General features: G+C 52.1%; 3 protein-coding genes and 1 long non-coding RNA gene across 11 annotated transcripts in view; 1 reads left to right on the forward strand and 3 right to left on the reverse strand.

Annotated features, from left to right (window-relative positions):
- The window catches only part of VWCE (von Willebrand factor C and EGF domains), a 25,835-nt gene extending 22,564 nt beyond the window's left edge, over positions 1-3,271 (reverse strand). Inside the window, exons 1-2 of one of the 3 annotated variants that reach the window (XM_082748016.1) lie at positions 2,310-3,271; positions 1-26 (exon numbers count right to left, since the gene is read on the reverse strand). The exon at positions 1-26 is cut by the window's left edge and continues 69 nt beyond it. In XM_082748016.1, the coding sequence (XP_082604142.1) occupies positions 1-26; positions 2,310-2,419 (136 nt within the window). In that variant the 5' untranslated portion in view covers positions 2,420-3,271. The remainder of the gene's footprint in view (positions 27-2,309) is intronic. The other 2 variants (XM_082748018.1, XM_082748017.1) reach the window with 2 other exon arrangements.
- Positions 3,272-6,589: 3,318 nt separating this feature from the next.
- Positions 6,590-38,024, reverse strand: DDB1 (damage specific DNA binding protein 1). The gene is made up of 27 exons (XM_082748021.1): positions 37,715-38,024; positions 36,358-36,506; positions 34,767-34,883; positions 34,194-34,415; positions 31,904-32,018; positions 30,857-30,954; positions 29,929-30,087; positions 29,242-29,325; positions 28,561-28,677; positions 27,854-27,956; positions 23,245-23,320; positions 23,040-23,148; positions 21,096-21,274; positions 20,834-20,997; positions 20,645-20,752; positions 20,258-20,465; positions 19,176-19,271; positions 18,955-19,066; positions 17,847-17,970; positions 17,346-17,510; positions 16,544-16,638; positions 10,273-10,443; positions 9,832-9,941; positions 9,419-9,588; positions 9,078-9,180; positions 7,983-8,106; positions 6,590-7,392 (listed from the first exon to the last, which is right to left on the reverse strand). Exons 1-27 carry the CDS (start codon positions 37,773-37,775, stop codon positions 7,309-7,311), a joined length of 3,423 nt encoding a protein of 1,140 aa, XP_082604147.1. The 5' UTR covers positions 37,776-38,024; the 3' UTR covers positions 6,590-7,308.
- On the forward strand, positions 38,013-50,939 carry TKFC (triokinase and FMN cyclase). Of its 6 annotated transcripts, none has more exons than XM_082748022.1 (18): positions 38,013-38,103; positions 39,672-39,787; positions 42,373-42,562; positions 43,313-43,423; positions 43,498-43,679; positions 44,930-45,008; positions 45,332-45,421; positions 46,154-46,188; positions 46,268-46,352; positions 46,444-46,533; positions 47,066-47,182; positions 47,505-47,624; positions 47,777-47,914; positions 49,247-49,353; positions 49,458-49,561; positions 49,699-49,732; positions 49,840-49,929; positions 50,228-50,939. In XM_082748022.1, exons 2-18 carry the CDS (start codon positions 39,785-39,787, stop codon positions 50,387-50,389), a joined length of 1,737 nt encoding a protein of 578 aa, XP_082604148.1. In that variant the 5' UTR covers positions 38,013-38,103; positions 39,672-39,784; the 3' UTR covers positions 50,390-50,939. The 6 variants fall into 6 exon arrangements, with proteins under 6 accessions (XP_082604148.1, XP_082604151.1, XP_082604150.1 ...); XM_082748025.1 differs by having other exon boundaries at positions 38,037-38,110; XM_082748024.1 differs by having other exon boundaries at positions 38,044-38,135.
- On the reverse strand, positions 48,178-48,957 carry LOC309873073. Its single transcript, XR_014316180.1, has 2 exons — positions 48,893-48,957; positions 48,178-48,347 (listed from the first exon to the last, which is right to left on the reverse strand). It is a non-coding gene; the product is annotated as an uncharacterized lncRNA (long non-coding RNA).
- Positions 50,940-51,722: the final 783 nt, after the last annotated feature.

Raw genomic sequence — 51,722 nt, forward strand, 5'->3', positions numbered from 1 at the left:
GGCAGACGTGGGGGCCCAGCCGGCGTCTAGGAGAGAGGAAAGAGCATTTTCCACATTTCTGCTCTGAGCCAGGGATTGGTCTGCCATGCAGTGAAAGCCTCCTGGCCAGTCAGTAAGTCAGTCAACAAACAGTTCTTGAGACCTGCCACATGAACATAGAGCAGAGTGGCTGGGGGAGTGGGGGGTGGGGGGAAACTTCAGAGGGGCCTCAGCACTGAGGGGGAGAGGTGGAAATGGAGGAAGGGACCTAGGCATGGCTGCCACAGGGCCTTTGCACTTGCAGTTCCCTCATTCAGGAAGGTTTTTCCTCAGAAGTGTACCCATAAGTGTATGCCTTTACCCAGTCTCTCTCTGCTCCTGCACCTTCAAAGAGATCTATCTCATCCACCCTTAACTTGCTTTATTCTTCTTAACACTTGCTTCCTGGGACATTAAATTACTTATCAATTTGTTGATTTGTTCATTGTCTGTCTCCCCTCTCATTCTCTGAGGACCCGGGTCCATCTTTTGTGTTCCCCTGTGTCCAGAGCAATGCCTGGCATGTGTAAGGTGCTCACTAAACAGCTGTTGAGGGAAAGGTTGAGAAAGGAAGCCAGCAGAAGGGACGAAGGAAGAGGGCTGTCCCAGGGGAGCCAGAAATGTCATTCCCCAGGTAAAATCTCATAATGGGGCCGGGGGTGCCAGTAAAAGGGAGACAGTGTGCCCAGCACTGGATGAGGTATGGCAGGACAGTCAGGAACGGGCCACTTTCCCACCTTCAAGGGACGCTGGGCAAAGACCCGGGTGATAACAAAATAGTGTGACCAGTGCCATACAGGGACAGGTTTTGGAGTTCAGAGAAGGGGAGGTTTCCTGGAAGGCCAGGATCTAGGTGGAGTCGAGCCAGAGGAGTAGGGGTAAGGTGTGAGAGTGGAGGCAGGGAGAGGGTGCTTTGGGCAGAGGGAGCAGCAGGTGCACCGCCCCAGAGGGGTCAGGGAGGGTGACTGGAACTCATCCTGTGATGGGCTGAGCAGAGTGATGGAGTCCAGCCCGGTTTTAACTGCGAATCCTTGCACCACGGGAGAGGGACAAGAAAACCCTCCCGGACTGTGCTCTCCCCCTGCTCGGAATGTTCTGCCGGTCAGGTGGTCTACAGGGTACCCCCCAGGTCCAGGCGCGGCAGCAGGCACGGGGGTGACAGGGCGGCAAAGACAGACTCACTGCACGCAGGGAGAGCAGCTGGGAGGGAGAACTGCGGGCACAAGGCAGCGCGGAGACATCTGCACAAACTGTGCCCGGAGCCTCAAAGAGACGTGTCCTTCTCTGAAGTCATCACAGCAGAAGCAAAGAAGCGGGGCCCTGGGGGGTGGGAGGTGCTGGCCAAGCTGGCACTGGCGGCCCTGGCCAGAGCGATCAGGGCAGCAGCCTGGGAAAGAGGAGCCGGTAGCTCCTGCTCCTCGGACGGGGCCCTGAAAGGGACTGGGGTGCCCTCGTAGCGGCAGACGGAAGGATGCCCCGGAGGCCGGTGTTGTCGCCCCCTCAGCTCGGCCCCAAGGAGCCTCTTCGGACGGGCGGTGATGGGGAGACAGGTGGCGGGAAGGCTCCGGAGCGCCGCGGAGCCGGGCCCATCGGGGCAGGAACTGGCGGTGGCGGCAGAACACACGTGCGAGCCGCGAGCCTGGCGGGGCCGCCCCCCTGCGCGCCCCCTGAGGTGGTGGCCGCGGGCCAGGCCGCCCGCTGACACCGTGTTCCCTCGCTCGGAGCATCACGCACACACGCGCGCTCGGCCCGCGGCGGCCCTACCTCCGCCGGGAGGAGACTAGAGGGGAGGGTGGCATCAATGGAGAGAGAGCAAAGGGGCAAACACGCCACCCCCGCCCGCGCGCGCACACAGGCAGAAATCGAAACGTAACCCATTGGAGAACCCGGCGGTTCCAAGGTCCACGGCGTGCGTGCAGCCTGGACGTGGGGGGAAGCCCCCAGCCCCAGCGACGGCCAGCCGCTCCGGAGACCCGGTGGCACGTCCCGGGCTGCCCTCGCCAGGGGTCCGCGCCCCAGGGCACACTCAGGGGCTCACCCAGCGCCTGGTTCTCCATCCCCCCCACCACCGGTCCTGGTAGGGCAGCCCCCGCCAGGGGCGCAGGACTGGCTCCCGCCCAGAGCACAGGCTGCTGTCTCTTTGTCCGGACCCCCTGGGCTGCGCTCGCGCGCGCGGACAGCGCCCTGGAGGGGCGCTCAGACCCGCGGCTGCCGGCGGCTCCCCGGAGCCTCTCTGCCCCACGGGGGGAGCGCCCCTGCGGCGGGACAGGGGAGGGGCGAGAGGCGCTTACCTCTCGGCGGCGAAATGCCCGGGCGGCTTCCTCCCGGTGTAGCTGCGAGCCGGGGCCCCCAGCAGGAGAAGCGCGACGCAGGCGGCCCGGAGGAGCAGTCCGGCCCACATGACCGGCGGCGGCGGGTCCCCCCGGCTCGGCTGGGCTCCGGCGCCGCGCGCGGGGGAGGGGGCTGCCGGCCCTCGCCCCTCCTCCTGGCGCCGCAGGGAGCGAACCAGCGAGCCCCGAGCTGGCACGCGGAGCCGAGCAGGGGGGGCTGGGGGACTCCGAGAGGAGGGGCCGGGGGGGACGCGCCGGAGGGCTGGGGGGCGGGGGGTGGTCTCTGGCACCTCGGAGCGAAACACACAAAAGGCAGAGCCGTCCGCCGGCTGGTGGCCTCTTGGGGAGGCGCGGAGCCCAGCGCGAGGGCAAAGATCAGGGACCCCTGGGGGCGGGGTTTTAGCCTCGGCCCACACCTCCGCCGGGGTTTGGGAGTTGGCTTTCTGCGAAGGGCTGTGGGCGTCAGACTGAGGCCCGGGGAAGAAAGAGACACTCGGAGGAAGGCTGGCGCTGCAGGCTGTGCGCCCGGATCATTGCTCGTCTCGGTGGAGCTGGAGTTGCCAGTGTTGTCCCGAGAAGGTGGGACGTGGGGTCATTTCGCTGCTCGCCAGTTCTGACTCAGTCTGCACACTAGCCCTGGGTGTGCCGGTCAGTGGATCCACCTGCTCCCTGGCCAGGACCACTAGCTAGTCGGGAATCCAGAGGCTCCTCTTCGCCCCCTTCTGCAGCTGCCCCAGGTCAGAATCAGAGCCAGGTAGGCGGGGAAATGGGGAGCAGGTGATGGAGGAAAAACCGGGATCATCCAGTGGAAGGCAGCGGGAAGGACGACCCCTCTCTCTGCCTGGTGTAGAAAGCCTCCCTAGGCACCCAGATCCAGTGAGTCAAGCTTTTGCTTAAACACTTCCAGGGATAAGAAACTCACTACTTGGCAAAAGGCATCCCAAGCCAGTTTTGAGTATCTACATTTGTTAGGAAGTGCTTTTATTTCTCAGCTAAATCATCCCAGCTCCTGTGGTTCTGCCTCTGCAGCTGTCCTCCCACTGGCTACCTTAGGTTAACACCGGTGACCACAAATGACCACAGGGGGCCAACAATGGTCTGGACTCTATAACCTCCTTCCTTCCAGATACCGTGCTTTTATTAACACAGCCCAATAGGACCTGGCTTTTCTGGCAAATGCATGATGCTGGTGGTTCATATCACAGTTTCCACTACCGGTGTTTCTGGCTGTCATGCTTGTTACTGTTGTTTCCTGAACACCAGCTGCTAAGCCAGTCTCCCTACCCGAACCTGAGTGCTTGTGTTTTCCCCGGGTGCTCAGATTTAGGTCCATTATCTCACCTTGTTAGTGCTGGGGCCTCTTCTAATTGAAGCAACACATTCTCAGCAAGTAGGTCACCAAAATACTTTGTATCCTAAGATGAGTGCAACTTTCATATGAACGTCCATCCTGAGTCCTGAGGACGCTAGGGATCCTATAGTCCCTTTCTTTCAGGCCTTAAACAGCCACAAGGATCACTTTTCCCTGCACCGCTGAGGCTGCATTTCTGCTACTTAAAAAGTGTTTCGGTGTCCAGGCACCTGGGTGGCTTAGTCGGTTAAGAACCTGCCTTCAGGGGCGCCTGGGTGGCTCAGTGGGTTAAGCCCCTGCCTTCGGCTCAGGTCATGATCTCAGGGTCCTGGGATCAAGTCCCACATTGGGCTCTCTGCTCAGCGAGGAGCCTGCTTCCTCCTCTCTCGGCCTGACTCTCTGCCTGCCTCTCTGCCTGCTTGTGAACTCTGTCTGTCAAATAAATAAATAAAATTTTAAAAAAAAGAATCTCCCTTCAGCTCAGGTCATCGTCCCAGGGTCCTGGGATCGAGCCCTATGTCGAGTTCCCAGCTTAGTGGGGGAAACTCTCTCAAATGAAAAAACCTTTATCCCCCCCACAAAGTATTTCAGTGTCCACATCATTGGGAATCTAGCCTTGATTTATTTAAGAATAGGGATGAACACGAGCCCTTCCTTCTCTTGAGCCCACAAAATCTTCCGCACCACTTTGTCTTTGTTACCTGGGTCACTACTCAATGTCGAACAGGTGCTCCTTCCTGATCCTAGAAGCCACCCAGTGTTCAACACAACACGCTGGACAAATATTCTTTTTACACACCTGTCCCACCTCGTGCCATCCTCTCCCACACTCCAGCACCCCCTGGCACCTCCTCCCTGAACGCCACTACTCTCTGCCGCCGGACCCCCCGCCCCTCCCCATCCCAACCCCCCAGCTCACCTGGACTGTCTGCAGGGTTTGCTCCATACTCAGTAAGCAGGGGGCATAGCTGAGATGCAACTTCATGCTTGAAGAAAATCCCCATTTTCCCTCAACAGCAGCCCAGGATGTTTAAGACTTAGTAAATTCCTACCGGTGAATTTCAGAAGAAACACCTTTCCTTCCCCTGGTTCCTTTCCACCTTACGGCTTTCACCTTCCTCCTCTTCCCATCCGCTTGCTTCTTTCGCTTAGTGTTTGCTCCTTTCTTGTTGGGTCTTTTGGTTGGACCCTGAGGCTTCTCAAAGTTTGAGCTCCGAGGGACTCTAACTTCACACTGTTCGTCTTAAAGGACTGCTCTAGGCATATCCTCTGGCCGCAGCTTCTCCGGGTTTCCTTCCCACTTCTGTGGCCTGTGGCTTCTCCGGAACAAAAGGGACCCTCCGCTGAGGGCAGAGGATCCAAGTTGTTGTTGGCTCCAGAAAGGCGGCCTCTGGCTTGTGACCCTTCCAAATGGTCATGTGATGAGTCAGTGTTTCTATTATTCTCCCCAAGGTCCATTCGTGCAGAGGCCTGAAGTGAGTAGCTCATGAGCGCCTACAAGGAAGGACCCATTCCAGCTGGCTGCAGCAAAGCTCCAAGGGCAACCTTTCACCCCTGGAGAGGTGATTAATGGTTTTTAGAGGGGATGTGGGAGTGTGGCAAGACAATGTCAGTTTCCAAAAGATTGCTGGAATTCAATCCTCGGTGAATATACCCAAGATTATAGGAAATAAAAAACTGCAAGGACTCCAGAGCTTCCAAAGTCAAGACTGAAGCCATGGGTAAGTAATAACGTGCAGCACGTCTCCATGGTGCAGGTCAGACCATGAAAAAGCACCAGAATCATCATCCCACCGCCTTCTCTTTCTGATCTTAGCACCTTATAGGCAATCCTCCATCTCGGATTAACATTTTAAAACAATCAATCTGGAGACTGTTGCTTGCCTGCCCCGTGAAAGCTGGTCTCTGGCATGGGGGCAGGCCTTTACAATTCAAACCATGACTTGAAGAATTCAAATCACAGTGTTGAGTTTCAAGTTCAAACTGTGGTTTTTGAGATGCTGATTTTTTTCTCTTGAAGACCCTTATCCCCCACCCTCAGAAATCCCAGAAGAGGATGGGGAAAAGAACAGTAAGGAAACACAAGGAATGCCTCCAAGGAAGGAAGCTTACTCCAGAAGACCCCCAAAGCAGAGATGCTTCCTGGCCCTTTCTCTTTTAAGCTAGAATCTCTCAAAACCACAGTTTGAACTTGAAACCACAATTTTCCTGACACCGTATCAAAGGCTGGTCTTAAAGGAGCCTGCCAATATGCCTAGGATCAACCCTACTCCCCACTATTGGGACAGAGCAGCCTTTATTCCCACTGGATCACTGGTGGAAATGTGGGCCCAGGCACTCTGACCCACTGAGCTGAAAGAAGACAGGCTCTGTTTGCTGGATAGAAGGGTGAACCCCAAATGTGTCCCACTCCTGTATTTTCAAACCAAAGGCGCCATAGGTTTACTTGATTAAACCAGAGGAAATAAAATCCGCCTCCAAAGAGCCTGTGGCAACAGGAAGCTGGGAGGTACACGAGGAGCCACTTGCCCTGGCCAAGCAGTGGCGCCTGGGGGCGAGCTGGCCAGGCGCTGTGCACACATCTCAAATGCCATCCGGAAAGGGAGCCCGAGCAACTCCCAGGCTTGGCAGGTCACTGACAGAGGCAACTAGGAACCACATGGTGGCTACAGAGTCAAGGGCAACCGCTGTATTTTGAAAACCCAACACCCATTATCCTTGGGATCCCACCAAAAATGATCGCACAGCAAAGGAGACACACAGAGGTCACTTCACTACCTGAAAGGAGCTGTGGCAGCAGCCGCTGCCCTAAAGGAGGGAGACAACTGTGCCTGGACTGGGCACTGTGTGACTGGGAAGCTGGGCGGCAGGAAGTGGAGGCGAACAGAGCTTTCTTCTTAGACTCTACTTTATTTGGTAAAACTCAGAAACTAACAACCAATTCACGGCCCCCCACCTCCTTCCCTCTGAAGAAGGCAGTTCCCCAGAGACAAAAAGGCTACGGTGGCTTGGAAATCACCCACCATCTCCAGCTTTCAGACTCGGGCAGCTCACGGCCTGGTCAGGCCTCCAGACCCAAAGCTCTCAGGCAATAGAGAAAGCAAAAGGAAGCTCTCACTTCAGAGACAATGAACCCGTCCCGCCCCTCCTCCCCCCTACCCATAGCCTCCCCACACCCCAACCTAAATAAAAAGATAGCAGAGGACAATGCATGAGTGTGAGATACACACACACACACACACACACACACGCACGCACAGCACACACACGGAGCTTCCTTTCAGCCCAAGAGCTGCAAAATCCCTCCCTGGAAGGAGGACAGCAGGCAACACCAATCAAGGCTTGGTGTCCAAAGTGATGGTTGGAATCCTCTGGGACTGGTAAAAATCCAGGGAGAAAATATTCCGCCTTCACCCCATTCCCAGGTCTCCAGTGAACTGGTTTTAGTTCAAAGAAATCCCCATTTTCACACAGGTAGACTGTGGCTTCTGGGATAGCTGGCGTAGGGAAAGGCTTCCCATGGCCGAGAAGACAATGGTGGGGGAGGGGAGCAGGGCAGGAGAGCAAAGCCTTCGGGGAGGGCCTGGGAAGGGGGCTCCCAGCCCTGGGCTAATGGATCCGCGTCAGCTCCTCCACAACCTTGATCAGGTCATCTGCGGTGGCCTCTCGCTTCATCCCGCTGCCATCATCATACTGCAAGGAGGAAAGGGGAGGGCTGTGAGGGCCACGAGTGCACTCTCCCTCACCAGGAGACGGGACAGTCACAGCAAGAGGCACCCGGCCCCACTACTGCCGTGACAAGGAGGAAGGGCTCATCAGAAACCCACACGCTCTCCTGAAAGGTACAAGTCAGCAAGGTCTACAGATGGCAAAGCTGATTGGGAGGCCACCACCTGGCATATGTTTCTCCCCCTTCTAGGATGTCCCCCGAGGCACCAACTCCAGTGAGCAATATCTCAAAACCCCCCACTGGAGAACTTCTCTTCCCGGCAGGATGCTGACCCGATCCCCGTGCCTCCTGTCTGAGGGCTGACAGGGACCCCACACGTGCCCATCACGCCCTCACTTCCGCAGCACAGGTCACACAGGGAAAGGTCCTAGTGCGGTGCCATGACCCTCAGATTCCACCTTCCTGCAGGGGAAGGAAACTACTCAGGAAGGCCGCCGCCAGCGCTGGGGGATCGAAGCGGAGCACTCGGTGCTCTGATGCTCTCCAGCACGGCCGGCCCCACCAAGGACTTGGGTCACAGGCACGGGGCCAAACACCACACCAGCTAGCTCACCTGTAGGTTTGCCACCACCTCCTGCATCTTGGGCCGGCTGATGTCCAGGAAACTCTCAATCAAGTCTCCATCAATGAAGCCCGTGGCGGGTTCTGTCTTTCGCTCAGTATGAAAAGATCTCCAGGTAGACCGGTGAGTTAAGGAATGGGCGGTATCCACCAACAGCCTTACTCTCGGTCACCCCCACCTCTGCCTAGACCATAGTCTAAAGCAAGCATCAGGACGGGAACAGGAAATAACATTTTCAACTAAAAATCACATTGCTTTTCGGACAGTCTGGAACTGGAAGACATTAGGTGAAATTATTACCCATTCTAATGATTCTCAACTGGGGTGATGTTCAAGACAATGTTTTTAATGCACATCAGACCCTCCTTGGCATATAGCCTAGATGTACGTGGACATTTTCTACAAGTGCTCCAGGCAGCCAGATGTGCCTGCCTGGGAAGAGCCCCGCTCCGGAGCCTAGCCTGATCTTCACAGGTGTACAAACGGAGGCTTGCCCAGAGCCCCGCTGGTTGGCAGAAGCCAACACGTCAGCCCATCACCTCCCTCCCAGAGGAGAGCAGGAGCCCTCCCACCTCCGGCCTGGGGAGGACCCTTTCCATCTCCCGGAACGAGCGAATGTCCAGCAATACTTGGATCCTGGGTGTGCCAGCGGGGCTGATCCCCGGGCTTCTGGAGTTTCCGGCTTCACTTTCCCCCTCTTCTTCCACTGGCCTCTCTCACGAGGTTTCTCAGACAATGCTGTCCCCTACAGATCTCCAAAAGTATGTTCCTAACATGGTCATCTGAACTTCATGTCTGACATGTAAGGCCAGAGAAACCAGAGGCAGATATATTTCAAGAACACCAGTCTACACTTCCGAGGAGAACCAGGTAAGCTGGGTGACCGTACACGAGGATTCCCAATACAATTCCACTAGTGGGTTTTAATTTTTCCCCCCCAAAAAAGTATATTTAAAAAACAGCACAAGAGCCTATTCCCCACAGGACACTAGTCAAGACATTTCCCAAAGGAACAGCAGTTTCCAGAAGCAGCTAAGGGTAAGGCAGCGCTCTGGCTGTGCTAGGACACGCCGCCGGGAAGGATATAAGGAGTGCTCGATCTTGCCCACGCTCTTGATGACTTTATTGAGTCGATTCTGCATGTCCAACAGGAGATTGTACCAGCTCTCGGAAAGCGAGGTCACCAGCCCTGAAGCGGCAAAGGGAGCCGAGAGCTGCCGACAGCGGCAGGGCGCGGAGCCCGCAGCAGGCATCTTCTACCAAGGGCAGCCCGGGAAAGGAGCGCGAGGAGGGACGAGCTGGGGCAGCCTCTGCTAGTGAGCTCCGAGGTGCTCGGTTCGAGGCGTCGAACCGCTCTCCGTCCCCTGGAAGGCTGGTCTGAGGACAGGGGCCTGCGGGGGAGGGCGCCCTGCAGGGGCCAACCTTACCAATCATGCCGTTGACTGTGCCAAAGAGCACCGAGCCCTGCGTGGGGGTGGAAGTCTCGCCCAGGTTCTGCATGACCAGAGAGCCGTGACAAAAGACGTTGACAAACTCGCCCAGGTGGAAGAGACCGACCTCCTGGAGGTGTTGCCGCTCCTCATCGGTGGTGGCAGCACTGAAAGGCGTGCGAGACACTCACTCCCCGCACCTCCCGGCCCCACCAGGAGGCCCCCACAAGGACCACTCCCTGAGGAGCCCACAGCGGCAGAGCCCATCTGAGGGGCTGACGGTTGTGGCTCGGATTCGCTGGTGAAAGAACTCTACCCCGGTGAAGAGCAGCACCTATGCCCGAGAGAGGACCTCGTCACCGGACCCAGGGCCCCGCCCCTGCCTCACCAGTCCCGAAGCCCGCGCTCACCTATCCTTCTGACACACAAACAAGTTAAAGGCATTTTCGGCCCCCAGGAAATTGTCATCATCCAAGATCTCCACAGCACTCATCCAGTTAGGATTAAAGTCTCGAGCGATCTTAAAATAGATAAGGTACAACACGAAAATATAATCAGCGGTCGCCCGGAAGCCAAGATCCTGTCCCGCAGAAGACGCAGCCCGTTTCACAACTGCCAGTCTACACGGATTCTACCCCCGACCTCCGGCCGGCACGCCCCATTTGGTTGCAGCTGCCCAGAAATGGTGCCCTACTCAGATTCATGCTGAGGGGAGGGGACCTCTGAAAATACCTCATCAACACAGAGCGTTTGCTCCAGGGAAAAACCTTCTGCCCCCACTGGGCTTGATTACCCCTCACCACCAAAGAAACACTTGCAGGGACCACATCTGCCCCGATCCCCCCAACTACCTCTTCAAAGTTCCCCTCCATGGGCTTGTAGGCAAGCAGCAGCACTGAGCGCATCAGGTCGCCCACCAGGATGAAGTCGCCCTTGGTTTTCAGGTAGAGGGCCATGATGTTGTTGTAGTGATTGCACTCCGTGCGAAGCTCCTTTTCTGTTGTCCACTCATAAAGCCGCACCTGTGAAGGACATCTCATTTCTCTCAATCCAAGGGGTCAAGTGCTCTCGCACTGACCAATGTCCCCCTCCACCACCCTCCATCTGTAGCACCACTTCCGAAAGCGCAGCACGGGGTGTGACATGGTTTGCTGCGGTACTGGTGTGGATATTTATTATTTGGGTATTATATATTTACGAAATATGAAAATAGAGCAAGAACGTCCAACTGGTAACACAAAGTTTCCCTTTACCTAAAAAATGAGTCAGCATGAAAATACTAAATAAACAGTGATGCATGTAATACTGAGGACAGGACAAAAGACGGTCTTCTCGTGACTGAAGGGTGATAACGGACCTGCAGAAATATTTCTGAAAAAAGAAGATCCACCTCCAGTTTCCTAATCAGAAAGGAACAAAATCACGTCCCAATGAACCGTCTTTTCTGAGCCCTTCTCAAAACATGCACTCCCAGAACATTCTGACGTGAGCCCAACGAGTAGAGAAAACGAAATGGAAATTCCAGCACAAACACTGTCAAATAACTAAAGGACTCTTCAAGCACTGGAGTCTGTGGCCACCAGACTCCACCAAAGGGTCCCCCTTCCCCATGCCTTCCTGTCTTGTCCCCTGCAATGCTTCTTCAGTTACGACCACACCTCCAAAAGAAGGCAGATGCTTTACATCAGCAGACAGCTATCCAGTCAGAGAAGACAGACTCAACTCCCTGGGAAGCCTGCCCAGGCAGACCCTTCAAAATCCCAGTGGTCCCACCCATGGGGTCATGTCGGGCTCTGCACTCAGCGGGAAGACTCTCCCCCATCCCTCTCCCTCTGCCTCTCCCCCCGTTCACATGCACGCTCTCTCTCAAATGAATAAATCTTGAAAATAAACAAAAAGGGGGCGCCTGGGTGGCTCAGTGGGTTAAGCCTCTGCCTTCGGCTCAGGTCATGATCTCAGGGTCCTGGGATCCAGCCCCACATCAGGCTCTGTGCTCAGTGGGGAACCCGCCTCCCCCTCTTTCCGCCTGCCTCTCTGCCTACTTGTGATCTCTCTCCCAAATAAATAACATCTTTAAATAAATAAATAAACAAACAAACAAAAGTGGGGTCGTCTGGCTAGCACAGTCAGTTGAGCATCCAGCTCTCGGTTTCAGCTCCGGTGATAATCTCAGGGTTGAGGGATTGAGCCCAATGTCGGGCTCTGCACTTGGCACAGAGAATGCTTGGGATTCTCTCTCCCTCTTTTCTTTCCTGCTCGGATGCACAATGGGCACACACTCTGTCTCTCTCTCCCAAAAATAAATAAATCTTAAAAAAAACAAAACAAAAACAAAAACAAAAGCAAGCAAAAAACACACCTGAAATGTGGCTAGCCCAAATTGAGACATGCTGTACATGCAAAATATCAATCAGATTCTGAAGTCTATATGAAACATACCTACACATCATCTTCTAATAACTTCTGTATCGATCATATGTTGAAATAGTTTAGCTCTATTGGGTTAAATAAAATACATTCTGAGGGCGCCTGGGTGGCTCAGTTGTTAAGCGTCTGCCTTCGGTTCAGGTCATGATCGCGGGGTCCTGGGACTGAGCCCCACATCAGGCTCCCTGTTCAGTGGGAACCCTGCTCTCCCTCTCCCTCTCCCACTCCCCCTGCTTGTGTTCCCTCTCTCGCTATCTCTGTGTCAAAAAATAAATCAAATATTTAAAAATATTTTTTAAATAAATAAATAAATTCCTAAAATCAGTCTCATATGCTTCTTACTTTTATTCACGTGGCAACAAGAAAGTCTAGAATCACACCAATGGCCTAGACAGCTCCTTACCCAACCTCGCACCCGGCCTTCCCAACTCCTGCACACAGGCTCTGCTCCCGCCGCCGCCACCACTCCCAGCCTAGCACAGTCCCTGGGCCGCCCCCATTCTCTAACTCAAGCGTGGCTCTTTCACAAGGACCACAGGCCCTCTCAGCTTCTCCCTGCCGCCGTCCCGGTACAGCTGGGACTAGAGGAAAGGCAGCCCTCCAAGGGCTTCCCGGCGGCCCTTTCTCACTTCCGCCTTGCCTCCTCCCCCACGTGCCAGTCCCGAAGCTCACGCCACAGACTGCCAGGACCGCCAGCCCCGAGCGGCCATGCACACCCTCACCCCACCACTCTCCTCCACACAACCTGTCATTCTTGGTGACTTCTACATTCACACAGAAGACCCAATACCAACCTCTCTTCTTCCTTGACCCCTCCTTGTCCCTGTGATATCTTGTCCACCCAGTGGTCACCCCTCAGAGCCTGTCATTAAAAATAACTCCAGAATCTGGTGTCCTCAGGTTCACCGTGTCTCAGGTGCTCCGAGCGAGTCCCTCACCATAAACCTCACAGGTTCCCAACCCCATTGCCCTGTCTTGATCCTGCTCACCGGACCTAACCAGACTCTGGCATGAGGCTCGTCTTCGACAACAGCTGCGGAACAACAACAGAGCGCTCGAACTCCATGACCACTCCTGGCAGTCACCTCCTTAGACTTCCTAATAACTGGATACTTTTTCTGGTCTGTTACACTCCAAGTCCTCAAACAAGGAGCCAAACCTCCCCGAACCTCTACTACCTCTGCTTCCACCCTTCCTCTCTGCTCCTTCAGAGTACGGACACAACCAGGAGACCTCCAGTGCTTCCACTGTCTGAGGCCCACATGCAGTACTGGGTCCCACCTCCCACTGGTCTAATTCAGCAACACGGCTCCAGCACCTCCTACGGACCACTCTCATCGGCACAGACACACGCAGCCGTGGCTCCATGCTTCAGAAGCGAACAACTCTCTTGTCCCGTCCAGTCACTCCCTCTCTTCTTCTTCATCGCGAAACTCCAGAGCGTTTTTTTTTTTTTTTTAAAGATTTTATTTATTTATTTGACAGAGAGAAATCACAAGTAGGCAGAGAGGCAGGCAGAGAGAGAGGGGGGGGGGGGAAGCAGGCTCCCTGCCGAGCAGAGAGCCCGATGCGGGACTCGATCCCAGGACCCTGAGATCATGACCTGAGCCGAAGGCAGCGGCTTAACCACTGAGCCACCCAGGCGCCCTCCAGAGCGTTTTCTAACGCTAGCGGCCCTCTCCCGCCAGTCCTGAGCAAACCCTCTCCTAGCAGCGCCGCGCCGCACCATTCAAGCAAACGAGCTCTGGTCAAGGGCAGCACCACCTTCGCCGTTGCTAAAACCAGCGCCCGACTCTTAATTCTCAAGTCACCTAACTTCGGGCAGCACTTGCCATCTACCAACTCCCCCCAGCTGAAATGCTTTCTTCCCACAGCTTTCAGAAGTTTTCTCTCTCGGTTCCTCTCCTACTTCAGTCGTCACCCCTTCTCTTTGGCACCCTCTTCCTCATCACTCATCATGACTTTTAAAAGCTCGAGGGTCCCAGGGCTCAGCCTTCCCATCCCTCCTCTGCCCGCTCTCAGGGCATGGGTGAGCTTAAGGCCACCCATCCAGACCATTGGCATTAAACTCCGGGTCTTAACTGCTACCCTGCCAATCCCCAGCCCAGCCCTTACTTGGATTCCAGCCCTCTCATCCAGCGACCACCCTGACATCTTCGCTCATCCTGACTACCACCTCGACTGACACATGTCCGAACTCAGACCTCTGGTTTCCCCACTGGGGAACGATGCATTTGATCTCTGACTCTGGTCCCTAACCCAGAGCTCCTAAACCCTTATAACCTCCTACGGGTGAGCAGCATTTTACACTGAGCTCCTCAATCCCCTGGGATTCCCTGGGTGGTAGGAGTCCTTTGTTCTGATGAGGTGGCTCCTGGTGGTGCCTGGATAGTTCAGGATGTGGACTGTTCACCCCAATTAGAAGCCTGGACCCGGGGCACCTGGGTAGCTCAGTCGTTAAGCATCTGTTTTCAGCTCAGATCATGATCCCAAGGTCCTGGGATTGAGGGCCGCATTGGGCTCCCTGCTCTGCAAGAAGCCTGCTTCTTCCTCTCCCACTCCCCCTGCTTCTGTTCCCTCTCTCTCTCTCTGTCAAATAAATAAAATCTTTAAAAAAAAAAAAAGTCTGGACATGCTGGCGCTCCTCCCCATCCCCTGGGGAAGGCACAGGCCAGAGATTCAGTTAATGATCGATCAGGCCTCTGTGATGGCGCCTCCATAAAAATCCCTCAAGTCCGGGTTCAGAGCGCGCCCAGGTTGCTGACACCCACACGCTGGGAGGAGGGCAGACCCCCGCTCCACGGGGAGAGACGCTCCTGCACTCAGGATCCCTGTGGCCCTCACACGATGTTCGTCTGGCTCTCCGCCAGTACCTGTTATGAGAAGCCAGTAAATGTAAGTAAACGTTTCCTGGAGTTCTGGGAGTTGTGTCAGCAAGGTATCAAACCTGAGAGGAGGCTGGGGGAAGCCAACTTTGTAGCCATGCAGGACAGAGGCTTGGGCACCCCTGGCCCCCATTGCTCAGGATGGTGCCTGAGGCGGGGACAGTCCTATGGGACCCGAGCTCCAGGCAGCCAGGGTCAGAACGGAATTAAACTAGAGCACACTTAGTTGGTGTCAAGATTGGAAAACAGGTTGGTGTGGGGATAAAACCCCCACACATATGGCGTCACAAGTGTTTTGAGTAAAGAAACGTTTCCCTTTCCCTTCCAAACCTGCTCCACTTCATCTTACTCCATCAGCAAATGGCCACGCTGCCCTTCCTGTTGCTCAGACCAAATTCCTGGCCCATTATTCCCCTCCTCACACCTCACCTCCGTGGCTCCCTGCACCCAGCAACCAGCGGCTCCCAGCGACCAGCGGCTGCGGTCGGCATGACCACCAGAGCCCCACAGATGTCACCACCTCTATCCTTGGGCCCCTTCAGCCTTTTGCAAGGTGTAAAGTGATCTTTCCAAGACCGAAGTCCAATCACATCCAAACATTTACTCAAACCCTCCAGAAGTTTCCATCATCCTCAGAGTAAAAACCAAAGTTCTTAAATGGCCAGTGTCTCCAGTCGCCTGGCTGCCCGACTGACCTCCCCGCCCCCTCCAGCTCGCCCCCACGAAGACAGCAGGACCACTCCCACCTCAGGCTCCTTGCCCTTATGCTCTCCCAGACCCAGGCATGGCTTCTGCCTCCCCTCCCTCAGGAACCTGCCCAGAAAATCAGTCTATCAGCAAGAACCCTGACCCTGTGACAAAACAGCCATCCCCACCCTGCGCTCCTTCTGACGCTCCTCCAGTCCCTGCCCCGTTTCTATTTCTCACCATCTTGAGAACACATATATACTATTTGCTAGTAAGCTTGGAGCAAACAGTCCGTTTTCTTTGTCCATATTTGTCCTCTGCTAAACCAACATTTTTTTTTTTAGAGTTTATTTATTTGACAGACAGAGATCACAAGTAGGCAGAGAGGCAGAGGGAGATGGGGAAGCAGGCACCCCGCTGAGCGGAGCGCCCGATGCGGAGCTCGATCCCAGGACCCTGGGATCATGACCTGAGCCGAAGGCAGAGGCTTTAACCCACTGAGCCACCCAGGTGCCCCCTATACCAACATCTTAACAGTACCGGGCACACAAGCGTTCAACGAATAGGTTGTGAATAAATACAACTACCGGAAGGCCTCGATTTTAAGTACTTAATTGATGTTTTTTCACTCCCTGACTTCTCGGCACCTTGAATATCCCATGATGCACGGGGGAGCTCCAAGAGGGATTTTAAGACACCGTACTTCACAAACGTATCTATGGAACTTTTAAAAAGTTTTTCCAAGGGAGGCGGAGTCACAGCAGAGAAGCAGACTCTATGGGACCAGTATTTCAGGGGCATACGTGGGATAGCATGGTTTGGCTCACCTTATTTCACACGGATCAGTCACCCACCACCACATATTTGGAAGTACAGGGGCTGTCCGTGGCCCTCACCCTCTCCTCAGTGCCCACAGCACTTAGGGTCTGATTCTCAGGGGAGGTTCCCGTAACCAAGGCTAACATCTGGACCAACATGAGCTCCCCGGACTCCCAGCTCTACCCTCCATTCCCGGCACTCTTAAAATCTGACACGCAGGTGGCCTCAGGGAACATAAAGGAGACATGTTCTTTAGACAACGGTGTACAACCTGGGCTGTGATACCGAATGCCATGGACCTCACCGTGCTGTTGATGCTGGCTAACAGCTTCCCGTTAAATTCCACCATGGAGTACACGGCTCCCTTCACTTCCTTCTCGGCCACAGTCTGTAGTTTTCCTGAGGGGAGAGAGATAGACTCAGAGTCTCCTTTATGAACCCATCCTTCAACTCATCAAAAGAATCCTGATTTTCCCTCTGGCTCTAATTCCTGCTCCCAAACCACGCCTGTGAATGCAGGAAGTAGAGAGCGTCCACTGCGGTTAACCTCCACCACAACTATGAGCCCCAATAGAACGCGCCACACTGCAGACTGTGTCCAAGGTCTGCCTCCCCCCAAACACTGCAGATCTAACTCTCAAGATGGAGACCGAATTCCATCTTGGCCATCTGAGCTGAGATCTGGGGGCTGACAGCAAGTCTTTGGAACCATCTTGCACAGGGGAAAAGAGCAGAGACAGGAACACGAAGTGCTAAAGCTGGAAAGAGGACCTACGTGGCGGAGCAACCAAGTGGAAAGCAAATCTAAGATTCCTGTGATCCTGGCCACCAGAATCTCTTACCAACCGTTCACCTCTCCCATCGTCTTCCTTTCAAAGCGTAGAAAAGGAAGAAACACAAGCCAGATTTTACTCCTGTGTCTGCTCACTCCCCTCCCCCTGAACTCATTGAGCCCGTCCACAGCTTGAGTGGAAGAATAGGAAGTCTCCCGTCACAGCAGTTACGCCCAGGCTCTTCTACTGCTTAACTAAAGCTCTGAAGCCAAAACGGTCTGTTATTTTCCCAGAATTCCAGATCTCTCAAAGCCGGGGATGGTGCCCACCTACCATCGGAATACTGAAAGACCACGATGCGACCCTGCTTGGGCTCCGCCTCTTCAGGATACACCATGGCCGTGCCCACGATGAAGTACGTGTTGGGGTCTTTGCCCAGCTTGCAGGAGACCAGGCTGAGGGCATACTCATTCTGCAGAAACTGGTGGGCATGAAGCACTGGAAGGAGAGCCAGAGGCATGACCGGCTGTTAAGCTGCACGCACACGTAACCCTGAATTCCAGGGGTGCCCCAGCCCGGGCCCAAGCACGGGGTGGGTGGTGCTGGGACCCCAGCTCCTACTGTTCCCGCCTCCCCAGACTATTAGGCCTTCACCAGCCCTCACCAGCCCACACCACAGGAGGGGACCCTGCACCCTGGATTCCCGGCCAACCCGGGGCTCCCGCCCTCCTTTTGACTCTGCCTAGGATGGTCTGTCAGAAGGTCTATCCAACTGTGGAATCTATCAGAGCCCAGAACAGGCGCTTCAGGAAGGACGAAGGAGCTCGTCTGCACCTTCGAAGGTGTGCTGGTCAATGATGAGGAGGTTGTGCACCTCCACCTCCTCTCCGAAGGAGGTCTCATGCGGCGCCGTGCTGCTGGAGAACAGCTTGCTGGAGCTGACGCTGCTGGACAGGGCCTGAGCAGAGAACACACACAGCCCCGCTCAGAGGCACACCAGGTGTAGGGAGCATCTGGGCGAAGGGGCCGCCGGAGTGCGGGACAGAAGCCGAGTCTGAATGAGGAAAACTTGAGGCTGACAGCTCAAAGGGAGCCTCGAGAACAGAGAGCTTTGGAGGACAGAGCCCGGGGACTGAGGACCAGGAGCCAACTTCTGCATGAAATTCACATAGCAGCCCAAAACAGAAGCAGCTAAGGGCTACTAATGGCCGCTAAAACAGGGATGCCAAGTCAGTCAAACAAAGCGAATGAGGAACTAAGGCAACCTGACAAGGGGAGAGACTCCACCTCTCTCAATGGGAAGAGCAGGGAGCACGTGAATTAAAAAGGAAAGTGCGAAGACTATGCATTATCGGTTAAGGAAAAAAGTCCCATCACACACGTTTGGGAGCAAGAAAAGCAAAGAACACGTGAGGTAAGAGCATTGGCTACCATCTCCATCGAGTCTACTCTATGGGGCTGCAGACTGCCTTACCACCCTCCGCATTCCACAGATAAGGAACTTGACTTGCCCAAGGTCACAGACCTAGCAATAAACCTTGAAGCCAGTCCTGTCAGACTCTAAACCCCACCTCTTACCAATAACATTATGCTGACCCCAGTTACGCATACCCTACAAAGCGTCCAAATTGATGATGAAAGAGAATTTTTCATCCTGTGAGGCTACGGAGTAGCAGACTCACTCACTGCCACACTTATCCCAGACTCTTCCCAACCCTCCAAAGAGGGGACCCAACTCCAGCTCCATAAACACTTGCCTGTGTTTACAGATAAAGTGTGACTGGAACCCAACTATCCTACCTGTTGTCTGCAGCCACTTTTGTGATGGCCAATCGGAGTAGCTGTTCCCATACAGTGGACAAAGCCACACCTATCACATGACCCTGTCCAGAGTGTTTGCCAGCCCTGCTCTAACGCCATCTTTCTTCATCCGTGCCCTCACCTGGGTGCTGGCACTGGGCCTCAGGGCTGTGGTGCCGCCACTCGTGTCCTGGACTTCGATACGGCTGGAGAGGACCCCGAAGCACTGGGACACTTCCTGATAGCAGATCTTCCTGGGGAACAAGTGTGGACAGTGCCACTCAGAACTGGTCTGAGAGGGGAAGCACCCTGCACACACGCCCAGAGCACCGCGCTCTGCAGCCCTCCTCCCCTGGCCCTCACCTGGGCGACTCATAGAGGGGAACCGTGCGGATATGCAGCTTCTGGATCTCGTCAATGGTGCCAATGGTGAGGGTGCTGTTGTTGGCCAGTGCCAGGCTGGAAAGAAGGGTCTGGGTTTAGACTGAGTAGACCCAAGGAAGGAAAGGATTCTACAAGGCAACTCCATAAGGGGAAGAAAAACAAGGCAGAATTACACTAGCTTCCTCCATGCGATGGCTCTCAACTTCCGACTCCTTGCTGAAAAGGGTCCTGATGCCTGGTCCACTGCCACCCCCCACCTTATTTAACAGGTCTGAGCGAGCCTCAACTGAGATTTTTAACTGCTTTCCGTTTAATGCTCATCCTAGCATTAGAATCTAGAACGAGTCTCAAGTCACCACCTGCATCACAATGAGGAGTGCTCATTTAAGGGGACAGCTCCCCCAACAGAGGTTCTGATTCTGCGCCCTCTCCTCCCTCACCCAAGACCTGAAAGTTTACATTTCTAATGAGTTCCCAGCGAAGTGCTAGTGGGGGACTGTACTTTGAGAATCCCTGCTCCAGGGGAATATAGAATGATCTCTAAATCAGGGGTTCCGAAACCTGACTAACCATCTGAGTCACGGGGGAGGTTTTCCTGAAAATACAGATTCTACGGCCCAAACGCCAGATCTACTGAATCAGAATCTGAGGAGGATCCAAAAAAATCCATACTTTTTTTTTTTTTTTAAAGATTTTATTTATTTATTTCACAGAGGTCACAAGTAGGTGAAACGGCAGGCAGAGAGAGAGGGGGAAGCAGGCTCCCCGCTGAGCAGAGAGCCCGATGCGGGGCTTGATCCCAGGACCCTGGGATCACGACCTGAGCCAAGGCAGAGGCTTTAACCCACTGAGCCACCCAGGCGCCCCTAAAAAAATCCGTACTTTTAAAAAAGTGTCCCAAGGGTTTCTAATGGTAGCCCAGATGGGAGAACCCGAACTCAACACTCCCCATCTCAGATCTTCACACGGATTCGACTTTGGGAAAAGGTGAGAGGGGAAGGGTGTGAGGAAAACATCATGCTGCTCTCGATCAATGGCTCTTGCTAAAGAAAGAGGCTCACCTGTCAGGATAGCCATCAGAATTGAGGGGACACATGTAGTTGACTTCCTTGAGGTTGACATTGGAGAAGACCAATTTGTGGTTGCTGCTGTAGATGACAGTGGGGCGGTCAGAGCAAGCAAAGACGTTGGTGGTAGAAAGAGAACGGAAAGTCCTCAACACCGTGGGCTGGGTGCCCAGGGTCACCTTCTTACGGTCGCTCAACAGGCCTACAGAAGGAATGGCATCAGAAGAAAGTAGGAAGGAAGGAAACAGGACAAACAGCTGGGTTGTGAAGGTTCAAAAGCTCAAAAGTTCAAAATGCTCATTTAATGCAGTACCCCGAGGCTAAAGCAACTCCACACCCCTCGTTTCTCCAAGAACCCACTACTCAAAGTGTGGTTCTTACCTGTCTCAATGTTGAGCCCGAAGTAGAAAAGTGCCCCATCTCCCAAGGCACAAAGGAGGTAGTGGCTACTCTCAAAAGTGGTCATCAGGATGGAACGAGGAATGATCTCTGTGGGAGACGGGCACGTTAAGATCTCGTTCCACACTCCGACTGACCCCAGCCCTGAAAAGTTCCGTACAAGCCACCTACCTCCACCCAGCATCTCTTTGTGCAGTAGCTCAAAAGAGGGCAGCTTCAAGATACGCGCCGAGATGTCTGTCCAGAGGCCAATGGCACAAAGAGGGGACAGCCCATTGTTGTCCCCCAGCGGGGTGATGTCCAAGCAGGCCACTTCGTGTTCCATCTCTGTATGGCTGAACAAAGAGGAATATGGCAGAGGAAGGACTCCAAGGATGAAAGGTGGCCTGGAGAACAGGGAAGGGGGAGAAGGAGCAGGCAGGCAGGCACACACCTGATCTGCCGGAGCTCCTGAGGATGGATCTGCAGGTAGTAGAGGGCCCTTCCCACCGCTACGACCACCTGGCTGCTGTTGCAGGAGGCCACACTGATGTTCTTGCCCTGAGGCTCTTTCCACTCACTGACCAGAGCTTTGGGTTCCTGAGAGACCAACCTCACAGATGCTGAAGTGATCTAGAAAAAGAAGAGAAAGGTCTCCAGGCACCTGCTGGGATCCATATGCCAGTGGGAAGGTGGTAAATGTTGCCCTCATGGAGCTCTAAAATTAACTACAGAAGTCCTCTCTGCTCTATGTATTTTCTTCCCCAAACTCCTGCAAAAAATAAGATTCTTTTTTTTTTTTTTCAAGATTTTATTTATTTGACTGACTGACTGAGAACGAGCACGGGGAGCGGCAGGCAGAGGGAGAAGGCGAAGCAGACTCCCACTGAGCAGAGAGCCTGACAACACGGGGCTCGATCGCCAGCACCTTGGGATCGTGACCCGAGCCGAAGGCAATACTCAAGCAAATGAGCCCCCCAGGCACCCCAAAAATAAAATTCTTTAGTAAAGGCTACAAAATTATCTTGCAACATGCTTAATCAATCTATTTCATCACTGAAATAAAACAAAAAGCAAGTTGATGACGCTGTCATGTTCGCATCAATTCACCTTAACCTATCAAAGCTGAGCTCCTGGGGTGCCTGGGTGGCTCAGTGGGTTAAAGCCTCTGCTTTCAGCTCAGGTCATGATCTCAGGGTCATGGGATCGAGCCCCACGTCGGGCTATCTGCTCAGCAGGGAGCCTGCTTCCTTCTGTCTGCCTCTCTGCCTACTTGTGATCTCTGTCAAATAAATAAATAAAATCTTAAAAAAAAAAAAAAGCTGAGCTCCTATTTAAAGAGGAAAACCCTTTAATAACAGATACATGAGCTGTTCTTCAGTCTTCAGGCCACTAATTAGAAAAAACTCATAAAGCAATGAATCAGTATCTGGGTACCTCCCACAGTTGGCCCACAAACCGAAAGAACTTTCCCTCTGGCCTTTATCAAATCCACAACTGCCTACTGGCTACAAGGAAATCCCAAGTGGATAAAAGGAGGGAGAGGACTCATTAATCCTCAGGCGCACAAGTGCTATACCCGACACTGGCGAATATTGACTCTGGCCACAGTTCGGAAAAGTGCCAAAGGCTGAAGAGGATGTGCAAAAAGTGAAGACACCAGGGGTCACTCTGAACTGAAAACCACCAGGGGGTGGGCAGGTACTCAGAAATCAGACTCAAGGGCCAAAAGGATATCTGACCCCACAACGCATATAGATTTAAGACAAAATCACGGGGCACCTGGGTGGCTCAGTTGGTTAAGCAACTGCCTTCGGCTCAGGTCATGATCCTGGAGTCCCAGGATCGAGTCCCACATCGGGCTCCCTGCTCAGCAGGGAGTCTGCTTCTCCCACTGACATCTCTCCTCTCATTTTCTCTCTCCCTCTCAAATAAATAAAATCTTTAAAAAAATAAAACGAGATCAGAACAGAGTAAGAGCTCTGGTTCTAACAGTTACTGTGGAAAGCACTGCCAACAGCCACATATGGATGGGAGCACTAGGACTGAATAGGCACGTTATTAGTACAACAAGGGAAAACACATGTCTCAGAAAATGGGGCACAACTGAGTGCAAATATGATACCCCCAAACATAAAAATATTATGAGCCTAGTCTGTAAAAGAGAATGCAAATAAATACTGCATGTACTTCCAGAAGAAACATAAAGCTAAAAGGAGTAACTCCAAAGTTAGAAGCTGTTTTCTCTGAATGGCGGGTTATTGGATAATTTTACTTTTTTTCCTATGATGTTATTCTAGAACCATAAAAATGGACTTCTGTAAAATCCTGCAGGGCTCTACACTCCACTCTAGAGCAAATTCAAGTCAGTGAGGCTTGCCCCTTTCTGAGTTGTTACCTGGATGAGTTGCTGGTGAGCCACGTTGCCACAGAAGAAAGTCTGCTGATCATCCACGAAACCCATCAGTTCGGTTTCTTCCACCTCTTCTCCGTTTAACATGAGAACTCTGCAGGGGAAGGGAAGGCCTGGGTGAGCCAGCCCAGCTCCCCCACCCTATGACCATGATAGGAGCACCTGGCGCAGTCGCCAGATTCATCCTCACCTTGTCTGGCCCACAAAAGAGAGCACCAGAGTGTCATCAGTCTCCCGGTTAGGGTCAGACCGCAGCGGCCACAGACCTAGAACAAAGATCAAGGATAAAGATGCAGAGCACAGCGTGACACTCAGCTCCCCACATCTGAGGAAAGGGAGCCTGGCCTCAAGGAGGAGCAGGAACTTTGTGGAGTCCCTCCTGAAGCTGGACAGCCACTCTGTTCTTTCCTGGCTTTAAGACCCTGAAGAAGTTGTTTTTAAAAACTTTTCTGAACCTAATATTTTAAAGTGCTTCCTTTGATTTTGGACAGAATGATACATTTCTATGACTTAAAATTTAAAAAAAAATTTTTTTTTAAGATTTTATTTATTTATTTGATAGAGATCACAAGTAGGCAGAGAGGCAGGCAGAGAGAGAGGAATGGAAGCAGGCACCCTGCTGAGCAGAGAGCCTGATGAGGGGCTTGATCCCAGGACCCTGGGATCATGACCCTAGCTGAAGGCAGAGCCTTAACCCACTGAGCCACACAGGCGCCCCTCAAAATCAAAATTTATCTTTAAAATGTGTACACAGGGCGCCTGGGTGGCTCAGTGGGTTAAGCCGCTGCCTTCAGCTCAGGTCATGATCACAGGGTCCTGGGATCGAGTCCCGCATCGGGCTCTCTGCTCAGCAGGGAGCCTGCTTCCTCCTCTCTCTCTATCTCTGCCTGCCTCTCTGCCTGCTTGTGATCTCTCTCTGTCAAATAAATAAATAAAATCTTTAAAAAAAAAAAAAAATGTGTACACAGAAGTTTCACTCCTATACCTCTCCCTGAAACCCATCCCCCAAATAAATCATCAATAGTCTCCTGTTCATTCTTGAAAAAATTTTTTTTTAAATTTTAGGAATTCGGTAGTCACTGTTTTATTAGCAGATACAAATACAGGGGTGCCTGGCTGGCTAAGTTGGTGGAGTGTGCGACTCTTGATCTCAGGTCGTGGATTTGAGCCCTGCATTGGATATACAGATCATTTAAAAATAAAATTTAAGGGGGCACCTGGGTGGCTCAGTGGGTTAAAGCCTCAACAGGGAGCCTGCTTCCCCCTCTCCCTGCCTGCCTCTCTGCTTACTTGTGATCTCTGTCAAATTACTAAATAAAATCTTTAATAAATAAATAAAATAAAATTTAGGGGCACCTGGGTGGCTCAGTTGTTAGCACTTGCATTCAACTTGGGTCATGATCCCAGGGTCCTGGGATCAAGCCCCACATCATCAGGCTCCCTGCTCTGTAGGAAGCCTACTTTTCCCTCTCCCACTCCCCCTGCCCTGCTTGTATTCTCTCTCTCACTGTCTCTCTCAAATAAATAAAATCTTAAAAAAAAAAATAGTAAAAATAGGGACGCCTGAGTGGCTCAGTTGGTTAAGCTGCTGCCTTCGCCTGGGGTCATGATCCCAGGGTCCAGGGATTGAGTCCCACACAGGGCTCCTTGCTTGGCAGGGAGCCTGCTTGTCTCTCTTCCTCTGCCTGCTTGTACATGTACGCGCTCTCTCTCTCTCTCTGACAAATAAATAAATATTTTTTAAAATAGTAAAAAATAAAATTTTTAAAAAGTTACACACACTCACATATACACATGTATAAAACAGTCCATCATATACCGTTCTATGCTACGTTTTTCCATTTTATACTAAAGCCCTTATCACCACAGAACAGTACCTTGCTTTCGAGCTACACAGCGTTTAATGACAGATGTACCAGTTTTAAGTCTCCACTGATGGCCATTCTTTCACTATTTTGCATACAATGCCACAAAAAATGATCTTATCTTTACATCACGCTGTCTTTATGAAGGTCTAGGAGGGACACACTTACAATCTGGATTGTCTAGAACTCATTAAATTAAATGCAGACGCTGTTTTGGCAGATGCTACCAACGAGCCTGCTTATTTCCTCTGGGCCTCACCAACACAGTGCTGTCAAACTTTTGGACTCTGGTCACCTGGTAAAGAATGGTTTCACTCTTCAGTTTGGATTTGCATCTCCCTTAGTACAAGTGAGGCCTGTTACCCGTCCACACATGCCCTTTGCCAATCTGGGGGCAAGAATTTTGGTGACCTTCTTTGTCAAAGTACTTCAATCAATTAGGGAGATGAAGCCTTTGTCTGTAAGAACTACAAACGTTTTTATCTGGATTGCATTTCTTAGGACAGTGTTTTGTTTTTGCCATGGAGAAGCATTTCAGGTCACTGAATTAACCAATCTTTCACTTCACTTCTACACTTTGAGTCACAGTTTAAAAGGCCTTCCTGCTCCACTGTAAGATCATAAAGGAATCTGACAACCTTTTCTTTCGACCTCTGTATGACTTCCTTTTTACATCTGGGTTCTAGCAAGGTACACAAAGTACAGTACGGATCCAAACGTATCTTCCCAGTTGATAACTGGGAACACCATTTATTAAAAACCATTTATCCTGGGACGCCTGAGTGGCTCAGTTCATTAAGGGGCTGCCTTCAGGGGCGCCTGGGTGGCTCAGTGGGTTAAGCCGCTGCCTTCGGCTCAGGTCATGATCTCAGAGTCCTGGGATCGAGCCCGCATCGGGCTCTCTGCTCAGCGGGGGGCCTGCTTCCTCCTCTCTCTCTGCCTGCCTCTCTGCCTGCTTGTGATCTCTGTCAAATAAATAAATAAAACCTTTAAAAAAAAGGGGGGGGGCTGCCTTCGGCTCAGGTCATGATCCCAGGGTGTTGGGATGGAGTCCCCCATCCGGCTCCTGGCTCAGCAGGGAGCTCGCTTCTCCCTCCCACTCTGCCTGCTGCTCTCTCTGCTTGTACTCTCCCTCTGTTAAATGAATAAACAAAACATTAAAAAAACTTTAAAAAAAAAACATTTATTTTTAAAAAATTATCTTTATCTCACTGAGCTGAAACACCACCACCACTGTACACTAAATTCCCACATGTAACTGTGTCTACTTCTGGACTTTTTTAAAATTTCTGGATTTTTCAGTCTGCTCAAGGAACTCTGCCTATTAGTGAACCAAAGCCACACTTTTATCTACTAAGGCTTAATGGTATGTTTTAATATCTGATAGGGCTAGTCCTGTCTTGCTGCTCCTTTTAAGTCTTTCTGGCTTTTCTTCTTCCTTTTTCCATTTGGACTCTTGCTTATCTAGCTCAAGAAAAAAAAACCTCTTGATATTTCTATCCATACACATTAAGTGCAAAAATAAACAGGTCAAGGGGCGCCTGGGTGGCTCAGTTGGTTAAGCCCTGCCTCTGGCTTGGGTCATGATCCTGGGGTCCTAGGATCAAGATCCACATGAGGCTTACTCAGTGGGGAGTCTGCTTCTCCCTCTGACCCTCCATCAACTTGTGTTTTCTCTCATTCTCTCTGAAATAAATAAAATCTTTAATAAAAAAAAAAAATTGGTCAAAGAGAGACCGCTTTATAATTTACAGGACCCTTGGTATGTTTTTCATTTGATCAATCTATCCTTTGAATCCTTAAGTACTTCAAAGTTTTCCCTGTATAGGTTTTCTACATTTCTTGTTAAATTTACTCCTTGGTTGGGACGCCTAGATGGCTCAGTTGGTTAAGTGTCTGCCTTCGGCTCAGGTCATGCTCCTAGGATTAAGCCCCACATCAGGCTCCCCTGCTTCTCCCTCTGCCTCCACTCCCCAGCTTTTGTGGTGTGCGCGCACTTTCTCTCTCTCTCTGACAAATAAATAAAAATCTTTTAAAACAATTTATTCTTTGGTATTTTGCCTTTTTATTACTATCGTAAATAGCTCCTTCCCTCCACTATACCTTCAAATGGACTGCGTTTGCGCATGAATGCTACTGATTTCAGTAAATTAATTTTATATCCTGCTGCCTTAATGAAATCTCATTGTCTAGTTTTCAGCCAACTTTCCTGGATTTTGTACTTTCAGCTCTTCCTTTCTAATTCATAAACCTCTATTTATCTGTTCCAATCCTCTCATATCCTGATAGTCTAAATATCTTTTTCTAATTGTCTTGTTTTCTGATTGTCTTGTTTTCGGATTGATTGTTTTGCTTTATGATCCAATCTGATCTTTTTCTTACAACAGGCGAGTGCAGCGCATTCACATTTACTGCTACAACATGTCAGAATATCAGACACTCGTGCAGATGCCACAGCATCCTGAGTCATGTCTACTACTTACATATCACAGAAGTCTTTCACTACGTAGTCTATCTCTGATCTTTTTTTTTCTTTGATCTTTTTAATTATTATAGTTCTCCTGGAATTTAGCTTTGTATTTCTGTTCTAGAAGTTACTACCTTTACACTTACACCTTTGTAGGATATTCTCAGTTTCCTCTTTTCTCAGGAATTCTATCAGTTCCTTTAAAACATCATCAAATTTAACTTACAAACTTTCCCTTTCCATTTCTCTACTCCATTATACAAGACTGGTCAATAATACATATTTTCAAGTTGACTTTGGTACTTTTAAATAAGTTTAAGCTTCTGCCCCTTATTTGTCATTATGACTTTTACTCTTCATGTGACCTTTCCTCTAGCTCCCACCCACGTGCCTTCACAATGCATAATGAGGCCAAAGGCCAAGGTTACTCAAATAAGATTTGCATCCTATGTCTACCAAAAGTTTACCTTTGATGCCTGGTAAGTCAATGCTGGCATGCTCATGGATTCCAATTCCATTCCGGATGATTCTCAAGGAACCTTCCTTGAAAGCCCCGGAGCAAGTAACCAGCTGCAAGCAGAGAGAAGGTTTCTCAATACCTCCCTCCAGAGCCCGGGGCCATCATACCGATGCCCAGGAAATAATTAAGCTATACCTAATCCCATAGACCCTTTCAGTGGAGCTAGTTTTGAGGAAACAGACTTAACAAGAGACTGATTTCCATGTCCCCAAGTTTACGAAGCAGCAGGATGTTCTAGTTCAAGAAGTGAAAAGCAACTACCACTGCTCCTAGCAAGCTGGCTTCCATCCTTAGAACCTAGTTTACTAGAAAGAACACAGGATCTAGAGCCAGACACACCTGTGACTTGGAGATTATGTAAATTTGGACAAGGTACTTGATCTTTCCCAGTCCCCAGCCTCCTCTCTTCTGAAATGGTCAAGAATTCCTATCTAATTAGGGTGCTCATGTGACCACGGATGAGGTAGATCTGTACCACAGACCAAGAGATACACTCGATAAATAGAAGTTATCCTTGCATCATTGGGATTAGTGAGTGAGGCTCTTGAAAGTTGTCTTCACTGGGCACTCCCCACTCCAAACAGGCAAATTTAGAAGGACATGCTTTGAGTGGACAGGTGTATCAACTATTCACTTCTGGGATGAACTCCTTACCTGCCCCTGCCCCTGCCTCTCCAGATCCACCACGCACATGTCCACAATGGGTCCTAAATTGGTGAAGGTTTCCATGGCCACTACATAGGAGCCTTGTTCATTGCTGTCAACATTCAGCTAAGAGGAAAAACACAGTTAGTCCTGGAATGCTCCTAAGAGATCCACTCTAAAGAGATGGTTATCATCCAAAGGAAACTCTCAGTCCTATTAGATCTGCCTTCTTGTGCTCCACTGCATGCTTCTGGAGTGGAACTGCTTACTAAGGAACACAGCTGGCCTACAGGAGACCTACTAATCAGTCAGTCCTGTGGATGGATTTCAAAGTAGCTTTGTTAGTTTGAAAATTAATACAAAATGCTCACATGCATTTTTCTGCAGGGAAGGTAGGAAGCTTTTGTTTTCTAGAGGGGTCCGGCACACTAGACTATGACCTATCTGAAGGTAGCAGCTGGGTCTTGTTCATAATTGTATCTGCTGAGCCCAGCACTCTGCCTGGCACATCTGTTGAATGAAACTTTAAGACAAAGAGCTAGTCAGGGAGGACATGAAATCAGTCAAGGAGAAAGCTGAGTAGTACGGGCATTGAGGAATTAAAGATTCCGCGATGCTCCCAACACAGAAGCCTGATGAAGCAGCAGTGAAGGCGGTAAAGTACACAGGAAGAAGAACGCGTCTTCTCACCTTCACAAGCTGGGAGTCCCCAAGGCGAGACCCAACGAACACAACGCCGTTATCGAGGTATGTCAAGCATTCAGCAATAGAGGTCTAGAAGAGAATCAAGGGCACGAGAGACATCAGAACAAACACCCCATGGGAGCCCGACATGTCAAACCCCCTCCTCGACATCTGCTAGGCAAATGAACAGCTGCAGCCATGAGTGCTGAAACTATTCTCCATTTCAAATCTCCACGTCACACTGAGTAAATGTTCCTAAACCTCTGAGGCTTGTGACTCCATCTATCACATCCTTACAGTCAGAAAAAGCTACACTTTCTCTCACAGGTGCCTGCTCCAAATGATCATTTTAGCCCCAATGGCTCCAGTCTCCTCTGAGTAATTAGCAACCTCTAAAATTCACTGCCTGATTCTTCAACTTTTCGGGGAACCTATTCCTGGAACTGAATATCAGCATTAAATTAATCTTTAATTCCGAATGGCATCCTTTAGCTCTTCCTTTTGATGCCTGAGGTAGTGCCCACCTGCCTGTGAGATTCTCCCACATGTCACTTATTCAGAAACCTCCCTCCGCAGCAGGACTGACCGTCTGTTGCTGGCGGCTAAGTACTACCAAGCTCACGGCGCTCACACTGTGAGTCACATTCCCACATCCGCCACCCCTAGAACGCGACAGAGCAGGGACAGCCCCACCTCTCCGAGGAGCTCCACACGGAGATCTTTGAGGGTGACGGTGCCATCCATCTGTTCCTCCTTCTCCAGAAGCAGCATGAAGAGCCGTCCTTCCATGTCTCCCAGCAGATAGCGGGAACCGTTGGGGTCCACACGATTGTGACACACAATTGTGCTTTGCTGCCAAGAGGGAAGACATGGTCAGTAGAGATTAAGTGTCTCCCACAAGCAAAGTGCAAACCCTTGTGAGCCACTCCCTTCACCAAACCCAGCCATTTCAGGAGCAAGGAATACACTTAGCTAGGACTACATGTGTGACTGAAGATGAGGACATGTTCTTCTGAAGATAACTTTCTGAGAAACTCAATGTACCTTACGTGGTTATACACGTATTATTCCACTGGAACACAGAAATCCGCAGAAAGCAGGAAGCACTCTAAGTAGTCACCAGACTATGGATACCCCCACAGATTTTGTTATTTCCTCACTACTACTAATTACCTCCCCCTGCCAATACTACCACATTGCTATGTACCGTTTAACTGAATTTTGTATTGATTCTTACAACATGAAACATTAAGGTTTGAAACTTTTAGAACTAGTTTTTTAAGTCTATACAACTGATCGCTATGCTACCTTTCGCATGACCTGAGCTCTGAAAACATTCAATAAAATTTGCAAAATTCTTCCCTTCTTGTCCCAGCTGGTGGAAAGGGTAAACCTACTTGGGTTAGTACTTCTTTCTCTTAGTTAGCAAGCAAGCTCTCAGGAAGCAAAACCAGGCCAGTCTCTCCTTGTATTTCCAAAGACTACCACAGTTCTCTCTCACTCACAGCAAACGGTATGACAGACATCTGTAGACGTTACTGTCCCTTTGACAAACGGGGGGAGAGAGAGGAGCAGGGGAAGAACGAGAGAAAAATCAGGAAGGTAAAAGACTGCTGCTCACCTTGATGATAGGAGGGGCAATCGCCAGGTATTTATCTCCATTGTGGTAGGTGATGGACTCCTGTCCAATGATGATGGCCCCTCCGAAGGGCTCTGGGACTGCAGGAGAGAGGGCAGCGTTAGAATGCTCGGCACTTTGGACCTGCCAAGCCCTGCAGCAGCAAGGACACCCATCCAGCCAACTCTGAGGCAAACCTTAAGATAATCATTCTTTTTAAAAAAGACATCAAAGTCCGGAACATGATAGTCTTTAACTGAGACTGCTGTCGGAGAAATTTCAGGCTGGCATTATCTAACCCGGGTGATGTTTTTAGTGTCACTCTTTCGGTATTTCTCAGTTTCTAGGGGTGGGGAGACCTCTCTGTGTTCTTCCGCCTGGATTCCTCCCCTTTTCTCACCTAAACTTTGGTCCTTTCTAACTCAAAGCTTTCCCCCCACTTGTTCCTTAATTTAATTTCCCCATGATTGGGGCCACCATTTAGAAAAGCCAATTCTCACTTGAGAAATTTAGATTTCTCTCCTAGATGAGACAACATAAGGTCATAGGGAGGATACAGGAGAGCGAGCAAAGAGGCCTGGAGTCAGGCCAAGGCTTTGTCAGTGCGGCACAGGCACAGGCAAGCCCGTGGGGCCAGGTTTCCTCATCTGTGAAACAGATTAGGTAAACTCTATAGATCCCTCACAGTTTTTAAATGTTATTGCCACCCCCTAAATAAATAAATAAATAAATGTTATGCCCAAAAATGAAATAATTTTTGCATGTCACTTTGCAAATCAATCTCAGTTCATAATTAACCCCTCTATCCTAAGATCAAGGAAAGCTATACTTTTTCGAAGAAGCAAAGAAAAAGAGACAATCACAAAGACAGAAACGGGAAGAGCAAAGGAAGGCACATTCAGAAACAGAGGAGACCCCAGGGCTGCTGGGTAATGAGTGTGTATAACAGCACCTGAGCACTGAAATGAAGGAGCAGAGGCGAGGTAGGAACGAGAGTAAGGAACAGGCCCCAGCCTGGGATGAGGGGACATATCTAAAACCCCAACTAACCTGCAATCACCATGGAAGCTTCAGCTTCTACATTCTCCTGTTTCCAAGGGCCCTTATTGAACTCCTTCTCACGGAGAGACACCTCATAGGTTTTCACGTGCCGCCCCTGAGGGTCCTAGGTGGGGAAAGGTGGCAAGGTTAGCCCTCAGGATGGATGAAGCCTGGACTAGAAAGGAGACCTAAAAGGGACAGGCCACTACCACCCACTATATGACCATCCTATCCCAGTGGCCTTACTATCCCAACCCATCAGTAGGTTGACAGCCACCAACTCAGCCTGTGACTGGGTAGATAGAGGCTCAGACCCAGCGTTTCTAACAATTCAACCAATCAAGATAGGCTTAAGAATTAGAAAAATCAATCTGGTGCACTATACTAATCACCATAAGACAGACAACGTACACAGGTGTATTTGTAGGTACTTGTAAGATATATGGATGTTCTATGGCCTCAAGGAACTTAAGAAATTGTTTTTTTTAAAAAAACATACATTGAGAAGCTAAATATACATCTAAGAAATTTGTTTGAGGGGCGCCTGGCTCAGTCTGTGGAGCACGCAACTCTTGATCTTGGGGTTGTTAGTTGAGCCCTATGTTGGGTCTCGATATTACTTAAAAAAAAAAAAAAAATTGCAGGGCGCCTGAGTGGCTCAGGTGTTAAGCGTCTGCCTTTGGTTCAGGTCATGATCCCGGGGTCCTGGGATCGAGCCCCGCATTGGGCTCCCTCCTTGGCAGGAAGCCCATTTCTCCCTTTCCCACTCCCCCTGCTTGTTGTGTTCCCTCTCTCATTGTGTCTCTGTCAAATAAATAAAAGTCAATCTCAAACAAAAAAAAAAAAAATTTGTTTGGGGCGCCTGGTGGCTCAGTCACCTAAGCATCTGCTATGTTCCCCTCCTTTTCTGAATCATGACTCCAATCAGTCCTAAGGCTGTCAAAGCCACCTCTGAAAGATGGAAAGACCAGGATGGGGAGGGTACCATCAGCCAGTGGAGACAGCTCCACGAAGGCCAGATGAAAGCCTAAGAAGTTACAGAAAGAATTCAACACTGTGTTTCGGGGCAGGAGAGCTCCTCAGAATGACTACCTTTCACACAGTAAGTCCCTAAATATTTACACCAATATTTGAATTTTGGGCACAAAACAAAAGATAATCATTTTTAGTTGAAGAAAGATCTTCTCATCAATAACCAGCAGTTAAGACTGAACTTCACAAGTACAAGCTGGGGGTTTGATTTGGGCCCCCGAGAGACACACACACACACACACACACACACATACACACGAAAGCTGATAGTTCACAAAACTGGCAGCCCTAAGGCTAGGAACAGAGTCAGCCTTGAATAACCAACATCAGTGTTTTAACAACCTTATATTTACAAAACTGAAGAAAGGAAAGAAATTCTTAAGTTTTTATCTCAGCTCTGATCATTAAAGCACAGTGAGCAAGATCAAACAAAATATCCTGAAGTAGTTTCAAGCTTATTCAAATTAACTTCATTCCAACCAGCCTCTGAACTCTAGCACATACGGTGACACTAAGAAATAGACAAAAATACATCAGCGTTTCCAATACTTAACACGGCTATCAAATGTGCCCACACACAGCACTTGGACTATGTTTCCTTCCACCATTTATTCGACAATATGCAAGTGAAATGACCTCGTGCTGTATGGCTCTTTGTTAAAAGGCTGAGATTTTACCACGATACAGCAAATTGGTGTGATGCTCTGCCACCCCACCCCCACTTAACAAATCCGGCTCAGAAAACAGCTGCCCAGGATCAGCTCTGCTGAAGTTTTAGGCACAGACTAAAATAGAAGTCAGCAGCCAACGAGTCACCAGAAAATGAGTGCTGGACAAAATGCAAACCCCTTCTTAGAAGACATAAGAAAGTAAACATCACTGAGACGTTTTTTCTTTGCTTATAAGGGCAATTTCTAGATCATTTTTCTACAGCTAAGTTTTAATAATCCCCTGGCATGCCATTAAGAGACTCAGACAAAGTACAAACTGGGTCACCCTATAAAATCTCCAAGGTCCACAAGAATGTAATCTTGGGATTAAAACCTGCTACCAGTGCCAGAGCGCTTCCTGCCTCATTAAGTACTACCACACTGGAGACGCGACGGAAATCTGACCCATATTAATTATGCTGTTCAAATCATTTCAGGACAAATACATTAAACTCTCTGCCTGCCCTACTACCAAATCCAGACAGTCCAATTAGTGAAAATCAACTCCCACAATGGGAAGCCACATAGCTTTTCCCTCTCCCCTCCAGCTCCAGTACCTGGTAGACAAAGCAGATGGTAGGTGCCTGGCAACCATATAGGAACTTGACGTCGATGACATGCAGTTCCTCGAGGCGGATGTTAAAGGCCTTGAGCTCTTTATTGTCCCGGTCTAGCGGAATAACCTTGAAAAGGCCATCATAGAGTCGCAGGCCAATCATCCGGCACTCAGGGTCGATGATGCCAATAATGCCGGTCTCTGAGGGGCGGCCAATACGGTCCTGAGAAGTAAAACTGGGGTTAGGGAAGAACCTCAACACTCAGAGTAACAGAGGACACCGGGCACCTCTTCCCCAAAATAATTGTAGGGGTCGTAATAAAACCAGTGGCCTCCAACTGACATGTCAGGGAGCCCAAATGTCAGTGCACACCTTCTCGCAAAACACTAATTCTCAATGAATTAGTACCCTGTCCCTTGGATGACTCCTTTCTTCATAAAAGTTTAAACCCTTAGTGTTTTCTCCCCATTTCTCTGATCACAGGGAGAGCTGCCCCGAGCCATTCAATTTTCTTTAGCAAGTCATGACAGCTCTATCCAAATAACTCTTATCAGCCTGAAGCAGCCACCTCACCTGGACATTGCCATGGGCTCGTGTTATGATATCAATGCTCTCGCCACTCTGCTTATATTCCAGGATGCAGGCGTTGTATTTAGCTGTTAGGATAAACAGTAGGTCCTTGCTCTCCCCCTGGAAACCAACATAATACCATCAAAAGAAGTTCTTTTTGAAACAAGAATACCTATCCAGCCTCCAAGCATCTTTCTCTAAGCATGCTAAATTCTTTAAGAACTTTTTCTCCCTGAAGAGAAAAATCCACAGCGAGCAGGTAACACGTATCAGATACACACACCCTTAGGGTGTGTGCAAAAGGCCAGAACTGAAGCTGGTAAACACCTAGCCTACCCTTTGATGATTGTGCATCTCTTTGCCCCACCTACAACAATGTCTTGTCTATTTCCATCTCAAGCTAATCTCACTCATTCCATTCAAATTCTGAAAGATGAATGTGATGTCTCCTTCTAAACCTCTCCAACTATTTGAAGAAAGAAAAAAACATGAATACCAATGGAAGCTAAAATGGATCTACGATGGGGCACCTGAGTGGCTCAGCGGGTTAAGCCTCTGCCTTCAGCTCAGGTCATGATCCCAGGGTCCTGGGATCAAGCCATGCATCGGGCTCTCTGCTCAGCAGGGAGCCTGCTTCCCTTCCTCTCTCTCCACCTGCCTCTCTGCCTCTCTGCCTACTTGTGATCTCTGTCAAATAAATAAATAAAATCTTTAAAAAAAAAAAAAGACTTTCAACCAAAACTCTTGTTTCAGCTCACTTTAAAAAAATAAATAAATAAAACAAAATAAAATGGATCTACAAAGTCTTACCTACTTATTCACCAAAAGAGAAAATATTTTTTCAAAGGGTTACAATTAAAATTTTAAATCCACTGCATTCCTGTCAGATGCAATTAGATTATAATGAAACAATATGGATGAAAACATCTCAATTGCAGTAAAGACGATAATATGTTATGTTAACATAACAACAAATGTTTGCTATGTAATAGCTCCTGTGTTATTAAGAACATTTCATCTTCATAATAACCCAGAGATTTTACAATTATCCCCATTTTGCAGACAGGCAAATAAGGCTCTGAAAAGTTAGGCGATACCCAAAGTTAAAATTAATAAGGAATAAAGCCAGGACTGCCCTAATCTAGAGCCTCGATCAGTAGTAACCCACATTTCAAAATGCTTTAATTTTGTCTTCTAAAGAAGTCAACTTGATCAGTTTTTTCTTAGTGACTCTCTTCTACCCTGAAGAAGCTTATTTAAGAATATAAATTGAGGGACGCCTCAGTGGTTTAGTCAGTTAAGTATCTGCCTTCGGCTCAGGTCATGACCCCAGGACCCTGGGATGGATTCCCACATTGGGCTCCTTGCTCATCAGGGAGCCTGCTTCTCCCTCTCTGCTTGTGCGCTCTGCCCCTCACTGGTAAATAAATAAAATTAAAAAAAAAAAAAAAAAAAAGAATATAAGTTGAAACCCTCCCCATTCAAAAGAGATGATTTTCTCTCCTAAACCTTATTCCACCCACCCCAAGCAAAAGTGTGAAACAAAGTAAAACTATCTAAGTTCTTGTCGCTGGGCCCAACCCAGAGCACTTACCTTGGGCCTGAAAAGCTCCATGACTGCAATCTTCCCATACATGCCCACCTCTTTGACTGGGCGAAGACCCTCAGCAGTGACCACATAGATCTCTAACCTCGTGTTTTTGGCAATCAACAGGTTCAAGTCTTCAGCTGAAGTAAAGTGTCCTGAAAGGAACAGATCCTCTAACTTTTGAAGCCAGCGCAGTATCTAAATAATCCTATCACTTCTACTTAAATACCACCAGAATTCTCATTTATTTCACATATTTCTCTGGCTCCCTCCATTCACACTTCCTTCTTGCCAGATCCAGCACCTCAAAGAGTCTCACTTCATACATTCAAGCTACTTCCCTAATCAGACTAAGAAAACTGGACTGGGCCTAAGAGTAACGTGTCCTTCAACTGACAATGACTGTGAAAACCTTTCAGATGGCTTTGTGCCCTCAAATTTGACTTTTCCTACAGCAGTGGCAGACAGCTAACTACGGAACACTAGAAAAAGTGAACATCACCATTCCGTCCTTATCTAAATGTTCACAAAATCTTTATCAGAGCAGAACGAATGCAAATTCCCAGAGCTTTTTATGAAAACACCGCTTTGTCCACATCCCTTGTCTTCCCTGCAGTCTACCAAAACCCCCGCGTCCACACTCCCTCAGAGCTTCCCACTCTGCAAACAACAGAGTTTTGTTTTGGAATCATGATTAGAATTTACGTAAACATACAAATTTGAGGTCTTCGTGTTCTGCTGGGAACGTGGATCAAGATGATTATTCCCGGGTTCAGGACATCTGTGTCCTTTGTAATCCTTGCACAGTCAACAAGGCAAACCCAGCACTGGGCTGGGCCGTCCAAACCCTCCTCTCCAACAGCTCCCTGGAGTAAACAACAGCCCCCGGCAAAGAGAACTCTCCTCCTTTGGGGGAGTGCGGACATTCCTCAGATCCCTCCACCTCCTGCACCCCACCCCGCTGGCTCTCCCACAAGAAAATTCTGACCCTCCAAGTCGCCATCACCACGGCCCCTTCCCCTAACCACACGAGGCCAATCTCGGGGCCCACCCCAAGCACAGGCACCACCGCACAATCAACTCGCTTCTTCGCTCTCCATCCCAGTGGACCCGTCCTGTCCCCGAGGCCAAGTGACCTCCCAGAACGAAAGGGGACCCTCGAGGGCAGCTTTTGCTCCCCAAAAGGCGCGAGCTGAAGAAAGCTTCTTTAAAGTCGCGGCCGGGGAGGAGCTCCGTCGGCCGCCAGCACCTTCCATTCCCGGGACTCGGTCCCGCCCGGCCGCCCCAGGGGCCGCGGGCCTCCCTAGGCCTCGGTTCCCCCCAGCTCCCTCCCTCGCGGGGTCTCCTGCCCTGGCAGCCTCACCGGTCACGCAGCCGTTCACGGCGGTGGGCTTCTGCGCCGTTACCACGTAGTTGTACGACATGTCGAGGTCTGGGACGGCCCGTCGGCACTCGAGCGCAACGATAGAGAAATGGACACAGGCGAAGAGACGGGGCCCCCACCCGCGCGCGGCGAACTCCACTGCCGCTGCCTCCGCCCCAGAGACACGTTGCAGGCCAGAGCGGCCGGGGCGCGGGGCATCACGGGACGGCCTCACCTGGCCTCTTGGAGGACTCACGGCGCCCCAGGCGGCCAACCAAAGGAGGCCCCGCCTCCCAGAGGCCCCGCCCCGTCTCTTACCGCCAGAGCGCGGAGTACCCGGATGAGGGCGCGCCGTCGGGGGTCATTGTGAAGCGGCAGCTGCTACGGAGGTGGCTGGTGCGGGCGTGAGTGGGTGGGGGAGGTGCGCGGACACCCCCTCCGCTGTCGGAGCCGACCTTCGCCCCAGCCCACGCCCTTCGCCCATCCACAGACCCTGTCCTCGTGCCCTTCCATTTCTCTGGGAGCTCTCGGGGCTGTTCTCCCTTTTGGAATGGGAAGTACTGCAGAGGTCTTGAGGAGGAGGGGGTAACGGCAATTTGTGCACCTCGCAGACTAGAACCCAGGTCCTGACCTCCCTCTCCTTAGTACCCCCCGCATTCATCCAAACTCAGTCGGTACCCTCGCCTGACCCTACAAGGACTGATCACCCCGCCTCACTTCGAAGGCCACCAGGAGGCTCGCCTGTCCCGTTTAAACTAGGGGGTTTTTTTGTGTTTTTTTTTTAAGATTTTATTTATTTATTTGACAGAGAGAGATCACAAGCAGGCAGAGAGGCAGGCAGAGAGAGAGAGAGGAGGAAGCAGGCTCCCCACTGAGCAGAGAGCCCGATGCGGGACTCGATCCCAGGACCCTGAGATCATGACCTGAGCCGAAGGCAGCGGCTTAATCCACTGAGCCACCCAGGTGCCCCATCTAGGTTTTATTTTTCAGACTTTGAAGGGCCCACTGGGCCACTTGCCCAGCATTATTCGTGCCCCTGTTGCTGTACAAATTCTGACCTCAAACACAAAACCAGGATTTCCTGGGTGGGACCGTTAATGGCCCAGGAAAGCAACCCCCAATTTCCAGGCCACTCCCGGCAGAGAGAGGCTTTGCAAGGAGTAAGGGAAAGCTTCGTGGCTTGGAGTAGCTTCAGAATGCCACAGAGAAGGCAGCCCCCCGTATTACAGATGAGGAAGCTGAGGTTCAAGGGAACTGGTTTACTTAAGATCCCACAGTAAGTCGAAGGCAGAGCCAGGTGGCAACCCTAGTATGGATACTACCTCTTGCAGACACGTAGCATAAGAGCCTGGATGACCCCAAGAGACCTCTGAACTGCGGGGAGCTAAAACGTCATTGTAGTTTACCTGTGTAGTTTCCTACACCAAGGGCTCTGCCTGACTTGGGAGGCACAGACTTACCAGGAGAAGGAAAACAGGCTTTGTCGAAAGACTAGGTGTGGGTTTGAGTTCTGGCTCTTAACTGTTATGACCTTGGACAAGGCACTAGAGCTCTCTGAGTCTGGTTCCCAGAAGTAAAATGGGGTCACAGACTCAGCTGCCTCCTTGCTGGTGTGGTGCCAAAACCAAGTGTGTGAAGATCTTTGTAAACTAACTCACTGCACATGATGCCCACATGAGAGGTGAAGTTACTCTGTGGGTAACTGCCCCTTGGTGAGGAGGTGGGGTGCATAAAGGCAGCCCTGTACCCAACATAGATTGATTTGTCTTCTAGCAGCCAAGTGCAGGTGTGAACCTTGGTCAGTCCCATGCTCTTCTCCATCCCCAGTGCACGTACTAGAGTTTGGACTTGGATCAAAGTCTGGGGCAGCTCCCTCATTACTAGGGCCTTGGAAGCATGATTGTGCCGCAAGGCTGTCGGTGCATCCAGCAGCCCAGACTGTTTGCCTCTTCTGCAGGTGCCGCTGCCGTTGTCACTGTGCTTGGACCCCGCTAGCACCCACAGGATTGCCTGTCCTCCAGCGGCTCAGTGCAAAGGTGTGAACTCCGCGTGCTTCAGAGTCTCCCCACCATGGTGAGTCCCATGAGGGCCGGGGCAGAGGAAGGACACTGTGGTCTTGGAGCAGTGGGGGTGCCAGCCCTAGGCGTGCTGGAATTCCTTACACCCTGATGAAGAGACACTGCTGCCTTCTAAGGTTCAGAGAGGTTAAGAGAGAGAGAGTCATCCTTCTTCTCAGGGCCTGATCCCTGCTTCCATTTCCCAGCTGGTCCCAGCCAGACCCAGGGCTGCAGCCCCTGAGTCCCTGCAGGACCCATCTGGCCCTGGTCTCAGTCATACATTTAGGTCAGAAAATTATTGGTTAGGTATTCTTTAATAGACACTGTACCAGGAGCCCTGAGGGATCTGATGTCTTTTCCTGAGCCTGGGACAAGTGTGGGCTGGTCCCAGAGGTGGGATCTGCACTGTGGGAAGCTCGGCATGGCCCGGGGGGGGGGGGGGGCGGGCATCGCTCCAGGCCCACTCTAGAACTAGATCTGGACCAAAGCAGGCCTTGGACAGACTTGGGTTCAAATTTCAGCCTGTCACCAACCAGAGACCTTCTTACAAGAGACTTGATTTTTCTGAGCTTTTTTTTTTTTCCTTCTTATCTACAATGTGAGGCAGATAAAGGCCCAAACTACAAGTGGCTGCGAGGTGTTAATCAGACCAGAATCCTGGGGGCCTCACTCAGTGCCTGATCAACTTCCTTTCCTTTTCCATCCTCTCAGGCTGCTGGGAACCAGGGTTGGCACTGGTGTCCGAGCCCTCCTTTGGCTCTGGGTCAAAAGTGGTTGCAGATCCCAGGCAAGGCTATCAGAGATGGTGGTTGGGGCGGGGTAGGGGGGGAAGTACATTCTTGGAGGGTGGTGGCACTGGAGGCTGGACTTGAAGTTGAGACCAGCTCACAATTTCTTTGCATATTCCAGTCCCCAGAGGGCTCTGAGAGCCACAAGCACATGCCCTTACTAGGGCAAGACCTCTGCCAGTCTCAGCCTCCCTTCAGCCCCTGGGGAGAGCAGCATGATAAGACTAAAATGGAACCGTCTTTGGAGTCAGGCCGACCTGGACACTTGCTGGCTGTGTGACTTTGGGCAAAGTCATTAAACTATGCCTCGGTTTCTTCTTCAGGCTAATCTTTCCTCCATAGGGTTATTGGGAATATTGAGTAAAACATGCTTAAAAAGCACCTGGACCCTGGGTCTGGCTCTCAGTCACTATTTGGGAACAGAACTCATAACAGCGTTATCATTCTGCTTGCTTCCTGCTGACCTGGGCTGCTCTCCTTAGACCAGAGAAGATGGCTTGGCTTTGGCGCTTGCCCAGGCCCAGGAAAGGCCAGAATTTGCTCAGGGGAACCAGGTGCCTGTGGGTTTGGGGTAGGAGCCTCCTGGAAATGAGCTTTGATGGGACCTGGATTGGCAGCAGCTGCCCAGGGCCACCAGGCGGCGCTGGGAGCCTGCCGTCTGGTTCCTCATTGGGCTCCAGTCTTTCCCTCTTTGTGACGGAGGCAGAAGCTGGCACCAGCTTTTCAGAGTCCGCTTGAGAAAGGGAGTAACTGCCTTGTGTTCAGTTCTTAAATCTACAACAGGCATATACTCTAGTTTATTAAGCCTCTGATTTGCTGAGGAAGACAAAGGTCAGAACAACAAGGTGTCTTCCCTGAGTTCTCACAGCTGGTGAGAGGCAGATGGGATTTAAGCCCAAGAGCTCGTGACCGTGACCGCAGAACCCAAAGCCTTTGACACGCTAGCCCCCACGCTGTCTACTTCTGCCTGCACCCCGTGTCCACTCAACCCTACCCTCAGGCCAGCTGCCCTAGACCCTCCCGCCAGAGGTTCCCCACGGCCAGGTTCTACCTTCCGCTTGTGAGGACCTGCCCACCTTACCTGGTGGTCACTGGTTGCTTAAGTTGTTCTAACTTGCTTCCTGCCCTGGCCACTGTCCGAGTTCACATCTCCAGACCCTGGTGTGTACTCTCCCTTGGCCTGGAATATTCTCTTCCTTTTTCCCTTCCCCCCATGCCCCTCACGCTCTTGACTTCCCTAACTCCTTCTCCTTCTTCACAAAGACTCCCAGGAGCCACTGAGGAGGCAAGCACATTCCTCTTGCGTAGCACCTCCCACAGCATGTGGAGACGATCTTTCTGTTTCCGTCAAGGGTAGGAGCAGCGTTCTGTGGATGAACACTGGGCACACCAAGAGGCTCAGGAAATGTTTGTCTGGCACCAGAGCAAAGGAGTGTAGGGCCTCTCTGATGCCTTCTCCTGGCACAGGAGCCTCAGCCTGGGGCTTTGACAGAAGAAGGCTGTTGGGCCCTAATTTTATTAAATTCTTCTAGACTCAGGACTCTGGTTCCCTTCTTTGGTCTACACTGAAGCCCTTTTTCTAGATAAATTTAAGCCGTAGTCCAAAACAGTTCATAAATTTTGCCCTTAATCAATAGTCCCAAATTAAGTGAACTCACAGAAATATCTGCCTGAGAAAGTCCTGCCCAATTCAAGATACTGCCGTGTCCCTGGAGTCCTTATGGCTAATGGGTCTCCAGCATAGCGCTGTGGCGGGGCGGGGACTGTCCCTGCCAACCGCACCTGGAACTTCCTCCCGGCTCCTCTCTTGCAGACGTCCAAGAAGCTGGTGAACACGGTGGCAGGCTGTGCCGACGATGCCCTGGCTGGTCTGGTGGCCTGCAACCCCAGCCTGCAGCTCCTGCACGGCCACCGCGTGGCCCTCCGTTCCGACCTGGACAGCCTCAAGGGCCGGGTGGCGCTGCTGTCGGGTGGGGGGTCTGGCCATGAGCCTGCCCATGCCGGTGAGCAGTCTGGGACAGAGGTGGGAGGGGCAGGTGCTGGGCAGCGTGGACGGGGGCTCCAGGAGATCCTCAGTGCTGCCAGGAGTTTTAGGACAGAGCCCAGGTCGGGGGCTGTCTCAGTCCCTCAGGCTGTGACCTAGGGCTAGTCAAGGCTTTTCTCTGGGCCTCAGTCTCTACATCTTATGGGCCAAGTGATCTCTCGGCTCCTTCCAGCTCTGAGAGTCAGTGATTTTGTGAATCCTGGCTCTCCAGGCCTCCCTGAGCCCTCCCCCTCCTCCATGAAGCCTTCCTGACTTTTCTAAGTTAGAGTAGGATCCCTCTTCTGAATTCCCACCCCACATTTTCACATACATCACAGATAGCCCTGGAATGTTTCCCGCTCAGTGCCAGGGATGTGAGCTCTCAAGAACTCCTGGGGGGCCACAGACCCGGCTTTGTATCCTCTGTTCCTCTCCTGTCTCCCTTGGCAAATCCGTCCATCCACTAAGCACCCTTTATGGGCACCTTTCATCATCTGGCACTGTCTGGGGCATGAGGGATATAACCTTGAGCCAGAAAAACAAGGTGCCTGCCCTCACAGAGCTTCTTTTCTCATTTAGGGAGATGTAACCAGGTAAATGTGTAAGTGAGAGAGAACCTTCCAGAGCATGTTAAGTGAAGAATGGCTCCCCAAACCATGACGCCCAGCAGCGTGGGAAGGCCCGGGGACCGCAGGCACAGGTCCCCAGCCAGCATCTGCTCTGTCTCCAGGTTTCATAGGGAAGGGGATGCTGACGGGGGTCATCGCAGGAGCCGTGTTCACCTCCCCGGCAGTGGGCAGCATCCTGGCAGCTATCAGAGCAGTGGCCCAGGCGGGCACAGGTAAGCCTGGCAGGCGGGAGGGGCTGCTGTGGTGAGGGCAGGCGCTGACGGGGCCCTGCTGGCTGCTTCTGCAGTGGGGACCCTCCTCATCGTGAAGAACTACACTGGGGATCGGCTCAACTTTGGCCTGGCCCGGGAGCAGGCCCAGGCTGAGGGCATCCCCGTGGAGATGGTGGTCATTGGGGACGACTGCGCTTTCACCGTCCTGAAGAAGGCGGGCAGGCGGGGACTCTGCGGCACAGTGCTCATTCACAAGGTGAGATTTCCCACCCGGACACTGGCTGGCTGGCCGGCTCCCCGCAACCCCCAGCCTTCTCTTTCCACGCAGCACCAGGGACCTGGACCTTTCCAGCCAGCCCAGCCCCTGCCCCAGGAGGCCACTCTTTCCCCAGTGTTCCCTGATCCCCTCAACTCCCTAAGCCCAGAATCTAAGTGTTTTCCTAGACCGTTCCCTCTTCGTCCCCCACACCCAGCCAGTTGCCCTGTCCTCGTCATCCGACTCCTGAATTGCCCCCATGCTTCACATGCCTCTCAGAGCCCTGCCCCTCCTGTCCCGGCCTTGAGTCTGTGCCCGTGTCCTCCTGCCCAGCCGGCTGCAGCTGCTGCTCGTGGGCACCCCACCCCCACCTCCTGCCTGCCCCTCCAGCATGTTCCCCACGCTGCCCCAGAGGTGCCTTTCGAAAAGGCGTATTTGACCAGGTCGTCCGCCTGCTGAAAGCCCTCTGGGGTTCCAAGAGTCAGTCTAGGCTCCGTGGTCAGGTGGCCACCGCGCTGTCACCTCTCCTCCCTGACTTTCTAAGTTCATTTGCCGTCACGCGTCTTGGGCTCCGTTAACGCCAGTTCACCGCATGCCTGGGCTGTGGGTCCCTTCTGGGGCTTTGCTGAAGCTTCGTCTAAGGCTGTGAAAATCCTTTCACTGCCCAAGCTCTTCTGGACCTAGCTAACTCCTGCGATTCTGTACAGCCACCTCCGATGTCCCTCCTGGGTGGAGGCTCCCCTCCTCGGTGCTCTCGTGGCATCCCGCTGTGACAGTCCCCCTCACATTCAGTGTTCAGTCTGCAGGCGTCTCTTTCCCCAGATTCCCATCCCTCCGAGGCAGGGACTGTCACTCGGTCAGCTTTTTTTCTTCTTAGCACACCCTGAGTGCTTGGCAAAAACGCAGTGGCTGGGTGTGTGCGTGAGAAGGGAGAGACAGCCACAGCGTATATGCCATGGAGAACCAGCTCTAGGCGAGTCACCAGGAAACTGGCTACCAACTAGCTGTGTGACATTGGACTAGTCAACGTCCCTTCTTTGGGCTCATTTCTCTATTTGCGAAGTCCCTTCTGGCTCCCACAGACTGGGCTTCTTGAAGATTGCAGGCAAGTGCCCTGCCCTAAATACGGCGGGCGAGGCTGATGTGGTAGTACCGAGGAGGTGCCTTCTTCCAACTAGAAACTCAGCCCCAGCCCGTCCCCTCCCTGCTAGCCATACACTGACTGCTTCCTCTTGTCTGTGTGGGCGCAGGTGGCAGGTGCCCTGGCTGAGGCGGGTGTGGGGCTGGAGGAAATCACAAAGCGTGTGAGCGCGGTCGCCCAGGCCATGGGTGAGTGCTGGCCCAGGGATTTGGAAAGGGAAGGTGGGAGGTCCAGGCTGACCTTGGGACTGACTAGGTGCAAGTTCCCTGTGACTTTCCAGGTGATTCCCCAGGGGCGGAGGGAAGGTCTCCCTGGGGCAGTTCCTGGGGACTGGTAGCCTTGGGTCCGCAGGCTGGGTTTCTCCTTCCCCACTGAGGTGACCAGTGTGGCAGCCAGGCTCAGTGAAGAAGCTGCGGTGGGCTAGGCCCCCCGAAGCGTGGCCAGTGCCTGCCGCCTGCCGCCTGACACCAAGAACAAAACACTTACCTTTTCCGCGCCTCCCTTCTGGCAGGGACCCTGGGAGTGAGCTTGTCCTCTTGCAGCGTCCCTGGCTCCAGACCCACCTTTGAGCTCGCAGCAGATGAGGTGGAGCTGGGCCTGGGTAAGTTTGGGGCCGCCCCTCCCCGGCTCTGCCTGTGCCCTGGGGTTTGCCCACATCTTATCCCCTGGGAGGGAGCTGGTGCCTAAGAGGTCTCATACTTTTTTAGGCTTTTTTTTTTTTTAAGTTGATGTGTTTAAGCAATCTGTACACCCAATGTGGGGCTCACACTCACACCCCTGAGATCAAGAGTCACATGTTCTTCTGACTGAGCCAGCCAGGTACCCTAAGATTAGTATTTCTAAGTGGGCGCTTGGATCTCTTCTGGCCCAGCCTGTCTGGTCTCTTCACCTGCTTTGTGGTCCGTACCCGGACTCTGGCCACAGTGGCTCTGTGCCTCACCTACCTCCTTGCCTTTGCTCATGCCCTTTCTGGGTCCCTTGGCCCCTGCCAGAATGTAGCCCTCCTTTCATCGGCGGTTCAGAGGCCACCCAGCTCCCTTCTTCCTCCCCCGCCCAACCCTGTGTTTCCAAAGTGATGGAGAGAGGCCTCATGTGGCCTCGCTGTGACTGCCTCCAGTTAAAGCTACTTAGCTAGTTAAGAGTTAAGTAAGGCTGTCTCCACCGCCCAGCTGTAAGCTCCCAGAGAGTGGAGACTGTGCATTTCACATTATTCGACACTCCTCACATCCACAGTGCCTAGCTAGTGCTGAGCACTTCGTAAATGCTCGAGGAAAACATGATCAGTGAGTCCCCAGGCCCTGAGTGGGTCAGCAGTGACCGAATCTGTCCACAGGGATCCACGGGGAAGCTGGTGTGCGTCGGATAAAGGTAAGCGGACTCCTGGGCCCAGGCTGGTCTCAGACCGAGGCCTTCTAGCAAAGCTCACTGCTGGCTCTCATTCCGACAGATGGCGAGCGCCGACGAGATTGTGACACTCATGCTGGACCACATGACGGCCTCCTCCAACGTGTCCCGTGTGCCTGTGCGGGCCGGTGAGGGGCTATCATGCTGTCTCCCAGCCTTTCCTCCTCCTCTGGGCAGGCGGCCTGGAGAGCCTCATGTGGGGGTCGCATCTGCCCACAGGCTCCTCAGTGGTGCTGATGGTCAACAACCTCGGTGGCTTGTCGTTCCTGGAACTAGGCATCATAGCGGACGCTGCTGTCCGTGCCCTAGGTGAGCCCCACACCGGAAGGGGACTTCCCCAACCCCTGGAGCTCCTTTCCCTGAAGCCCTTTGAAGCTGGACAGAAGAAAAGCAGCCACGATTGGGTCTTGTGATGGCCCAGAGCAGGGCCTGTGCGGGCAGATGAACCTGAGTCAGACCATCACTGCCAGCTGACTGCTGGGTGCCGTGAGCCTCTGCCCTTGCTTGTAAAGAGGGTGCAGTGATAGTTCCTGTGCTTCTGGGTTGTCGTGAGGATTACGTGAAATTAAACATATGTATCACACCTAGCACAGGGCCTGGCACCCAGCAGGAACTCAGGAAAGGAGACTTGTAATTACCCATCTTCCCCATAGAGGGGGCACTGCCAGGGAATTGGGTAATTTGGGGCATCCTTGAGGGATGGCTGGAGGGATTCTGGCCATCTCCCTACTAACCTCCTGGCTTCCAAAATCCTTGTTTTCCTGGTTCTTTCTCTGATGCTGTGGGGACAAGTGCCCATCCTCCGCTTCTTGCCTCATGGTCTTCCTGCTCTGTATTGCAGAGGGCCGCGGGGTGAAGATCGCCCGTGCCCTGGTGGGCACCTTTATGTCCGCCCTGGAGATGCCCGGCATCTCTCTCACCCTTCTGCTGGTGGATGAGCCTCTCCTGAAACTGATCGGTAAGACCTGGAAGCTGGGGTCATCCAAGCCAGGCATCCTTGTGGCCCGAAGGAGCCACGGGGGAGTTAGGGACGACACCCGATCAGGGCTGACCATGACCCCTGTAGAGAAACCCTCTGTAGATACTCCAGCCTTCAACTGTTGCTGGAGGAGTTGGGAATACGATCCTCCCCAAGGACCCTCCACACTTCCCTTGTATACAGCAGGCACTGGGTACTTGCTTGTCGATACGGTGAGAGCCAGACACCAGGTGGGGAATCCAGGCCCCACTTGATTCCTGTCTGGCTGTCCCATGTCTATGAGTCGTCCTGCTGTCCCTAGATGCTGAAACCACCGCATCAGCCTGGCCTAACGTGGCCAAGGTCCCCGTGACTGGGCGGAAGCGGAGCCGGGCAGCCCCTGCTGAACCTCTGGAGGCCTCTGTTTCCACCACAGCAGGAGGTACCAAGCCCTGCTGGTGGGGAGGGAGGCCCGGGGCTTCCACCTGTGGGTGTGGGATGGGTGGGGGCTCTTGAACCCACAGCTCCCACACCCGTCGTGGTGGGTTGTGAAAGGGCCAGGTGGGCCTCTGTGCCACTGTCCTCCATCTCCAGGTTTGACCTCAAAGCGGGTGGTGCTGGTGCTGGAGCGGGTGTGCGCCACCCTCCTGGGCCTGGAGGACCACCTGAACGCCCTGGACCGCGCTGCCGGCGACGGGGACTGCGGCACCACCCACAGCCGCGCTGCCAGAGGTGGGCGCGGGGTCCCGCTGGCGTCAGGAGCGGGGCTGCTGTGGGATGTGGGTCTGAGAGGCGCCTGGGGGGCTCAGTCAGTTAAGTGTCTGCCTTTGGCTCAGGTCATGATCCCAGGGTCCTGGGATGGAGCCCCACGTTGGGTTCCCTGCTCGGCAGGAGGCCTGCTTCTCCCTCTGCCTGGCGCTCCCCCTGCTTATGCTCTCAGTCAAATGAATAAATAAAATCTTTTTTAAAAAATTAAAAAAACAAACAAACATGGGTTCTGAGATTTGGGCACTTTATGAACCGGAACATCTTCAAAAGCATGGCGAGTGTTCGTGTTGGAATGACCGCCATTTATTTTGCCAAGAGAGATCATTCACAGAACCTGGCATCTTTTCCCCTTTCCCCAGGAAAGGATTCTTCTGACGCTATAAACGTAGAAGGGTTGCTATTGCAAAATAAAATGTAACCTTTTTAGTATTTTTTTACATTTATTTTGAGAGAAAGTGAGTCAGGGAAGGGGCAGAGGGAGAGCGAAACCCAAGCGGACTCCACACTGAGTGTGGAGCGGGACACAGAGCCCCAGCGCCTGACGCTGAGATCCTGACCTGATCTGAAACCAAGAGTCGGGTGCTCAACCGCCCAGGCCCCCCGAATGTAATCTGTTTTTAAAAATTTATGTATGTACGTAGGTATGTGTGTGTGTGTGTGTACGTGCCCCAAAATCAAGAGTGTCGCTTCTTCTACTGACTGAGCCAGCCCGGCGTCCCCAAATGTGATGTTTTACAGTGAATAATAACTTTGGGTTCAAGAGAAACTCCCACAATTGTCCTTACTTTTCTCGGCTTGAGGGAGGTTAATGAAAAGCTCCTAATTATCCAGCATAGTTCAGGCAAAAAATCAGGGCTCCCCCGGGCTTGGCACAGCTCTAGCTGCTCTGAATACAACAGTGAGCAAAGCAAATAAACCTCCCTGCCCTCGAGGCTCGTGTACCTGTTCGGCTGGAGGAGGCACACAGTCAGCGGCAACCGTCAGCAAAGCAGAGAGGTTGGAGGCGCGCAGGGCTGAGGGGGAGAAATGAAGCTGGGATCGAGGCTTGGAAGGTCAGCATGGGGGTGTCCGGGGCAGGCCTCACTCTGCGTGCTGCCCAAGGTTCTTGTTTTCCCAGCCCTCTCCAGACTGCACCCAGGATGGAGAAAGGGAGCTTTGGGAATCTTCTAGGTTGGTCCCCTCAGCCTCTGTCAGGGGCCGGGCCTTCCGCCTGGCAGTGAGGCCTGAGTTGCTTGATTGGGGCACAAGCAGATGGGAGGGAGGGTCTCTGAATTCTTCACTTTTCTCTTTCTGCAGCCATCCAAGGGTGGCTGAAGGAGGGTCCACCCCCTGCCAGCCCTACCCAGCTACTCTCCAAATTGTCCCTCCTGCTCCTGGAGAAGATGGGAGGCTCATCTGGGGCGGTGAGTGCCAGCAGCCCCAGGGACCAAAGGACTGACCCAGAGGGACCCCAGATTGGCTGAGGCGCACGCCAGCCCCTTGTGCTCAGCATTCTGGTCCTCCCCAGCTTTATGGCCTGTTCCTGACTGCGGCGGCTCAGCCACTCAAGGCCAAGACAGACCTGCCAGCCTGGTCTGCTGCCCTGGATGCTGGCCTGGAGGCCATGCAGAAGTGAGCCAGAGCCCCAGGCCTTCGACCAAGGGTGGGCGGGTGGGCAGTGGATGGTGTCACCTGTTCCCAGCCCGCCCCGTCTCCATCCCACAGGGAGTCCCTGTAGGGAGTCTTAACTCATCCTTGCTCCCTGCCAGGTACGGGAAGGCTGCTCCAGGGGACAGGACAATGGTGTGTATTTGGCCCCACCCCTCCCTCTTTGTGGTGGAACAGAAGCCTCGAAGGCCACCCTCAGTGGCAGGGCCTGTCCTTATTCCCCTCTCCCTCACCTTACCCAGCTGGATTCCCTGTGGGCGGCAGGACAGGAGCTCCAAGCCTGGAAGAGCCCAGGAGCCAGTCTGTTCCAAGTTTTGACCAAAGCGGTCCAGGTGAGCAAGCAAGTTAATACCTTTCCTAGACCTGTTTCCTTCTTCAAACATGGAAAGCATCATTTGCATCAAAGGGTTGCTGTGAGGCTGGAGATAGGAGGAGCCCCGGGGCATCTAGGACACAGCAAGCCCTCAGTAGATGGTGGCCTATGGCCCTGCTAGAGATAGGAGAGGTGACCTCTCCACCCTGGTGACAGTACTCAGGGTGCTGGAAGGGCTGGGACAGGAGGGTGTAGGGTCCGTGGGGGAAGGAGGCCTGCTGGCTTGTCCTTGAACCTGCTCCCATGCTCCCACCCAGAGTGCAGAAGCTGCAGCCGAGGCCACCAAGAACATGGAAGCTGGGGCGGGAAGAGCCAGTTACATCAGCTCTGCGCGGCTGGATCAGCCGGACCCTGGGGCAGTGGCAGCCGCAGCTGTCCTCCGCGCCATCCTGGAGGCCTTGCAGAGCCCGGGTGTGTGAGGACATCCTGGACCTTGGTGCCTCTCACTGCTGGGCAGAGGTGGCCACCGTTGCTTCTTTTTGTCTTCCAGCTGTTACCCTCCCTCACCGTTTGCCCCCAGGGCCTGTCCTGGGTTCAGCAGGCAACCTCTACCAGCCATGAAAGTTCCTTTGGGAACTGCAGGGCAAGTGGGTTGGGTAGGACTTTGGCCCTGCCTTTTCCCTTTTCGGGGAGATAGAATTCTGTCCGTGCCCCCAAGCCACCTCAGGGCCTCCGCCATAGGCACTTTGCTTGGGTGCTACCATGGCCTTTAACTGGCCATGCTAACTTGATTGTAAGGTTCCTTGAGAAAGTATAGAAAAGCAAGTGAAGTAAAAACCACACTGAGGGGCACCTGGGTGGTTCAGTGGGTTAAAGCCTCTGCCTTTGGCTCAGGTCATGATCTCAGGGTCCTGGGATCAAGACCCGCATCAGGCTCTCTGCATAGCAGGGAACCTTCCCCAACCCCCTGCCCCTGCCTCTCTGCCTACTTGTGATCTGTCAAATAAATAAATCTTTAAAAAAACAAAACCACATTGAAACAATAGCTCCTGCTTCTGCTGAGGGAACTTTTTCCAGGTGTGAACCAGTGGGCCCACTGATGCCCCAGGCACTAAGGCTTCAGCCCCAGGTCAAAATGATCCCCACCCCTCCCCTAGCACCTGAGACCCAAGGGCAGGGTCTGTGCCACTGGGCTCTTTCACCATTCCTGTTTTCCAGTACACGCCACACCCGAAAGCCGTGCTTTTCTCAGCAATTAACTTAAACAGAATTCACATATTCTTAGGGATCCAGATGGGCAAATGGGACACCCAAAGAAATCACACTCTAAAGCTCAGCGGTTGAACGGAAACTGCACCCAAGCCAAGCAGGTCTGAAAGCACTCGCTGATGGCACACGGGCAAGCAGGAAGGGGCCGCGGAGGCCGGTGCGGGGTGGGGACAGGACGGCCCTCGCCAGGCCCATCCTCGGTGCAGGTGCAGTTAAAAGCACCGGCATGGACTCAAGGCTAAATTCTGATTCTGCTTCAAGCCAGCTACGAAAACAGGTCTACTGCTTAGCCTCTTGGAAGCTGTAACATCGGAACAGTATCCCACGGGGATGGGGGTGAGCACTGAAGTGAACTGATGCACAGGCCAGGTGCTTACTGTCTGAGAGGCACCGTCACCTCCAGTGTCCGCCCCCAACTCCTCCTGGGTCATCTGCTCCACCGCCAGGAGGTGTTGGCCCAGGAAGGGGGCTCTCCATCACTTACTGTGCCCAAACTTGATTGCAGCCGCCCTCAGTCCCTGGGCCCAGGGCCCCCTCTTCCCC

This window comes from Mustela nivalis, assembly GCF_964662115.1.
Source record: "Mustela nivalis genome assembly, chromosome: 9".
Taxonomy (NCBI): Eukaryota; Metazoa; Chordata; class Mammalia; order Carnivora; family Mustelidae; genus Mustela; species Mustela nivalis.

Coding starts and splice junctions, on each gene's coding strand:
- DDB1 (XM_082748021.1), bottom strand. CDS start 37,775: ATGTCGTACAACTACGTGGTAACGGCGCAGAAGCCCACCGCCGTGAAC. Junction 23,321..27,853: donor TGACTTACCAGGCATCAAAG/GTAAACTTTTGG, acceptor TCTTTGTTCTAG/GTCTGTGGCCGCTGCGGTCT. Junction 19,067..19,175: donor CCCCTCTATGAGTCGCCCAG/GTGAGGGCCAGG, acceptor CTTGTTCCCCAG/GAAGATCTGCTATCAGGAAG.
- TKFC (XM_082748022.1), top strand. Junction 43,680..44,929: donor GCACAGTGCTCATTCACAAG/GTGAGATTTCCC, acceptor GTGTGGGCGCAG/GTGGCAGGTGCCCTGGCTGA. Junction 47,183..47,504: donor GCCTCTCCTGAAACTGATCG/GTAAGACCTGGA, acceptor TGCTGTCCCTAG/ATGCTGAAACCACCGCATCA.